We start from the raw sequence: 71,908 nt of genomic DNA, 5'->3' as shown, positions 1-71,908 counted from the left end.
ATATATATATATATTTTTATATATATATATATATATATAATGTGAGCACACATATAATGTGAGCTATTTTCAGAAGCCATCGATTTCCTTTTTCAGAACTCAGCCCAAGATATGCTGTGTGTGATTTGTAACCTACACTACACAGTAAATCTCACATGTTTTTGTTTGTTTGTTTGTTTCTTTCTTTCTTTCTTTTATGCATAAATACACTCATTTCATTCTTATATTCTACCCTTTTTTCAGGTTCATCCTTCATCTGTATTTAGAAATGGAACAGATGTGGTTTACAAAGTAAGAGTATAATGAATATTGCTATGATTTATTTGTGATTCTGTTATTTACTGGCTTTATGTAGACCAGTACTTTCTTTTTCTATGTATCTTTCTTTTTCCTTGGTATAATTTGATTTACAACAATTGGATTGGTCGCAGGAAGGAGGAGAAGGCAGTATTCAAAAGTTGCTTGTAAGTGCTAACTCTCTCTTTTACCTCTCCTGTTTTGCTTGTGTCTGATACTGTGAAACCAAGTACCATGGGATGGTATCACTCAAAACAGAGGATGACATCTCATCAGCTAAAGCAAACAAGAAGGCTGAAGTGTCAGTAATTAACCAAGCACAATCACAGATAAATGCCATTTCCACTAGGAAGACAGAAATCCCACAAGCTGATAAGGCAGAACTGGCATCTGAACCAAGCTCAAGACGTCGGGTATGAAACCTTTTGTTTCCACAGACATTTTTACCATCTGTTTTCAGTCATGCTCTTTCCCAAAATGAGTTAACGCCTCTGAGATCTGAAGCCTGACTCTTCTTGTTCCAAAACAAAGTTTAAACAATACACAGATAAATAACAGTGCAGTCCCTTAAGAGTTTTCATGTCACTAAGTTTTAAAATGAGCTGTCTCACCAGTTTCATGTAGCTTGTTTTGTGTAAGTATTTTCTTTTGCATGTTCAGATGCTATTCCCTTTTCCAGGACATTCACTCCTTTTCAAGGGCCTGTACACCAGATTTGAAGGGGCTCATGCATTATGAAGGAAGCATTCAAAAGTTATTTCAGTGTGATGGGATAGAATGGAAATTTTGGAGTTCCCAAAGCAAGGTAAAAATGTCATGAGTATGCATCTAAATCAGAATATGGAATCTACAATAAGCAAGACTCTGAAGTTACGGATCACCCTGTAACAATAATTGATTTGCACAGGAGATGAAAGAATTGTCCGGAGCCAGGTCTGCTGTCACCAGAAGAGATGATTCCCAGAGACAAGATGAGGGCTTTATTGCTAGGATTACCTTTCATCTGTCACCCGTGGGTGGTTCTGGACCAGCCATGTGGGCACAAACACACTGATACTTATGGGAATAAGTATGAGAGAACCAGTGAATGAAATCTGGACGTAATTGATGTGATTTAATAAAACCAGAAAACTTAGGCATTCTATAAGCATGGATCTTCATTCACCACTTACAGTCTCAGACTGAACCATGCGACACTGCATTCCCTACACAAACCACAGGAGCCAGAAAAATTATCCAAACTAATTTACACTCTGAGAAGGTTTCTAGATCTGAGACTTTATCTTAGTTTTAAGCTACTAATTACAAATAGTAGGATCCTCTAGTAGGTATGTAGTTCCTTACATCTTTTAAATGATGTTTTAGCTCTGCTGACATATGTCAATGTCCATGTTCAGTTAGATCCTGCAGAGGCCATAAGCAGCACCTCCAGCCTCCAGCATGATTATTAATGTGTAAAGCTGACGACTGTGAGCAAGAGTTGTTTTTCCTTTTCATCTTTCATTGTAGGAGGCAGACATGAAAAAATGTCCCTCTGGATGGCGTCATCATGATGGCAGCTGCTATTTCCTGGTAGTGAATCAAAAGGTCACCTGGGATACTGCTGCTCAGGTCTGCAGAGAACAGTAAGAGACTTTTTTCAAACACATTTGTTGTGCACTGTTTTTTTTCCTGAAATGGCTGCTGTTCCTAAGGTTGTGGTGATTTGGCTAAGTCCCACTTCTATTATGCTTCACAGCACCAAAATGATTGAACAAGCCTAGGATTATGGCCCTGTGGAAAACAGAAATATTATTAGTCTCACTACATTTTTCCTTGGTTATCCTACCTTATTCACTACATTAATTCATGGCTGTTTCCCAGTGGGAGATGTGGCTTAATTTGGAAGAAGAAAAATACAGCAAAAATTCAGTTCTTCAGCCTTCTCTGATTCAGTACTTCCTTTGCTATGCCTTCAATAGATTAAAACAACAGCACAGTTTGCCAGCTCCTGCGTTCCTCATAATAGTCTTCTCAAGATGCGGCTTCTCAGAATCTGTAACTACTCAAAAATCTTAACATCCAGTCTTATCTTCCAGAAAATTTCTTACTTCTAAGGATAAATGAAAACTAATTAATAATAATAATAGTTATCTCAAAGAAGGAGGCAAATATAAAATCCACCATTTAAAGCTAGTCTTGATCTTTGGAGGCCTGCTTTATGGTTTTGGTCTTCAGAGTTTAGGATTGAAAGAAATGCTAGCCATGGCAACATTACCTTACCCTGGGATTATGTATGTTCTGGATACTGTGTCAAATTCTGAGCCCCAGATTGAACAAAACAAGGGAGTTTGATAGTCCATTTCCATTGCTCTGTGAAATGAAAATTGAAACACAGGTTGGACATGAAAGAAACAGAATATATTCAGTAAGCAGCTAAGGAGCATGCAGGGAATATGAAACATGGACCAGCAGGCATAACAAACCTTGATTCATTCTAGACAGTTACATTAGCTTATTCTGTTTTGGTAGTGGGCAAATGGAAACTTGACCTTCTAGGTGATGGAAGATACTCTTCATGGAAACTCAACACACATTTCACACTGTTGATTATTTTACCTAATGATTCAATTTATCCAAGTAAAGTTGTCAGTTGTGGATGTTCTAATTTTTTTTTTTTCTGAAAGATTCAACATTCAGTTGCTTCCTGGGGAATTCACAGTGAATTAATCATATTAATCGCTGGGAGGCATTTCCATTTCCTAAAAGAGTGTGTTCCTGAGGACACATACTGTTTGTAGGAGATAACTTTGTGCCGAAGGCTACAGTGTGTAATACGGAAGTTAAACTCAGTAACAGTAAGTTAGTGGCAGTGTGAAAAAGCCACACAAAGAGTCAAGGCATATCACAATCCCCAAGCAAATGAATCCTAGGGCAGTGACAATTTAATTAATGTCAGATTACCACAGACTGGGGAAGTTTTATCATGGTAAATGAAATACTCCTGACCTCCACCTGGAACTGATTTACAAAAGTGTGACTCCAGGCACACACTTAAAAGTGTTGCTAGAAGATAACTTAATACTTATTTTGTGCTTTTGCTCTCCTCTCTGAACCCTCATCATCCACCCCTCCCAGTTCTGGTAATTTCTGTAGTTAATATTCCTAATATTTCCACTGTTGACATTTAAATGACTGGTGTTTTCCAACAAGAAAATGAGATCGGCATGATTGTCATTCCTCTGTTTTTAGTATATCATACAAACATTAGATACTGAATCAAAAAATAATAATAATAAAAAAAAGAACTGACAGTCAGAATATCAGCTACTTTTCACTGAAAATGAATAATTCTTATTTAAACAAAAAATATGTTATTTTCAATTCTTATTCAATTTTGTTGCTAAACTTTTGATAGTATATAAAACAGGAGAAAAGCACAATGTTAAAGCTGTAACAGTCTGCAACTAATCAGTCAGCCATTTGTTCTTTTAAAGAAAACACTCTCATCCCAAGTTGATGGACTTGAGACCAAACTATTCAGTGAAAGTAATGTTATTGATTTATTTTGTTCTCAATTATAGTCTGGATGTAACTGTGTATGCACATGGGGTTATGCAGACCTGTTTGGGCTTCTTTTGCTGCATTTTGCATCACTGAGCTTTGCATCCATTTGTTACAAGAGGCATACCAGTCTTCAGTTTCCATGTGCAAAGGTAAAAGACAACAAAAAGATGTGCTTGTCTTCACTCAAGTTGCTGTGTGCCATGGTGACAGTGAAATTGAAAACAACTCAGCTCACTGCTCTGAAAACCTTACATCATTTCAAAACCTCCTGCAATACATTAGAGAGAAAAGCAAATTCATTCCTCTAGTTTTGTTTCTTATGGATGAAGAGACTTGACAATGTGCAGAGAAGCATCTGAGGGATATTATGGCTCAGTGATCACAAAGCGGCCTGATTCAGCAGCCATTTTGGTCATTTATGCTGCAGTTCTTGTTTATACCACAGGAACACTGTTTCTACAGGCATCAGGGCAGCAGGACTCACTGACAGGAGACAGTTTCACTGCTGCCACTGAGGGAGCACTCTCTTCACTGGAGAGACAGAATCCATTGTTGCTTGTTCTGCCTGATTAGTCAAATCATGCCTTCATCTTCCTGAAGTTAAATATTTATTGAGAATCTAAGTATGATCCAATTTTTGATCCTTTACAAACAGCTTATTAAGGAAGGAGCTGTTCTTTTGTTCTCTGTGGAAGGAAGGAAGAGCCATACTACCACAATGGTTAGATCCTTCATGACAACTCAGCACTGCATGATGCAAAGCAGGATGGACCCTGTTGCTCTCCTCTGCTAACGCAGTGCTTAGTCCTCCAAGTGATTTAACCTACGTTAGTGCTGATGACTCAGATATCTAAAGACATTTTAAAGGCTGAGGGTGTCTTGTCTGACCTTCAAAAGCCACTCCAAAAATGTAGGGCTGCTGTAAGCTCTACAGCATGTCTACCAATCTCCACTGAATGTTTTGAATACCAAGAGGTGTCAGAAGCAACACTAGGCAGCTATTTCAAGGCACCAGGATTACTCCCCAGGCAGTCAAACAAAAGCCTGGGTTAATGAGAGCAGAGACTTTCAGACACTTCCCCCTTCCTTCACTGTCAGTTTGGGATGTGAATTTACTGAAGCAGTTTGTACCAGGTGTCCTCCAGGCTGTGAAGATCTCCACAACTAGTTGAGCGTGCTTTTGCAGAAGTTCAATTTATCAAAGTGGTACAAAGCTGCTTTAAGTGTACTGCTTAATTTAATGTAAAATCAGGAAAGTCTTCATGCTAAGTGTTTTGCATATAACTTTTGAAGCACAAAGGAATAATTTACTAATAATAACTAACTAATTTACTAAACTAATAGCTAACTAATTTACTAATAGTAACTAACTGACTTAGCACAGGAATCACTGGTGTGATTTGGTTTTGCTTGTTGATTTTTTTTTTCTTTTTTCTTTTTCTTTTTTTAAAAAATTTATGAAGCAGTATGATATCCTCTCTGGAGTAATTCATATTATGAAGATGGTAGATGTATACAACTCCATAAATAACATTATCTGATTAATGTTTATAAGTCTCTTAAGTGTGGGAGTCAAAGGGACATGGCCAACCTCATTTCAGCAGTCTGTGAGGACAGGTCAAGGAGGAATGACTATAAACTGGAGCACAGGAAGTTCTTTACCAATATTGCAAAGAGCTTCACAGTGAGGGTGATGGAGCACTGGAACAGGCTGCCCAGGGAGGTTGTGGATTCTCCTTCTATGGAGATATTCAAGATCCACCTGGATGCCTACTTGAGCAGCCTGCAGAAAGTTGCTGGACTTGATGATCTCTAGAGGTCCCTTCCAGCCCCTACAATTCTGTGATGCTGTGACTATCTTGTCATTTCCCATGTCTGAATCTCTAAAGGTACAGGTTAGTAAAATTATCCTAAGTGGTACTTCAGAATCACAGAATCACAGAATCACCCGGGTTGGAAGGGACCCCAAGGATCATGTAGTTCCAACCCCCCTGCCTAGCAGGGCCACCAAACATACACATTCAGATCAGGTTGCCCAGGACCCCGTCCAACCTGGCCTTAAACACGTCCAAGGACGGGGCATCCACAACCTCCCTGGGCAGCCCGTTCCAGGGCCTAACCACTCTCCTAGTAAAGAACTTCCCCCTAACATCCAACCTAAATCTTCCCTCCTTCAACTTGGATCCATTTCCCCTAGTCCTGCTGTTATCAGCCCTTTTGAAGAGTTTACTCCCCTCCTGGGTGTAGGTTCCCTTCAGGTATTGATAGGCTGCAATGAGGTCACCCTGCAGCCTTCTCTTCTCCAGGCTGAACAAGCCCAACTCCCTCAGCCTGTCCTCATAGGGGAGGTGCTCCAGCCCCCTGATCATCTTAGTCGCCCTCCTCTGGACCCTTTCCAAAATCTCAATGTCTTTCTGTCCTTCAGAACTGCTTTCATTTCCCTACAATACAGCAAAACCCCTGACTAGGTGTAACAATTAGAATGGTTGTTCTCCCTTCAGCCGTGTGTTTCTCAGACTGTATTTAGAAAGCACTCCTATGGAGAAAAGATTAGATAGCATTATAATTATTGCAGTGCTTTCACAATGCTGAAGTCTCTGTGGTACTTGAAGTAAAAGTCTGAAACTGTTAATGCTCAAACCACCTCTGTATATAAAATATTATATACAGTCGGTGATACAAATTGACACTTTTTGTTTGTTTTTAGTTTTCCTAAAGCAATTGGAACAACAGGAATAAACGACGCTTATCTAAAGCAAATGACTTAAGTTCTGGTGCTTTGATTGTTCTTAAGTAGCAGACAGATAAAATGCTCTATTGTTCTCGCTTAGTTAATGGCAATACCACAGAGGCTGCTAGGCAAATTCATCCTCAGCCCCAGCTTCAGTAACTGGTAGACCACGGCCACTGCAAAGGGGAGTGGTATTCTGCTACTGAACCAGTTATCCTGGGAGCACGCCCTGAGTAAACTGCTCTGCTTTCCTGGATATTTTTGGGGGGGAAGAAGAAGTCAAAACATTCCAAGATCATCTGCCAAAATAACTGTTTAGTTCCTTTTTCACTGGAAACTTGCTAGATGGACATGGTGGTTGGGCTTAGAGAAGTGGAAACATGCCACTCTCGTGACATAAGGGAATGGAGAGTATGTGCTAAACTTTGCCAAGAAGCCTGGTCAAAGCCTTTGTAGGGAGCTGGCAGGACAGCACTGCAATCAGCCAGTGGAACCTGGGGAGCCTGTTCCATGAAGGGGTGCACAATGCCTGATCCCTATCAGGATGCTTCTAACTACTGTTCTGCTTGGTCAGTGTACCATTTGTGTTTCTGAGACCATCTCACCACACATTTAGCTGTGAACAGGAAATGTCAGTAAGGTTCTCTACACTTTGTTCTTTGATGGTGCCAGAACTTAGGAGGCTCTTGGTGGGGCATTTTACTATGTAGTTCTTGGTGCAGGGCAGACATGATTGCACACAGTATGAGGGCTAATATGCAGATGTCCTGCAGGCCTTGCACAAAGTACTTGCACAAAGTGGAGTCATGAACCCACTGTACAAAGGGGCATAAGTCATTACTTCAATTCTTCTACAAGTAACACTAAATACAATTATTCTTTCCTTCTAGTACTGAGTTTCCTGTAAAATTTCAGGTATGTGCTTTATATTAGAATCAGTACTTCTTGTTGGTAAGTCCATGGGAGATGTCTGTCACTCTCATCCTCTCTTTTTGATCCTAGATACCTGGGGAGCCTCACAAGTGTGGCTAATGAACGACACATGCAGTGGTTGTGGGACTTCAGTGGGAGGAAGCCCTTTTGGATAGGCAAGTACATCAGCTGACAATAAAGTCTGTTTCCTCAGAACCTTACAGTTCCTCTGCACTTTGGAAAGAAGAAACTGCAATAAAGGTTTAAGCCCAGGTTTCAAATGTAGCGTCATATTTCTGTGTCTTCTGGTATTTCAGATCAACTAAAAACCAAAATCCATCAATTACCTGGTTGTTTTATTTTTATTTTTTTATCAGAAGAAAAGTTTATTGAAGTTCACTATTGCTGAAGTGCTTTTTGCCTTGAAACCTTTTCCATTTTAAAGCTAGTTAGAAAATCAAAGGTACCAACTTCAAAAACTGCAGTCAATTGGAATCATGTTTAATGGTATAATGATTCTATTAATCTGATGGAAATAAACTCCTCTGATGAGAATAAAGACTATAAACCCATTGTGTCAAATTTCTGATGGTAATCTCTTGTAGCTAAGAACACAGTTCATAGTTGAAAATATGCCACCCGTTTTGGTCTTAAGAACTCAGAAGCTAAGTGAAAATGCATGTTTTAAGATGTGTTAACTAATATGCTTTCAAAAAGGTAAATAAAATTTACAAAGATCTGTAAGGATTTTATTTTCACGTGGAATCTAGATGAAGTCTGAAGCTATAAGATATTTTGCTTGGCTTCTTCAGTGTCAAAAGAGAAATTTGCGAGATGATAATCATGCAAGATATCAAGGAAAGAAAGGAAGTATTTTAGATTCAGCCAACAATGAGGAAAAGGATATTTTCTTGTATTCAGATGAATCTAGTTGCCATACAAATATTCAAGTGTATTTTACTTGTATTCCTCCAGATGTTATTTTTTCTTGCAGCATAATACTGTATGCCATTTAAACAGAAGGACAAAAAAACTTGCTTCTGTTAGCATATGGCTGCAGTGATGATGAGTGCCACTAATTTGTCCTTACTGATTTCACACAGGCCTGAATGACCAAGTCAATCCTGGACACTGGGAGTGGAATGGAGGAGAACCTGTTACCTACATAAACTGGAGAAGAGGCTCCAGTCACTTTCCAAAGAGAGGCAACAACTGTGTAGTGGTGCAGAAAAGAGGAAAATGGCAAGCAACTGACTGCAGGAAGGCCAGACGGAACAGCTACATATGTTCAAGAAAGCCGTAAAAAATTGGGATCCCTGTGAAAGCATGTGGACTTTCCTTTTGTTTCTGTCTATCTGCAGACAAGTGATATGCAGATAGAAAACTATCTTAATTATCACCAAAGATTATTTTACATGCTGCCAGAGATCCAGATGCTTTGGTCTCTTACCAAGAAATAGAGGTCAGTTGTAAACAGCAAGTTTACTTTACTTTACTGGTCAAGGCTTTGATCTCTTTCCAAATACATCTATCTGTCACTTGATTCATTCACGTTTTCACACTAAAGAACTAGGCCTGACAGCCTACATAAAATTTCTGTGTAAACATACTTACTAAAAAAAAAAAGAAAAGTCATCATCATCATCAGTCAGTTTGTTTCAGTCTTAAAGACTGAATGTGGATTGGCTTTAATTTAAATAGTTTAATTAAATTGCAATGAAAACTGCAGTTTTGTCCTGCAGTCACAGAGAAAGAAAGACAACTTGGGACCAACACGAGAGCAGACTCTGCTGAGTGGCTATAAACAAGTTCTCTTGGGTGAGGATGGGAGAGACACTATCAGAACAATGGTGCTTATTCTGTGGATGCCCTACTACAGTGTTTTACAAAAAGAGTAACCGCTGAAGGGTTTACTGATAGCATACCATACAAGCAAAGCTTTTTTGTTACTTTTTTGGCCTTCCAAGAACAGTTTCAGATCCAAATTAATCTTCTCACACGCAGTTGCATGTTGTTTGACATTCTGACTAAAATCATGCAATGCTTTTTAGAGTTCTAGGATGGTGGTATCATTTGTGCAATGTAATTAAATAATGTGGGCTCTCTAGATCTAATGCTATCTCAAAGGATAATTCACATGCACACAAAATTAATACGGAAGCTTAATCCCAGAATAATATCATGGGATATTCAGTGATACATGAACATCAATAGGATTAGTATGTGTGTACACAGTGTAACTGTGATAGGCACATTATATTAAAGCAGCTATGGATTTTCAAAAGTATTAATCTAAGTCCTTATTAGGGATTTGAGGTTTTTAAAAATAATAATAAAAAATCCAGATTTATTTCTGAGAAAGGCTTAAAAATCAGCATTTAACAGGAAAAAAAAAAAAAAGCCAACCAGCTGCCTGTAACTTCCCATTTGGTAACACTTCGACCTGTCAAAAGACTTGTTTTAGGACCTTCTTACTGCCAGCCTCAGAGTTAAAACAGAAACAAGTCCTAAACTTCCTAAAAAAACAATAAACAAACCAACTTCTCCCGAACATTCTCTCTGCCCAGAAGGAGAGAGTGACAGGTGGTGTGGTACAGCATATGGAGAATTTGCCCTGTTCTATATGAAATCTCGGCCTTCCTGTCTGCCTGCCTGCTGCCAGCAATGGATTCTGTCCATGCCCTCTGTAAGTTCATCGATTTGTCCAGCCTCTGAACCAATTGCATTTCTGCACCATTTCCAACTCTTTCTAAGGTTCCACAAAGTCTGGTGTGGGAACAGATGCAGCAGAATCACCTCTCTAAGCTGAAGGATACCATTCAGGGTTGTATTTATCCCTCCTTCTTGTCTATGGTATGTTAGAATAGGCATGTCAGTAGCTGGACAACCCTTCTATTTAGTGAGGACCTTTGTGAAGTTGCTATGGTAAATAAGCACAAGTGCATCACAAGTTTAGATGTAAAACACTGTGGACAGAATCCTATCACCCTTAATGCTAATATCAACAGATACAAGCTAACATATTTCCAGGACTTTGTTGTTGTTGTTGTTGTTATCTTTTTGCCAAGCTTCTAGACGCTTCTGCCAGTAAGAGTCCAGTAAAGCACATGTGGGATCTCTGATTGCGTTCTGGAATCACAATTAGAAAAACTACTAAGAGAGCGTGTTAAGATAACCAGAAACTTTTATTTCTTTGGGATTTCCTGCTGTGTTTATTGGTGCTATCTTTGTGAAAATTATAAGCATTGTTTAAATACCTCTCCTAATTATTTAATGAATGACCATAACAGAGAGGGAATTTTGGCCACAGAGTTCTTGTTACTTGACCAATAAGTAATAAATGGCTAATGCCTAGACTGAGAAATCAAAGATCTCAGGTTTTTGAAGAGGGGATAGTTCTTCTATATTATACCTTTCTTAAAGTACACTCAAGTGTTTGAAGAATATGAAACCTTCACTATGAAACAGATTGTTACTTCTGCAAAATGTATGTGTTTACTTTTTTCATTAAATCTACAACAATGTATTCATTAATAAAGCTAAAACTTTCATATGATACCACAAGGACATTTCTAACCTGAAATGCTGCAGAATTATTTTTCAGTACAACAAACTCTTCTGAGCATGCACTCATAAATTTTAATTTTAAAATCTTTAAAAATGAAATGTTTTTTGAGCAATTTTTGTATCTTTTATTAGAATGCCTGAGTTTGAAGAAAACAACAAACTCAGAACAGGGAAAGCACGAATAAGTCACTTTTTTTTTTTCCTGTTGCATTAGGAAGGTGATGTCTCTATGAGAAAGAGAATAAAATCCTAAAAAGTTACTGGGAACATTTTTAGTCTTCAATACTGTTCAAATTGGACTTTGAGTAAACTCAGGGGGGAAGGGAGCATTCAGGGGATCAACATAAGCAGGGTAATTTTGAGAGGGTGCAAGTCATGTAAATTCTGGTGTTCACCTATGGATGTTCTGGATAAACATGAGAACTACTTCATCGGAACTATCCATATGTCTTTCAAAAGCAACAGAATTCAGAATTAAGAGGCAACAGCTTAGTCTTTAGGCCGGCTTTTTACAAAGGGAATGATGATGTAATGTGAGCTTCTTATTTGTCTGCTTCTTTTAACCACCTCCTCTCTCTGTTAAACATCTTATCTATTGACCGACTTCAAACAAGTTTGACAGAGAAGACAACTCAAAGATGACAGCTGTGTAAAACATTTCTAGGCAACTGGCCCCTGAAGCATTTTCCAAATCAATGTTTTCTGATCTGAATTCTTGTGCATTTACACTACTGAGATCTTGCAGTCAGTGGAGACCTTCTGAAGTAATCCTGCAACTGGAGTAAAGACCTTTCTTTGTCCCCCACATTCAACCAAACACAGGGAGACCAAGATTCATTAACTTAGGAACAAGCTGTTTTGAGTGTGTTATTACTAACTTCATAGAGATAAAGCTTTAGTTTGGAAAAAAATCTGTGAAGCTTTTCAGATCTCTTTTGTGCCACTTAAACCTAATGAATGCATTCAAGTCTCCACCCATTCTAAAATTATAAAAATAGATTAACTAAGTATTGTGATTCTGCCTTATTTACATCACAAGATTGGTGCTATCCTAATGACTGTATTCAGAATGCTATATATATTGTTATGGGCCTGATTTTGTAATGTTAATACAAACAGAAACATATTATTTTGGTGAAAATACATTTCAGCTTACTTCCTTGGGCAGAGGGTTGCTTTCTTCTTTCTTTAGCTAATGATAAAAAAAAACATAGAGTTGAACATAGAAGAAATGAGCTTGCACAATATACCTATTTACTTTGTGATATTTCTGAATTCTGTCTCTTCTTTTGTATGAATGTTTTCCTGAATTAGTCTGTCAGGCACATTTGTATCATGAACAAACTATATTTACTCTATCTCTACTGCTTAACTACTATTTGTTTATTTTTGTAGAGCTGAGAAGTCAACAGAAGTCTAGAAAAATGATCTCTAAATAACTGGATCTAAACAGAATAAACAAAGGCTACTATTATCATGCATATGGACAAAAATTTCAGAAAAGTCTTCATACATTTTTACACTAATGAAATAAAGCATACATGCATCTTTTTTGTTGGCTTATGCTAAAAACATTTTTTTTGCGTGTTGTCAAAGTGAATCACCATAGCTCTTACAAGTTATTCTTGGAAATCCAAGAAGGAAGGCATATTTTCCTGAAGAATGAATTTTCCCCTCTCCCTTTGGCTCATAGTCATATGGCACGACAAGCTAAGGCAATCAAGCACCTGTCAAATATGGCCCCTCAACCTGAGTTTAGAATTTGGTATGCTGTCAATTACTTGGTAGGCATGTACCGGTATGATTCAGGAAGTGCTTCAGAAGTGGGTACCTGCCCCAAATCTTCCAGGTTAAGAATTAGAACTGTCCATTTCTGCTGGAGCAATGAGTCAGCACATAAAAAAACAAATTTAACCCAGCTCTGCTGGAGACAAACAACATTTTGCATCTAAATTGTAGCGACGGTTTTAAACTTGGATTCTAGCTCTGTTTGTGTAGCATGGAAAATGGAAAATGTGAATGGAAAGGTATAAAATCAGGGAAGAAAGAAATAGCATAACGGAGGACTTTGAATAGTGAAAAGGTGAAGTTCATAATGTATAGTACCCAGGTTGAACGTACAAAATTAAACAGATTTATTGTCTGTTCTTTCATATTTTATCTCATAAAAGCCTTTTGGTTTCGTAATTGTAACTTCCCCGCGAGGCCTGTATGTGATCTGTTTCCCTGAAATTCAGTAAAACAAAGACCACAGATGGCTTTCTTTGATAAGTGCAATAATTGGAGAGTAAACCGCATAGTGCTAATTCATTAGTTCTGAGGTCTTCGTATGGGCTCTGTAAAAGATATATCTGGATACAAGTTTGTCTGCATAGAATGTGTTTCTAAAATGATAGGATACTGAACTATAAAATATAAAATCCATTTTAATGATTTAATCATCAATCACGCTATGATGAGATTATTTAGCTCAACAGAAGGCAAGTAATTCAAACCCTGCCTAAGAATTATTTTTAGGCATCAACTGGCAGTGCAACTAATTACTCAGTTTATGTCCATAATGACTGAATAAACTCCAGCTCTGAAACAAATGAATAATGCCACTTTGCATTTGCATGGCACTTATCATCTATAGGCCTGACAGTGTTTTAAAAAATGGGCAAACATTCATGGTGACTATTTCTAGTGAAAGCAGAATGTCCTGAATGAAATGTGACTACGAAGACAAATCAAAGCCTGCTTGAAAGACACTGCTCCATTTAGCCACAAGTTTCAGCAACCAAAACACAGTGAAAACATGTGCCTATGCTTACATGAAAGGGTAATCAGGCAGGAAAACAAGTTTTTATAAAGGATACTTTATGCAAAAAGGGTTGCTTTTCATAGAAATCTGAGATTAGCAGTATGTGGATATAATGATAATGTGCCCAGTTCAGATTGTTGTCAGTTATTATTCTATGCAGTTGATATCATCACAAACAGACATATAAATACTCGCTATTTTTAACTTCAGAGTGATTGTCCTAACTCGCTTTCTGAGCTGGAATGCCCTCCCATAGTGCAAGCAGACTCATGCAGGAATGGAGATGCTGAGGACAGATCCTACTACCTGCATGGGTGTGCACACAGCTGACTCCAAAGCAGCTTTAGTCTTTGTGCAGATATAGAACAAACTGCACCCTGATGTATTAGGACCCATTTTGTCCCAAATTTGTCCTTTGAAAAATATCTACAGCTTGGTACGGAGTACTGGCCCTAGTGGAACTAGAGCTGGCACACAGCTTTTGGCTCCAAGAAGATCATTAGGTAAAGAAGAAAACTAAAGAGCTGGCTTAACCTAGAGGAGATCAGAGCTCTATTTTCTGATTATTGGTTGCAGAGTGATTTGTTGGCATTATTTTTCTTGAGCCATCTTTCTTGTTATACGATGCAGGATATAGGATAGAACAGCACAGCAGAAGCAACATCTAAACATATACTCCTAATCCAGAAGTGTGCCCTTTTGGGTGAGAAGGTCAACCAAGAATTCTTGGGTGTGTTAAAATAAGCACGACTAGCAGGTCAAGGGAGGTGATCCCCCCATTCTATTCTGCACTGGTGAGGCCACATCTGGAGTACTGTGCCCAGTTCTGGGCTCCTCAGTTCAAGAAACACAGGTAACTTGTAAAGAGAGTCCAGTAGAAGGCCACAAAGATGAGTAGGAGCCTGGAGCATGTTCTGTACGAGGAAAGGCTGAGAGGCCTGGGCTGTTCAGCCTGCAGAAGACTGAGAGGCAATCTTATCAATGCTTATAAACATCTAGTGGGCAGGAATCAAGTGAATGGGGCCAGGTCTTTTTTGATGGTGCCCAGCAACACAACAAGTGGTAAGGGGTACAAACTGGAACACAGTAAGTTCCATAAAAACATGACAAAAATCCTCTTCACCTTGAGGGTGGCAGAGCACTGGAACAGGTCGCCCAGAGGTTGTAGTGTCTCCTCTTGAGATACTCAAAATCCAACCGGATGCTTTCCTGTGTGACCTACTGCAGGGAACCTGCTTTAACAGTGGGTTGGACTCAATGATCTCCACAAGTCCCTTCAAGCCCCTATGATTCTGTGGTTCTATGATTCTGTGATATGCATCTTACTAAGTTATTATGCATTCCTTGTTAACGTTTGCACTGCACCAGTAATCCACACCATTTAACTTCAGATACACCTGTCTGGAACACTCATTCCAGTATCATCATTTTAATTTTTATCCAATTGTTGGCAGTAAAATCCTTATATTATTTGCACCATATTTGTTGCTTGCAACCTGGTTTATTCTTTGCAAAGAGCTAGGAAGAACCATCCATATGCTACAGTAATAAAATCATTTCACTCATATTCATGCCACAAAGAGAAGCTTCTGGCAGAAACTCTATGCCATGCCTCAACCACATAATAAAACACACCTTATATGTATGCCTTTTCTTCCAGGTAGATCAGGTTAAAATTTCACCAAGAACTGAGAAGTCTGCTCTCTTTTACCTTGAAGTTGATGGGATTGTTTTTCAGAAAGTTTTGAAAAGGAGTTTTAAATTGGGCCCTTTGGGCACTTTGTGATCATATCTGTAAACATATGTTTATATGCTTAGTGAAGTTTTGCGTATATAGATAAAATTTAGTACAGGCATTACAGGGTCAAGATCACAGGTGGACTTTTCAAATAGAGAGCTGGTACACCACTTGATCAGATTTGGTAAAAAGACACTTCTGGCAAAGGAAGTGAAAAACAGCTTAAGAGTAAACAGAAATAACTGCTTTTTCATATTGCTATAATCCAGAAGCAATAATATTTAAACTGTTTTACTGAGTTTTCTACTTCTAAATTATGAAGCAAAGAGCTAAAAACTGATATGTATTGTTTTAAACAATAAAATCCATGAGAGACATTAACATTAAAGACATTAACAGACATGTCAACCCCTTCTGTGTCAGTATAATACAATACACAAGTTCCAGTATCGTCTCTGTCTTGTAATGTTCTAGCAACTACAATACTATAAGAAAAAAAAGACAAAGTGTCCAAAGATAATGTAAACCCTGCTCGTGGCAAGGGATTTGGTCCTTTCCAAACCAAGCCATTCTACGATTCTGTGATTCCTTGAATAATACTGGACTACTACCAACCTGTACCAAATATGAGGAATTTTAGACCCAAACGTCATTTATATCAGCTAGACCTGTTGGGCAATGAAAATAGGATGTGAGGATTCAAACTGCAATTTTAGGCTACTTAATTAACTATCTACAATCATTTGTACAGTTCATTGTTCTTCCTGACTCACTGCTTTTACTCTCTTATACCGTACATGCTTATATAGATATGATGCAAGGACATTTTGGAGGCATGCTTCACAGGTAGTCTTGCTGCAGTGCCAAAATTTCCTACAATTTCACTTTTAACAGCTGTGTAAGAATCTTGCATCCCAGGGCACACCTGAGATTTCAGGAGGGCACCAAACCCAAGGCAGAATTAAATTTCCCTGGGCAGAAGCTACAGGGCAATAACATATGTGGCTGACAGCCAGTACGATCATTCCACTGAGTTCAAAGCACAAATAGGCTCACACTCATATTATTTCATAAATCTGGTACAGACTAGCTCAGTTTTCAAATTAATGAATGAATTAGCTACAAACTTAAAAGAGCCTACTGAAATTGACTTTCCATTAGAAAATGGAATCTGTAGAGAATAGAGTACTGAAAGTGCAAGCTATCTGAATTTTTTTAGTGTTTTTGGATTGAGAACAATGTTTGAGAAGTTTATGGAAAGTATCTTTTTCCCAGCACTTCCCTTAGCATGCTGTACTAACATATCTCCTTTTTCACACAAGATGTTAAGCATAAGTTATAAAAACGTGGCCTTCAGTTTAGGTTTGATAGTTGTTATATACGTGAGACATGCAAGTCTAGAATAATAAAATAATTCCTAAAGTATTTCACTTAAATCCTCATTTTGTTTGCCAACTTTACTGTATGCCTTCAATGAGGTGACTGAACAGGGAGTAGAAGTGTTATTTTTGAGAATCTAGAGTGCTGCTTCTAAAACAGGAACTTATTCTGATTTGGTGGTATTTCTGCACTCCACTATCTGCCAAACTCCTGCAGAAGAGGTCAATCTAGGGTTAGTGCTCTCTGCCGGGTTCCTCTGGGTGAGCAAGCACAAATCTGCCAGTTTGCAGCAGTGCTGATGCAGGCCTTGAATCATATTCCAAATCCTAAAGAACAAAATTAGAAGCAGCTTTTGAAAACACAAGCTGATTGACATCTCTACATCTAGCTTCATATTTTAGAAAGCATTAGTCAGTTTGCCTTTTCCTGTAGCGATGAAATAATCCTCCCTGTTTTGACAGTCTCTAGCTTTGTGGAATGGAAAGTCAAAATAAACAATGCAGACCACACTGAACATGCTAATACACAACCTCAAATGCTTCTGTAATTCCTAGGCCTCAGCCAGACGGCTTATCCAAACATTTCCTCCTGTTGATTCTCTCTGTCTCCCACGCCATCCTGGGCTACTAGATTTTAGATAGGAACTTCTAATACACATTATACAGATTGAAAACAATTTCATTAGCACAAACTCCACTATCGTAATTGTAATCTTCAGTAAATTAATGCAATTAACTGCACAAGGGTCTCCTCTGAGCTGTCCCCTCCTCTCAGCACACAAACCCAAGCAGACAACAGGCTCCTGTATAAAGCTAGCACGCAGTGCTCTCTGCCACCTTAGCAGGTCTATAGCATTAACAGGATCATGTCACTGCTTCACCTTCAGCTGCTAGTGCTCCTGTGTCTTGGAGCCACAGAGCCACAGTCAGATTCACAGCAGAGGAAAAGAAGGCCACTTCAGCGCCTTTTCTATTTGGACAGAAATCTACTTGAAAGCCAGAGTTTTCATGAGTTGGTGGGGGAAAACCCAGTAGGTGTAAAGGAAACCCAGGAAGAGCCAAGCTTTTTTATAGCATTTCCACAGACAGCGGGAGACAGTCAAAAGCAAGGGGAGAAAAAAATGTCCAGATTCATCCTTCCTAATGCAGAACTCTATGCACACCAAGATCTGAGAAACTGGGCAGCACCCAGAGAGATCTCTCCTGTGGAAAACTTCTCTCCATCCTACTACTCCAGTAAGAGGGAGGTTGAACCTCCCTATAGGAAAGATGCCAAAAAATTCTGGGACCATTTCATGTTAAAGAAGAATTCAGCTTCTGAAGAGGTTGTTCTGCCAATCAAGACCAATGAAATGCACCAAGAAACCTGCAGAACCCTGCCTTTTTCCCAGGTAAGAACAGGTGTCTTCTCTCCTGCCTCTTATAATCAGCAATCTAAGACACGTGGGTTAGTTTGTTTGCTAAGACACAGGGCCACTTCAGAATATGCAACATTAGCCCCTGAGAAAGATTCAGTACTATCTTCGATTTATGTATCACTGCTACTATTGTGAATTTCATTCTGCTTTCTGTTTCAGCATATTGCTCATGAGAACTGTGAGAAGGTGATCATCCAGAATAATCTATGTTTTGGCAAGTGTAGTTCCTTTCATGTACCTGGTCCAGAGGATCACCTTTACACCTTTTGTTCTAAATGCCTACCCACCAAGTTTTCCATGAAGCACTTGGATCTCAACTGTACCAGTTCTGTCCCAGTGGTTAAAAAAGTCATGATTGTGGAAGAGTGTAACTGTGAGACTCAGAAGACAGAAGATCCTCTGCCTAAATCTCTACAGTCAGATTTTCTTGGAAACGTACCTGAGCACAATTAACCCATTCAAGGTAACTCTGAAATCCCAGATTATAAGGATTTGCCAAGAAAAGAAAAGAAAAAAATAATCAGTGAGACAAAACTTCCATCATACAGTTACACCATAATATTCAAGACATAGACTTTCTGTTTAAACTGCATCTCTGCTTCAACAACAACTTTATTTAAAATTTAACAAATATTTCCTTGCTCAAGATTATGTGGTTTATGGGTACAGCCTTATTTTAGCAAGATAAATCTTAAAAAGTTTTCCATCCTTCCTATACCTAACATCTTAGCACACTAAGAGACAAGAGCTGAAGAACTAATGTGGTTTATTTCTGCAAAAACCTAAAGTACTAGATAGTTTATGCTGCGTTGACTTGCTGAGAACGCCAGTGTTGTTCTATCGGTAACACAGAGAAGGCTTTAGACCCTTCACTGCAAAAACAGATTTGCTTTTATATCATGAGAGTGACTGGAGAATTTAAAATATAAATGGACAGAAGGCAGAAAGAAAGCTGTGACGAATTCCTCTGATTGTTCCCAGCTGGAGTTCACTTTCCAGTAAAATCAACATACCTGACAGCTTACACACTTAAGATAATGGTTGCAAATGGTGTTTAGCCATAAAAACTATTTACTCTCCTTTTATAAATCTGCAGTTGTTCTGCATTTATTTTTATTGAAAGTTTAACATAGTAGAAGGAGGAAAAAAAGCAGGTCTACTTCCATATTAAACACCAGAAATTAATGGATAGTTATTACTGTTATTTGAGTTCACTTTAGAAAGGCGACAAACATTTTCTGTCTGATGAATTCCAAGGTTGACAATGACAGCAAGATAAGTTTAAGTCATGTTCTCAACAGTTAAAGAAGATGCGTATCTGTGATAGAAAAACAGCAAAATAATTTTAGAAAGCTTTTTATTGGGAAAGGTCTGATTCCAGTCCTTGCCAGCACAGCACCAGAGGCTGTTAGCTGACTGCTCGCTTTCCAGTTGCTTCTCTCTGGGTTTGCCTTGCAGCCCTAACATATCAGACATGGATCACCTTTCAGAAACCAGACTTTATCCTGTGTATAATCCAGGTCCTGTAATCTGCTGGGAATATTATTCAAGTGCTATTGCCAAACTATCAGACTTTTGTTCCTGTTATGGAACTATCTGCACCTTTTTCTTTGGGTATTGGAAATAAGTATTGATACAGCTGGTCAATTCAAGGTAAATGATCCCTTTGTAAATGGACTGCACAGTGATCAGAAGTGTCATAATAACCTGTCAAAAACATATGTTCACCATAATGGCTTCATAATGCAAGGCCCATGTTTAATTTTTATAGAAAAGAGCATCTGAGTGATAACCTGGTACAGAGTCTGGACTGCTGCAATAGCTGCTTGCACACTACTTGCAGACAGTGAACTGAACAATAGTATGCAGGTATTTTTAAATATAAAGAAAACTGTTTTTAAATAATAAAAATTGCAATGTTAAAACTGAGAAAAGCTTTCTGTCTGTCCTTTTGCACTGAGGACTAACAAGTGAAACTTTTATGTCTCTGTATGTTATGGTATGATATATAATGTCATTTCAAATAACAAGCTGTTAGTGTTTTGTGATCCCTGTATCAGATGCATTATACATAGTAAATATTTATTTTAACCTATTTTAACATTTGTTCTATCTTTATTATATTGATCAATATTCTCAGGATGCCAGCTGATGAAGTGAACTAGCACCCAGATTCAAAAATGGGCTATCACTTTAGACTGAAAGGAGGATGAGTAAGCAAAGGTTATGAACAAAGAAAAAATGTTTTTCTAAAAGGCAGTATCAGCTAGAAACCACACAGCTTTAGAGAACAAAGTAGTTCTGAACAAGTAATGCAATCTTTTACAGTAGCAATTTCTCCTTACTGGGCACATCCAAATGCATAGCCAACCCCAAAAACTGGTGCTTTGTTAAAGAATGCTGTATGCAAGTGGAAAAGCTAAGAGTCCACTGTCTCACTGCGAGGTACCTTATCAAACATTCTGAGTTGTGATTACTAACATTCAATTTTAATAAAGCCTAAACACACACAAAAAAACAAAGTTCCTAATTTTTTTTTCTATCTTTATTCCTAAGTCTGTTATTTAACCCTAAGAATTAAATTTTCAGAGTTTTCTATTTCTGATGTTTTAAAGCTGCATGGATATATAGGAATCTTTGTTTGCATTTTCTTCTTCGAGAGAACCATTTGAAGGTAGGACCTATACTTCCAATAAGATCACAAGACAATTAAAATGAAAAATCCTTCAGTCTCATAATTTTGACAATGGCTTACTCCTAAACTGTGACTTTTCCACATAAAAATGGCAGAGCTGAGGTTGTATTTTGGACTGTAAAGCATTCAATCCAGTTTTTAAAGCTCTTTCTGTATGCTGATGATTATTGTAATCAAAGAAATCTATTCATGTAAGGGGTCTGCTGGACTGGATGCTTAGTGTGAATTTGCACAGCTTTAAAGTAGGTGAAAAGAGGTAATGACAGCTGTAGTAATTGCTAATTAGATTAGTGCTGTAGTTTTTTTGGATGAATGTTTAATTAACCCAGCAATGACTGGTCGCATGTAATTAGCACGGCATCCTGCAAAATCAAGAATGTGTTAATTGGTTCTCAGACTCTAAAATTTCTTATTAGGAGTAACCTGTGCCTAGAGGCTAACAGGATTTTGTTCTCTCAGCACAGCTACGAAGGCCTCTGCTAGTATAATGATGTGGGTTAGAAAGGTGAGGGTCTACGCCCTTATCAATATATGGGTTCATCCTGTAGTAAGCCTGTAAGTAAGCAGTAAGCCTGCATGACTTCTGTCTAGCTGCATCCATTCAGAAGCTCTATGCTTCATGTAATGAATGTTTTTCCCACTGCAATTGATTACGGTGGAAGTGTTTCTATTGCAAACCAACTTCACAGAGCAAGTTTATTAAACTGTTATTAAACTGTCTGAGCTTCCGCATTTTTGCTATTTATTTGAGCTACCAGACACATTCAGACATTTTCCAAACACATTCAGAGTTATGTTCTTTACCTTGGAAATAACTGAGGAAAGGCACTGTTTATTCCTACTGCCTGAGGGAAGTGTATCTTTGCTATACACTATTCTCCTGAGTAAGGATTTCATCAGACTGGCATTAATGCCTGTAATTACATCAAACACCAGAGGGTAGCTCTTAATGAATTTCACCCCACCATAATTTCCAGGAAACCATCTCAGAAGCTGCCCTCAGTACTTTACGCTTGGTACTTTGTCCACCACGCTTATGAAATATTCACAGCTAACATCATGGCTGTCAGTTAACAAGCTTTAGCATGTTTTATTGACAGGTGGTGAAATCTCATCTCCCAAACTTCCTACCTCCTTACAGCAATAGCAAGACAATGAGATTCCTTGCTCTTTGGGAGAGCCCCTTGCCAGTCTGTATAAGCGCATAATCACATTGTGTGGGGGAATTGGGCACGTGTGCTGTGAAGGAGGGTGCACGGGTGCAAGGGAAGTGGAGTAGGGTTGAGAATATCTGGGGCCCTCCATCAGCAGATCTGCATTTTGAGACTTTGCCAGTGGGAACAGCAAACATACACTGATAGTGAATTACAAATAATTTACATTTGATATTTTGCAGATATTTGCTAACTCCTTGAATATCTGGTAGGAAGCTACCATCTCCTCCTCCCTTGAAGGCTCACCCTGGCAGCTGTCAGCACTTACTTTGCTCAAATGAGAAAGAATGGGGACAAGATAAGCAAGTTTGTACTTAGCCCACTGCAAGAATATTGCCAAATTTCCCTGCTGAGAACAAAGTCATCCTGTTTACAGAGCTTCATGTTCCATGGTACCAGCAAAATGCATTTCAATTCAAATAATGAAAAATGGATCCAAATTTACAATTAATTAAAAAAAAAAGAAGGAAAAAAAAATCTGAGGCATTTTTATTTTGTTGGTTTAGGGTTTTACTATTACCAGCCTTTTACATACTTTTGAAGCTGGTTCAAACTCACATTAATAGAGAGGCATTTGACCATCCCGTCATCCTGCCTGGACTTCCAGCAGTAAACCCTGGAGAGAGGGAGAAGTTAAAAGAGCTAATGCCCAAACCTCTACAGCAGGACACGTTGGCGGAAGAGCTCCTTGTGCTTGTGGACTAAATCAGAGTGCTGCTTGGTCTACTTCTACTATAGCCCCCATGTACCCTCTCTGGGCTGGTTGAAATCAGTAGATTTCACCATGTTTACCACTGAGGCAGATGGATCACAAGTGTATCATGCCTTTGATTTCTCTGGTAATTAGGTCAAAGAGAGAGAGAGTAAATGGAGTCCAAGAGCAATTTTCCTTTAAACTGACTAATGATTCATCCTCAGGATGTGACATTAGGGCTGACAAAACTTCTGAGCCAAGATCAGGACTGATCTCATTTCACTGTAGCATGTCATTAATGCAGACTGCTGTTATGTATCAGAAATGTGGTCCTTCAATGACAGAAAGAATTTGACTCTGATTCAAAAGCTAACAAGAGCCTTGTGTACATGTTAGCAAGATTTACACTGAAGTAAGCAGTGCCAAAGAAAAGAAGTGGCAGTAACAAACTGCACAACTTAGAAGGATCCAGGAAAGCAGGTACTATTGAGAAAGTGAATTTCTCAGCCCACGAGATACAGACAACCTTCTGCACTTCGATCAAAGGGCACAACTGGGCACAAAATGAATCCTGAAACACAGTCTTATGAAGCAAGGGACTTGTAAGCAGTAGGAATCCAGGGAGTCATGGTGCACACTTCTCTCCTGCATGTGTGCTCCGTAACAGAGCATCAGCTGTTACCACACATGGCTTGATTTTAGCATGCTGATTTAATGTTCACAGAGTGCCAGTAAAATTTTTATGATGACAGCTGGTGGGTCGTGTGGTAATTTATAAACAGCAACAACAACACAACACAGACATCAGAAGACTCCAAGAGGGATTCTCTACTATTGTGCAATATTTAGCACCGAAGAATATGGGTATTTTTCTAATTTTGCAGACTTTTATTAGTCTCTGTGTAATACATCCACTTTATGTAAAGTCCGTACTATGCAGATAGTATTTCACCTAGGTGAGTTCTTTTCTTCAGAATAGAGTTTACTATAAAGACTCATTATTATCTATCACAGAGTCCAAAATCAAATTATCTGCATTTGCTACTCTGGTAAAAGTGTCATGTAATTTCTGTGTTTGAGTCTTTAAGTTAAATTGGTACACCAAGCACATGATTGCTTGCTTTTCTTCCTGTAGCAGAAATACAAACAAATGGAAACAGATGTTCTCACTACTGAACTTGAGCAGACTACTGCCTTTATTCCACAACCTGTTTACTATGAAAATCCAGGAGTAGAAAAGAGTAAAATACAATCAGTCTGATAAGACTATAGATCCAATGACTGGCCAGTATCAGTATGCCATGACAGCTGGCATCTGACTAGATGAGGACATTATTTATTTTTCATTCCACAGGAAAATTTCATCTGTCATACTTCCCCTCTTTATTTATTTCTTCCACTGTATTTCCCAAGTCCTTACTCCCCTATCTTGATTTTTTCCCATCTGTATTTAGTCTTCAAAAGGTGAAGTGTTTTCACAAAACCACACATTATGCCTTTCACATATAAATTTGCATGCACAATGTGTAATGGAATGGAGGCTAATTTTTTTTTTTTTTTTTTTGTTACAATGACTTTTCCAGTGATTCTGTTACCTACGTTTTCACCGTTCCAACTCATCACCCTGTTTTCAGTGACTTGCTCCTGCAGCCATACGTAGATAGCAGCTCCTGAGGTAGCCCCATTCCCTGAGCACAGAGGGTTGTCATTGGCGGTGCAGACTCTGGTTGGAGACCTGTAACTAGCCGTGTTCCTCAGGGGTCAGTGCTGGGTCCAGTCTTGTTCAGCATCTTCATCAATGACCTTGATGAGGGGATAGTGGCCACCCTCAGCAAGTTTGCTCATGATACGAAGCTGACATACCTGAAGGCTGTGCTGCCATTCAGCGAGACCTGGACAGGCTGGAGAGCTGGGCAGAAAAAAACAAGATGAGGTTCAACAAAACGAAGTGTAGAGTCTTGCATCTGGGGAGGAATAATTGCATGCACCAGTACAGGTTGGGGGGTGAGCTGCTGGAGAGGAGCTCTGCGGAGAGAGACCTGGGTGTCCTGGTGGACAACAGGTTGGCCATGAGCCAGCAGTGTGCCCTTGTGGCCAAAAAGGCCAATGGCATCCTGGGGTGCATTAAAAAGAGCGTGGCCAGCAGGTCGAGGGAGGTGATCCTCCTCCTCTACTCTGCCCTGGTAAGACCTCATCTGGAGTACTGCGTCCAGTTCTGGGCTCCCCAGTACAAAAAAGACAGGGATCTCTTGGAAAGAGTCCAGCGGAGGGCCACAAAGATGGTGAAGGGCCTGGAGCATCTCTGCTATGAGGAAAGGCTGAGTGAACTGGGTCTGTTCAGCCTTGAGAAAAGAAGACTGAGAGGGGACCTGATCCAGGTCTATAAATATCTAAGGCGGGGGGGGGGGGGGGGCAGAGCGGGGGGGCCAGACTGTTTTCAGCAGTGTGTGGAGACAGGACAAGGGGGAAAACTGGAGCATAGGAAGTTCCGCACAAATACGCGCAAGAACTTCTTTATGGTGAGGGTGACGGAGCACTGGAACAGGCTGCCCAGGGGGGTTGTGGAGTCTCCTTCTCTACAGATATTTAAGACCCGCCTGGACACCTACTTGTGTGACCTGGTGTAGGGAACCTGCTTTGGCAGGTGGTTGGTCTCGATGATCTCTGGAGATCCCTTCCAACCCCTACGATTCTGTGATTCTGACATACTAGGCATGCTTAGTTCACTTTCCAGACCAGTTTCCGCTATGAGTGTGTATTTTCTGGTTGGAGCAACTTTGGCTTGAAATGTTAACAATTGTCTTCTAAGGCACAAGAAAGTGGATACTGAAAGAAATGAATTAGGACAAGGGCCAAAATTGTAATGAATCATGGAATGAACCACAGAATGGCCTGGGTTGAAAAGGACCACAATCATCATCTACTTTCAACCCCCTGCTATGTGCAGGGTCGCCAACCATCAGACCAGGCTGCCCAGAGCCACATCCAGCCTGGCCTTGAATGGCTCTAGGGATGAATGCTTGAAACCTGCCCAAATACCAACTGACTTTAGATGTTGGGTGCTCTTTTTTCAAGATAATATATAGCTTTTGGAAGAACCTGTCAGTACTAAGGAAAAGCTTTCAGTATTAGTGATGACCACCACACTACTCTTCACCCATTTCTGTGCAAGAAAAGCACAGCAGGGCAAGATCCAACAGCTTCCAGAGGGAACCAGGCCACTCAGCAGATGGGGCTGCCCTGAGGTTGCCAGGAGATCAGCGATGGGTGCTCCAGGCGTGAGTCCCCAGATGGGAGCACCGAAATCACCTTCCATTACAAGCTGTCTGCAGCTCTGAGCTATTGCTAATTGCCCTCCGGGCAGAACTGATTGCTAAAAACAACAACAAAAAAATTGCTTCTGCGGCCACACTCAACAGCCGCCTCGAACAGGAACGAAGCCAGACCCGCGGAACGCGCACGCCCTAGGCGGACCCACAGCCACCCGCGCGCATGCGCGGCCGGGCGCGCGGAAGCGGAAGGTGGCGCTCCCGGCTCGCTGCTCCGGCGGCCGCCGTTCGGGAGCGTGGGAGCGGCCGAGCTGGCCCCCGGCGGTTGCTATGGAGAGCAGGGGAGAGGGGGGAGCGTGACCGTGGCCCCTCCCTTCTTCCTCCCGGTCTCGCCCTACGGTTGGTTCCGCCTCGTGCCCAGGGCAGGGAGGGGGGCGAGGGGTCCGGCGGGAGAGACGGTGGGTTGCTGCGGGACGCAGGGGCGGGAAACGCAGTGCCTTTAGACTGCTTCGTTTAGACGCTTTCATTTTTTATCTCTGTTGGTTAGCAAATTGCAGGTCTTCAGACTGAGGTTCTGCTGAAGTAGTGTGTGCTACCTTTGGTCAGCGCCAGGCTAAGACACCTCTCGTGTTGGTGATGTGAGGGTGCGGTGAGTGCGTGCTGGCAGCGCGAACCCTGGTGGTGCTCGGCAGTCCTTTCGTGGGCGCGGGCGGTGTTCACAGAAACACCTCTCGAGCTGTGTCTGCAACAGAATAACCGGGAGTGTCATGGCTACCTGCCTGCTAACTGCATCATAACGAGGTCTTAAAAGCCAGCTGTTGTATCCGTGCGGAATGCTGGCTGCGTGGGGTTTGGCAGTGGCAGAAATACACTACTGCGTGTATTGGCTGTTCAGATGCTGTTTTCGTTAAGCTGAAGACCTGTGAAAAGCAATGCTATTTCTTGTCTGACACACCTCTTCACTAAAATGGCTTAAAAGTGTACCTGAAAAGTGATTCAGTCATTTGCTTTAAGTCCACTTTTTTTTTCTTTCTTTTTTTTTTTTTTTTCTCCTGGTAAAGCGTAGTTTTAGTTTTGTAATAGCTGCTTTAGGCAGTAGCTCTTCAGCCAAGTGCAGAAGACTTCAGGAAAGTTTTAGATGCCAAACCACAGGTGAAGCCACAATAGGCAGAGCCTATTGATTGCTGCACCCTTGCTTTTGCTACCACACATGGAATGTATAGCATATGTAGCAATGAAGGTGGTGAGGGGTCTGGAGCACAGGCCTTGTAAGATGTGGTTGAGGGAGCTGGGATTGTTCAGTTTGGAGAAGAGGGGGCTCAGGGGTGACCTTACTGCTCTCTACATTTACCTGAAGGGAGGTTGTAGTGAGCTGGGGGTCAGCCTCTTCTGTATAATTGGCAATAGTACTAGAGGGAATGGCCTCAAGTTGTGCTAGGGGAGATTCTGGCTGGCTGGAAGCTGCATGTTAGGAAAAAGGTCTCCTCTGAAAGAGAGGTTAAGCACTGGAATGGTCTGCTCAGGGGAGCAGTGGAGTCACCGACCCTGGAGGTGTTCAAGGAATGTTTAGGTGTGTGTTGAGAGACATGGCTTATTGGGAACTATTGCTGATGGGTGGATGGTTGGACTGGAAGATCTTGTCGGTCTTTTCCAACCATGGTGATTCTACAAGTGTAAGTTTCTACTTCCTGTTCCTATTTACAGAAGAAATATATGAAGAAATATATATGAAGCATTAGAAAATACTCTTCAGGAAGTGGTGCTTTTCCTCCCCTAAATATGTACTTTATAGAACATACCCTTGCTCAGTTTGTGTGAGTTCTATAAATTGTACTTCAAAGTAACCATGCCAAGAAACATTAATCCATGTAAACATTTGTTGGAGCATTTTTGGAGAAAAGTTTTGGGGAGGTGAGATTTTGCAAGTCTTAGTTTCCATACGGATGTAGAAGGATTTTTTGTGTGTGTGTATGTGAATCTTGCATTCAAGCAAGTCTGTTACTTCAATTCTGTTTTGTGTGAAGATTTTTCTGTTTTTGGAAATGACATTCTGCCTTCCTGTTTTAGGTTATGGGCTCATTATTCTGCAGATGTCAAGTCAGAGTTCATACTGAAGGTTATTGTACTGAGCAAATACTGTTTATGACAATGTAAACTGAACTGGGGAGAAGGAAGTGGGTTAAGAAAATGCTCTTTATGCATCTTTATGCATTTCATAATAAATGTATTTTTTGGAAGTTAAAGAATAATTTTTGATCACATAGGAAGGAGTCAGCCATCTTTTTAACCAAAACAGATTTTTTCACAGCCACGGGTGCCATTTCCTTTCAGATGCTTTGTGTTTGAAATGTTTATTTAGAATAGGTTGTTATAAATTCTGTTAAGATAGGAAAAAAATGCAAAGCCTTGGGCACATGGGTTTTATCCCGACTTATTTTGTTGGAAAAGTTCTAGGCATTGCACATATGAGTACTGGTGTGTAGACATAAATCATTTGGGTTTTTCTTTTTCAGTGGTTTTGTTGTAACTTGTCTCGTAAACTTCTATCCTGAACATACAGTAATTCTTCTTATAAGAAATGATACATACTAAGGAACTAACTGAATTATGTGGGATTGATCTTCCTGTGTTTTGGTATAGGTTTTTTTTTGAAAGAATGAATACAGACTTTTTTTTTTTTTAAGAGTATATTTTAAAAGCGAAGACTACAAATTCACTTTGCCTATGAGTTAAATTCAAATCTAGTGTTTTCTACCTAGTCACTGGAACGTGTTTCTGTTTGTGTTTTAATATTTTCCCCCATTCTAACCTGTATGAGATACACAAACAAACAGAAGGAGGGAGACAAGCAAACTTTGCTAGAAGTCATCATGTTAACATTATCTGTGCAGTGTCACTGCCAGAAGTATAAAGGACAACAGATTTATTGTTATAAAAGACATTGCCTGTTACACGTACAGGGAGTACTAGGGTGTAGTACTGCAGTTTTCTATTGAACCTTACCTGAACAATCCCATCTAAAATGTGTGTTAAAATTTTGAAATGTTCTAGAACTGAAATTAGAAGAAATAAATTTAGCACCAGTGTAACAGTTCAGATGTGAGAAGCTAAGGAGCTGTGTATCTGTGTAAATAGCTTGAAAGGAAGCTCTGTTCAGTGAGGTAGGATACTGGGATGAAGATCATTTGAGTATCACACTCTTTTCTGTATTTCAGAAGCAACAGAAAAGAAGTTCCAGAGCTGGATGATGAAAAATTTCCTGGTTTCTATGCTCGTCTTGAGAATGGATCTTTCTTTTGCATAGTTCCAAATTCGTGAAACTTGTCATCAAAGGTAAGTTTTGTCATTGGTTTGACTTCATTTATTATGAAATTAAATAATATAGCAGGTAGTCATTGAGTAGTAAGAATTTGGGATAAATTTCCATTTTAGGGTTTACTGTTTTTTTCCAAAGTGTTCCTCTCTAGTTACTGCTCACACATTATGCTTAGATAAAAGTATATCCACTTACAAGCAAATATTTTAATTCTTGTAGATCTGTTTTGTTTCTTGAGCTGTTATTTCCTTTTCTGAGGATGCAGGTCTTGGAATATGTACTATTCTAGGATGACAGAAACCAAATGGGTTCCCAAGCATTAAGCAGTTTTTCTAGGTTCTTTGAAATATGTTCTACGTGACTTCTTCTTTATAAATCCATCTTAACTACTACCAGTCAGTTTGTTTCCTGTGTTTTGAAACAGTTTCCAGGAATGTAAGCTGGACCTTCCTGGGCTCAGAAGGAGCATAATATACCTGTAGTTTCCTTGCTCTTAGGAAATGAAAATGTCACTTGCATTTCTTAGTCCTCAGGACTCTCTCCCATGAGCTCAACCTTTCAGTGATGAATGTGAATGTCCTCACAATGACATGGACTAGCTGCCTTCAGTGCCTGTCCAAAGGCTGCTCCAAAAGTAATGCCTCCTATTTTATTATGTTGGCCCATGATGTCAGAAGTGGACTTTGGTGGTATGGCAGTAGAGATTGTCAGGGTTTTATGATTTTTTTGCTATCGGTATTCCACACCATGACATCCTGTAGGTCCGTGGATTGTTGGTAGCTCTGTGTGGTGATTCTCAGAAGAGACAAACAACTGCGTATCCCAGGAGACTTTCACTGTTCTGTTTCTATTTTCCATTCAGAGGGAAAGATAAAACTGCTCACAACTCAAGAGTCTGCCCTTTATTTTTCTTCTCATTACTGCATTGTGTGCTCCCTAGCCATTTCACCTTCAGCACTAGAGTAGAGCCTTCAGTTTTGGACACTCTCTCTCTGTATTTGATTTATTAGCTTCAATTGCAATTATATTGTATTGTACTGTGATATATTGCATTCCGATATTGTATTTGTTTAGCTCATTTCCACTATTTTGTTTCTAGGCCCATCTCCATACCTTTTCCCTGCCCACCCCCTTCCTCTTGGGGCGGGAATCCATTTGTCCTCCCTGCCCCATTAGTCATGGAACCAGACCATGCTGGCCCCCAAAAAAGATTGGCAAGGTTGAATCTTCCCTACAATATTCCAGTACATGTTGCTGCTGTGTGACAGATGGCTGCTGAGGGGCAATCTGACAGGGTGGCATCTGACATGGAAGTGTGAGTGAAGCAAAAATACCGAACTGATTTCCTTCATGAGAAAAAAATGGCACCCACTAATGTTCACTGACGCTTACTGAATGTTTGTGGAGACCAAACAGTGGATGTAGCACAGTGTGGCAATGGGTCACCTTGGCTGGTACAGAATTTTACAGACGTGACGTACAAGCTCTTGTTCATTGCTGGAAAAAGTACAAAGCTAGTGGTAGTGCCTCTGTTGAATAAATGTGTTTTGTAGCTGAGAAATTGTATTAAATAATGTTAATGTGCTGTTTGTATCTGTTGTAGTTTTATTGGATATAGATAGGTCTCTCCAAAACGTAATGCCTCCTCTGTTGCATCTCACCAGGTGCCATGAAATTTAGTACATTCAGCTTGTTTAGAGGTTTCTTTATCTGTTCATCCCTCACGGTGAGTAAGTCTCTGTGGCTCTTTACTTTCTCACTGGTCTCAGGGGCCTGGAATTCCAGAAAGCAGGTCTTACTCATGGAGATTGAGTTCAAGAAGGCAGTTTGACCTTTTCTGTGCCCTTTCATCAAGTATTCTGTTCCATTTAGCAGCAGGCCCGTATTTACCCTAACCTTCCTAATGCTACTTGCCTGCCTCTGGAGTTCCTTGTTGACTTTATTTCTCACTAGATTCAATACCAGATTCAGCTTCGTATGACTTTCCTAACCCCAGCCCTGTTCGTTCAAATGACATTTTTCTGTATTCTTCATGGGCCACCAGTTTATGCTGCCCCCGCATCAATGTTTCATTTTTATGTCTTAGTTCTGTTAGGACGTCCTTGTACATGTGTGAAGTTCTCCTGCCACTGTTGGTTAGGCTCCTGTGCATGGTGCTGGACCATTCTTGAGCTTGGAAGTGGTCCTTGAACCTGAGCTCTTCTCTAGGTGATAGTCTTACAAGGAGTTCTTCCAAGCAGGTCCTGGTACAGGGCAAGGTCTGTTTTGGAGTCGGATTGTGATCTCACTGTTTCCTTCTTTCCTCTTTTAAGTAAGTCATCAGTACCACCGTCTCATGGATGTCAAGCCCAAGGCCACCCCTGACCTTTTCATTCACACCTATTTCTTTGTTGGTAAGCAAGAAGTCTAGCAGAGCTAGGCAAATAGGCAGTTGGATTCTATGTCAGGAAGTTGTTGTCAGTGCACTCCCAAAACATGGATTACTTGAATCCTGCTCTTTTTACTCTTCCATCAAATAGAAGGATGGTTAAATTTGCCCATGTGGTATGGAACCTGTCAGTGTAAGAGCTCTCCCAGCTTTCTGGTTGAAACTTCATCTGCTTCATCAATCCTATGCCAGGTAATCTTTAGTAGACAGCCTCCACAGTGTTAGCCACACTGGTCTTCTTGCTGTGCCTGACATTAGCTCAGGATGTCTGGCTCAGGATTTGCCCCAAGGTGGAGCTCCTGATGCCCTCTCATGTGAAGGGCAATTTTCTGCTTCACAGTTTCAGTGTGTCCTTCCTAAAGTGCCTGTGTTTATCTATGGCAGCACTCTGGTTCCATAACCTATTCTAGCTTGTCTTTGTGATATGAGTGAGAAAGTAATGCCACATTTTCATGCAGACCTCTAATTGCTCTGATTTGTTTATACCTGTAGTGGTGTGCAGGCACTGCAGATGGACCCCCAGTTATACTGCTTTCCCTGAAAAAGAGTGCAATCTTCCCCATTCAGCCCTGTTTTCTGAGTTATAAGATCTATTATCCACATCACCCTGCATGCTTTTTGCCTGTTCTGGCCGTCACTTCCTCACTTAATGTTGTTATGTGGATTATGCTTCCTGGTCTCCACTGGCTCTGTCTGTGATGCCAGTGTGGAAGAATATCTGGGTATAGTAGTCTAACTCCCAGACTTTGGCCTCAATAACAGCAGTCCTTGATATCTGAGCCCTTGGCAAGCAGTACACCATGTGAGCTCACAGGTTGGGGTCAGCAGAGGCCCCTCACTCTGTGTGAGTGAATGCTTCTACGTGAAGCAGTGAATTTCTCGCTGTTACACTTTGGCCCATCCTGCTTACAGTGCCACGGTACTCAGGCCCTGTCAACTTGGAGACCTTATTGCAGGTGAGTTCCCTGCTCTCACCTTCTGTGAGGGCCCTGAAGAGCCATCCTCCAGAAGCTTCCAGCTTTTGTCATCTTGATCATCTTCATTCCCAGGCTGGTAAGCACTTGTGTACCTTCTCTGTGCAGGTGGGTGTTAACACTTGTGTAATTACAATGTCTTGAAGAAAGTCTTCTTAATATCCTTTCTGGCATCACTGATGTCACATTGTCTGCTTGCCTCTTCCCACGGTTCCTGTACTTGATGAGACAGATTCTCCATCAGCACACACTTAGTCTTGCATAAAATGTTCTAAACCTGCTGGTTGCCAAAGCTAACTCAAGGGCATATTAAGAACTAGCAAATTTAGGAGAACAATTCCACATAATTTATGTCTACATATACCCCTAGGAATACTGTGTGTACATCAAATTATTGTGCATGCAAAGTGAAATTAATAAGAGATCAGTAAATATAGGACTACATGTCCTAAATGATTTTCAAAAACCTAATTTTAGGTTTTAAGGACACAGTAAGCTGTATTTAGTATACCATGCAGGCTTATAAAACAATTGTTAGCAAATTTGATGCATTCTTAAAGCAAAAATGAGCACTAAAAAAATGAACGCTGTACTTGGTAAAGCACATCATTGTTCTATTGCAACAGCTATCAAGGGGTTATGATAAATTGTAGATACATCATCTTATTTGGGTTTGAGTTTATTCTTTCTCTAGATAACTATCTAAAACAAGGCATTAATGAAACCTGTGGATAGTGTTAAACAGAGAAGTTGTGAATGTCAGTGAGGATGAAGCTATCAAAATCCCTGAAAACAGAGGTAATGTCTGATCAGTAAATAATAGGAAATTTTGACAGAACAAATAGAAATTGAAGGACATCCAGGCATGGGCAAATAGCCCAGAGGTTAGTGAAGCTTATGCCGAAAAGGGAGGCTCTTGGATAAAAGTGCAGCCAGCGTTTTAAATGTGTGTTACAACGTTAAGATTCTTGCTATGAAGGCAGGATGACAAGAAGTGTAACAGTAACAATTCTGCTCTTGAAGGTCCTGATTAGTAGTGCAGGGATTTGTAGTGCAGGGAAAGTGAAAAACAAACGAGCGCTAGTTAATCATGCCCTGAAGTTTGTATTCATGGATTTTCTTCAGACTAAAATTAATTTAAAAAAAAAAAAAAAGTCATATTAAGCTATGAGAATGGAAGCCTTGCTGTTTTAAGTCTGAGTGATAGTGAAAAAACTGTTGCATGATACTTCTAGACAATCTGTATGAAAGCTGTTAAGGTGGTGTGCTTTCTTTCTCAACTTCTTTGTTATAAAGAGAGGAAAACATGGAGGAGAATACTTAGGAAGTGAGAAACAACAAAACACCGGGGGATCCTCTGAGGATGTTATCATGCGAGTTTTAAAAAATGTTTAGATTCCTTAAGTCATAAACTGTCAGGTTTCTTTTCTCTGTTTGAATGTATGCGAAACCCCACAGGTAGCACAATTCTAGTTTAATATACTCTTTTTTTTCTTGGCTATTTTTGTTTTTATCTCTCTAGGATCATCTTTTCTTCTTGGATGGATTGATTATTACTTGTTTGTGTTCAATGGGACTTCGAATTCACTTTGTGGTTGACCCTCAGGGTTGGTGCTGCATGGGCCTGATAATCTTTGTTTGGCTGTACAATACAATCTTCATTCCAAAAGTCATCCTTTTTCCTCACTATGAAGAGGGGCATATTTCAGCTGTGGCAATTTTGTGTAAGTCTATTTAACTTAGTCCTTTTCTTTTACTAGTAACAATAGTACATTTGACCAGCAGTTATCAGGCCAGAATGTAAAGAACAAGATGAAAGTTAAGACTGAAGGATAAAATAAAGGGTAAGAGTACTGGGACATGTTCTGTGTTTTGTGCTCTTGCTCCTTTCAATGGTGTTACAGTAAAACTTTGTGGAAAGCAGAGAAAAGCATTTATACACCTTTCAAGTCTTGCAGCTAAGACTTTTTAACTGTATTAAATAGTGTATTTACAAAACATTGATGGACGTGTCAGCAGGTATGATGGTAGTACTGATGGTTGAACAATTGAGTTCTCCTAACTCCAAGTGTCCCTTGATGGATGGGTTGGCTGAGTTATGTTGATAGGATCAACTTGGGTAAAAGCTTGTATTATAATTACAGCCATCTTTTTGGTGAAGATCAACCATTGGGTTCCTCTCATCAGAAGATTTTAGAATGATTGGCATTTATTTGATGAGGCAGTGGAGGAGCTTCTTGACACTAATTAATAAGATTGAAGTGACATCTTGCAGCTACTATCAGAACAGTGTTCTCTGCTACTTTTTCCTCTTCCTTTTTGAGATTATTTAACTTTGTAGAATGCATAGCATCAAATGTATATCTGCAATTCAGAAGGCAGAGTAATTTCTAATTTAGTACTGGATCGTGTACATTTTTGCTATAGTGTAAAGCAGTTGTCACTTCAGAATAGTAGGCTGTTTACTGCTATAGACCAAAACTGAGAAAATGCTGTTTCAAATGCTGGATTGCCCCTCTAGTGTAACTAACATATAGCTTCTTAAACATGAAGATGTTGCAGTGTGAGTAGCAGTCAGATCTTTTTAGATGGTGATTTGTTTTTATGTTTCTTTTTGGCGTAAACAGTTCTGTCATGGTAAGTGTCCTAGTGACTGTAACTTTGTCATTGCTTTCCATATAATGTTTCTGAGATGGGGATGCTTTATTTTGCTGGGTGGAAGAATGTTAAAGCAAGCATAAAAATGTCATGTATATAACTCAAAATTTTGATTTTCTTTGGGAATGCCTTTGCTTTTTTTGCAACGGTCCTGTGAAAGAAAGATTTGTAGAATTGTATTTTGGTAGATTCAAAAACAACATGGAAGTTTGGAATTATTTTGAATTAATAAATCTAAAATTTGTATGCAGCTGTATTCTTTTGTATTCTAAATTTGTATTCTTTAATGTGAGAGATAATGGTACTGCATGCTGTGGTGTGTTTTTATTTTAATTCGTCGTTTAGTACTTCCTGCCATCAAAATGCAGGAATTGAGTTTGGAAAAATTCAGTGAGGCTTTGAATCTTTGCCAGGATGTGGCTCCTTGCAGAGGCATACAAGTGCTTACTGCTTCTAACATCAGTGCTTGACATAAAACTTTTTGTTCGCAAGTCTTACTATGTTTATACATCCAGCATTTGTGGAAGATAGATTAGAGGATACATCCACCATCATTCTGGCAAGGGATTTATGAAGGAAGCTAGAGAAAGGTGCTGTTTCCTAATAGCTGGGAAGCAAAGCAAAGGATCAGTTTTTACTTGCCAGCTCCTTAATTTCTTTTCCTGGGTACCTGTGATTAGCCAGTGATATGTGGAATAGAGGTCTACCTGGACTTTTTTGCAGGTGGTGCAGTATGACAATTCTTGTGTTTATACAACCCACAGCTCAAGTATTTCTCGAGTAGAGTATAATTTTCTTTGGGGTTTCAAAATAGGGTGATTTGAAACATCCACGAATAGCACATAGCAAATTAGTGAACTTGATGGGTCTGTAAAGTTATGCTGGTGTTTTCTTAAACATTTGAGGATTTACAGCTGTCCCTATTTTTATAGACATTATGACTTTGTAAGCCCGTGTGACAGGGACTCACTGAATAGATGTGTAATTTGATGAAACTTGTGGATACCAACACAGTGTCTTGTCGTGATTTTTTTTTTTTTTCTTTAATTTCATCTAAAAACTGAAGAAGTTACACCTATTTGTTAAATTAGGACCATGGCTTTGCTTACTAGATCTTGGAAAATCAATTAGTTTTGCTTTATATAACTAAAAAATTGTCATAGTCTGTCTGCAGTTTTTTTACACCATTGGAGTTTTATAGTATTATGTGGTTAGTATTGTTTTAATATTTTCTTGTATAGTGTACGTTGAATATTTATACCTAATAAGTACAGTGGTTTGTTAAATATGTAAAATTTTGTTCGCTATAATGTAAAAAAGCTTATATTTTAAATTTCATTTACATATCCTTTTGAAATTTTAATATCACACTTTCATTTATTTCAAATATGTGTTCTTTTTCCTGCTTTTTACCTGAAAAAGAATAACAAATGCTTATTTTTTCAGGTTATTACCTCTGCTCATTGTTTTGTATAGCTTCTTTAGTAAGAGCCTCAGTTGCTGATCCAGGAAGGCTACCTGAAAACCCAAAGATTCCAATTACAGGTACGTTAAGCTGTTTCTGTTTATCTGAACAAAAATTATTTCAGTGTCATCAGAATAGTTGGGAGATAACATACTGTTATGAGCTTTAATTGAAACCACTGCTGAAGTATATATTGCTACTGAAATGAAAAGCTTTATAACTCACTATTTCTGGCATTTGAATTTCTTGTACTTTGTGTAGACTTCAAGCTTCTTTTTTTTAAACATCCACATTCTGTGAGAAATATGGTCATGCAGGAACTTACGCTAGGGCATTTTTTGGTGGCCAGAATTTTGCATTCTGTGCTTTTAAATACATTGCATGCGTTTCAAATGATAATTACATTTTTTAGAGATGCATAGTAATTTAAACTCTACTGCTTTTTTTTCTAGATAAATTTATAAGATACTGAAACTAATGGTAGAAGCTGTTGTTGCATGGGATTTTACCTGTTTTTTTTCTGTGCATTTTATTGCAATAAATTCTGTTTGTATGGACTGTTAACCAAATAAACAGATGGGTTACATTGCATTACAGTGGAGTAGCAACTTAACATTTGAGAATTCCCTCTGTACTTGTGAATTTATTCCACAATTGCTAAATGGTATCTGATGTACTAGAAATTGGAGGGTATTTGAAACCTTAATAATTCTCCAGGGAGAAAGACAATATTTTAATGACCCATTTGATGCTTTTAAGGTGCTTGTCTAGTCCATAAAGCTTTTACACAGCAGTTGATAATGGAGTATTTAAGCATGAGTTTTGCTGCATAAAAGGAAGATACTTTTTCAATATAGAAAGCATAACAAATCCAGTGAGGAGTGAAAACTTCAGTCTCATCTTGTGGTGACTTTGCTTTCCCTTCCTGATGGTAGTGAGAATCTGTTTATTGTCAGGACTGATGTTTACACAAAAACTATGTAGGAGATAATAGCGAAGAATATGCTTGGGATTCAGGTGTGGCATACTGATTGTGGAACATCTCTTACTGGTATTACTTCTTTTCCCATTATCTAAGCATCTGAGTCAGTAAAAGGAAAGGTTGCAGAGATGTGATTCTTCAGTCAGACTTTTTCTACAGGTAAAACAACATAGAATCTGCAGTCTGAGAGAAGGAAGACATTTAGTACAGCTACAGACATTTACATTTGTGATTCAGTGTATTTCTTCTTTTTCCAGTGAAATACCAGTACCTGCAGGAGCAACTACTTTATGCACGAGCATTTCTTTCTCCTTTAGGGTGTATGTTTGTGTAGATCTCCAACCTTTTATCTTCATGCTGCATTCATATCACATAGAAATGAAACTCTGTAGATGTTTCTGAAGATGGAACGCTTAGGCTTGATTGCAGTAATGATGTTATGATTTGAGGTGCATCAAATCATATTTAACGTGAATCTAGTTTTTGGTCTTTCTAAAGTAATAACTAGGTTCCCTGATATTCTGTGGTTTGACGGGAAGATATATTTTGAATGGTATAAATTATATTCGAAAATGTAGTTGAACTGTGCTGTTTGCTACTTGATTGGGGTGTGACACCTTTGTGACACTGGATTTATGGGAACAGATTCTAAAACAGTTTCCATATGGCATTATTACTAGTTGAATGATCTTAGATATTGTGCTTCGGTACTTCTGATGTCTAAATGTTATTTGTCAGCAAGAAAGACAAGATAAGGGCTGCCAGCAGGTGGCTTAAAAAGTGCTAAATTCATCTTTGTTTTCTTTATGTAGTGAGAATGTTTTATCGTGCTAAATTTCTGAATGATCTGTAAAAACTTATTTTCTTTCCCTGGGATTTAAGAAACTTATGTGCATCAAAAAATTACTGTTTAAAATACTTAAGATTCTTAATCTTGCAGCCACTGCCTTTAAAGACAGAAAATACAGTATTTTTTTGAATTGAATTATTACAGTGTTAGTGCCATTTGTTTCCCAGGTGTAGATGAACTTTCTGAGTGCACCATTAAATTTCATGTTTTCAAAGGCTTCCTCTGATTTCAGTGACAGGATTTGGGAAAATAATAGGTAAGCTGACCAATAGTTGCTCCTATCAATTTCAGCTGGTTGGTATTTCTGGCGATCAGTTTAGTGCATCTCATGTGGGGCATAGAATGCTAGTGTGTATTCTTAAATAAAAGCCTATCTTACGTTTGTTTTAGCGTTTCATCTTGAGATTCATCTCTTCATCTCTTAAGATACTTTGAGATGGAAGATGCTTCAGAAGTGTTTATAGTGTGTTTTATTTTAGTTGGCTGTATTTGAACAGTATGAGTCCTCAAGGTTTTGGAATAGCAGAGAGAGTGCATGATGTTTCTGTTCAAAAAGCTGCTTATTGTACTCATCTCATAGTAAATTTGGTTTTCCTCCTCATGTCACTAGGATATGTGTTTATCATGAGTGTGCTGTACTGACTTCAGATCTTTCTAAGGCTGTCTTTACAATTTCCCCTAGAAAGAGAATTTTGGGAATTATGTAACAAATGCAATATGATGAGACCAAAGCGTTCACACCATTGTAGTCGTTGTGGACATTGTGTGAGGAGGATGGATCACCACTGTCCATGGTAAGACCAGGGCATTTATTCTAATGATCTTCTACTGTTACAGTTTATCTTTTTCAAAATTCGTGGTTAGATTATTGTGTATTTTTGCCCTTTCTTTCCCAGTAGTGCTGAATCATTCAGGCACTTAGTTCATGGTAAGAAGAGCTTAGGGTTTCCTTTTTGTGTACAAGTAAAACTAAGAAAAATTACTGTTGCAATGTAACATTTAATCATTGACAAATTGTTATATATCATACAATTTTCTGAAGTTTGTGTATTTTATTTTAAAAGTTGCAAGTTTTACTCCTTTAGTTACAGTGATGCCAGTGTAATCATATGTTGCATGTTTATTTGTTGCAATTTAGTTTCTTGTGCTGGGAAAATTTTTTTTTTGTAAGAAATTAAACTTAATATTTCTTGGATGGAAATAAAAATTACAATTTCAATACACAAATGAATGTTTTTTGTAATACTGAAAATATTTCATGGTTTTTATACCGTTTTTTATTTTTAGTTCACCTAATGTCTGTGCTGGTTAGAAAACTTTACTGCCATATAGCAAATCCCATTTGTCATGGTCTCTCTTATTTTTTAGTGAAATTGCTTCTTTCATTATTCTTGATTACTCATGGTCAGCCTGGCTAAGATTCTTTGTTTAAAGTAAGTCAGCCTGATTGTTGCTTAAAATGAAAGTAAGTTTTGCCATCAGTGGTTCTGTGGCATAATTTCCATCAAAGAAACAGACAAAATGAAAAAGATAGAATAGAGGTCAGGATCATTCTGTATTGATGTAGCCTTTTTCAAACTAGCCTATTATCTGTTTACAACTCAGACAATAGTGTCAGTGTAATGTGTTTGACATCATGTCTTAGTGTGGTGCTGTTGTCTGTGCCAGTGCTTGTGCTGGAGCTACTGTGCTTGTATGAAGTTATAATTTAACCCTAACCAAATTTTATGCATCAGTATAATAACTTCTGTAAAGGAAATGAAGCAAACTAGACCTAGATTTCAAAGGTTTGAATCTCTGAGTTAACATTTCTAGAGTCCTTGAGATTCTTTTGCTCCTTTACATCAGAAGAACTGCAGAAGGACTTTCTGAATGGGGATAACTGTTCTTCTTCTCCTGTGTCTTACATTTTTTTCTTAGTCATGTTTATTTGTCATTGGGGTACCCTGTGTTCAGATTTAATACAAATTTTTAATTGCATTTCTAGCTTTTGGACTACATCACTCACTACTGGTGGAATGTTATCAGTGGAGAACGCATACTAATGTGAAGTTTTGCAGATATTTTAATCTTGTTACCTGAGTATTTCTTGAAAATGTGAGTGTATCGTTGCTGTTTGAAGATGAAGGGAAGTGAGTTTTGTAATCTAAGCAGTAATTTCAGTAAGGCAGCTTAGATTTTAAGCAACCAAGTAGCCTCTTTACAGTAACTGCCATCTCTAACATGGAGGCAATTGCTTTGATTAAGGATGGAGTTATCGTGTATCGTAGTCCTTACATTTGACCCATAAATCATCTTAACTTTTCTTAGGCATAATTGGTAGTTCTGTAGCTTGACTAATTCATAAATAATGTTGACAAGCCTTTATATTTCAATCTGTGTATACTTTGTTTCTCTGCAGGATTAATAATTGTGTTGGTGAAGACAATCATTGGCTGTTTTTACAGCTGTGTTTCTACACTCAAATTCTTAGTTCCTATACGCTGCTACTTGATTTCTGCCATTACTACTACTTTTTGCCTCTGAAAAAAGATAACTGGGTAAGAATTTCTTTTCTCCCCAGGCTGAATTAATGGCTAGTAGCGTAATATTTTGATTACTAGACATCCCTTTTGGTTCTCTTATTAAGAGTGAAAAAAATACACGCACGTGTATATTGTGAAGTAAGCAAATTCATTATGGTAAGTAACAATATATTCTAAAACAGTTCATGATTTTGAAGCGTTAAAAACCTAACATTAGTTTTCTTAGAAATCTGGAAAAGGAGACAGCTAGATTCCTTTAGAAGTGATTAGAAGTGATTAGTGAATGCTTATATAAAGCAATGTAGCTACTACTGATATTTTCCTTTTTTTTTTTTGTTTTTTTTTTTTTAAAACTTTCTCTAAAGTAAATCAGAATGTTTTTTTTCTGTACAAAGTACCTACTGGAAAATTGTGATACTGCTAGAAGATTGAGAATGTATGATCATTCTGAAAGGTTAAAAGCACACATTGGTTTGGAAGCAGTATTTTGTCCTGTTTGGAAAACATCATGTGGACTAAAGGAAAACTAAATTTGATTTGTTTTACATGGATGGTGTGCTATTATTATATTTCAAAGTCTTGTCTTCAGCAGAATGCCTTTGGACACACACACAGGAAATTAAATTATACATTGAAATAGAGTGAAAAGATGTTCTACAGTTATGGAACTGAAGTTGTTAAGTGCTTGTATCTAGTGCTTATTTGTTTACTACCTGTAGCATTCAGAATATTCAAGAGGTTGGCCTGAAATTTGCTGAATGCTTGTAAGTGTTAGAATAGCAAAGCTGATACTCCTTACTTTGAGGGGAAAAAAAAAAGAAAAAGTTACGAGAGCTTTCTCATAAAAATTCATAAAAACCTCTCCCTAAAATGTGAAATAAGCTTTATCTTTGTCCTAAAATATGCAAGCACAAGCTGACAAAATAGAAAAACCTAGAAAAGAAGATACGTACAAAGATGCAGAAACCATTCCGAAGATTTGTAGCACACATTAAATTTTATTGAGGTTTTCTTGTAAGTGCTGTAGATTTTTTTTTATTCAGTGTTGATGTGACACCCCGTTGCTCTCTCTGCTGGTAATATTACACTTATTTTTGAAACGTGCTGTAGGCTAGCTCTACAATGTGAGTAAGGCAGGTCTCATTTTCTGTTTTGTTGAACATCTTAAGTTTCTTACCTTATTTTGTATCCTCAATGATGTAAAATAAGAGCGCTAAGCTTTCTGAAAAATACTGTTTCTGGAAGGGAATGATGGGACATCATTCTGAGATCATCATCATCATCCTGAGATCCTTCTTTACTCTCTTGTCGTTCTGCAGTGCTCCCAGAAAAGCATACATGAACATGATGTTTCAAAGGAGAGATAAAAGATGTGAAAAGAATGCATTTTTTGGATCATCCAGAATTCATAGAAATGTTAATGTGAAGTTCATAGATACCAGCTTCATATTATATCAAATTTACCAGAATTGAGGATTTTTGTACCTCACTAAAAAGAGGTCATCTTCATTTGCAAGATATTTTCTATTTTATTTTTTTAATCTACATGAATATTTCCTTTTAAATGAGTCAGAGGTCTCTAGTAACATGGGAATCAGAATTTGCTGGCTGCATGGATCATCTTTACATAGACAGTACCCTTTCATCTAAGGCAGACTACAGAGTAATGTCTAGAGGGTGTAGTACTGCTAAGGGTAGCAGCTAAGCCTTCACAGCAGCTTGCTCACGTAGTCCCAGTGACCTAGAGAAGAGAATTGTAAGGGTAAGAGTGTGAAAACTCACTGACTGAAAGACTGTTTAATAGGCAAAGCAAGAGTTGTCTGTGCAAGCAAAGCACAAGAACTCTTTCATCCCATTGACAAATAGATGTTCAGACAGATATTTAGCCATTTCCAGGAAAGCAAGGCTCCAACAGTTGCTGAGGTCACTTCGGAAGACAAACACCATCACTCCAAATATCCCTCCCTCTTTCTTGTTTCCTCTAGCTTTTACTATTGAGCATCATGTCACATGGTACATGATACCCCTTTGATCAGTTGAGGTCAGATGTCCTGGCTGTATCCTATCTTTTCATAAGCTCCTACACTAACTGCTGGAATGGGCATCATGAAGAATGCAAAAGGCCTTGACTCTGTAAGCACTGCTCAGCAACAGATAGAAAATATCAGTGTTATCAGTACTGTTTTGGCTGCAGATTCAAAACATTGCACTGTATGAGCAGCAATGAAGAAAACTAAGCCTGCCGTACCCCAAACCAGTATGCTTGTCTGTGTTAAATCAAAGAATGCTCACATTTTTGTCGTTCTTTCCAGTCTGTTGTCTGTTAATGGGCTTTTTATGTTCACCTTGCTATAAAAGCATGATTTGAAGGAGCCATTTCAATTTTTTTTTAGCTACAGTTAAGATAATAAGGATGCAAAATTCCAGTATTTCTTTATTAGTGATAAAAAGTCTGTCATCTGTGTAAAATTCTAGGTAGATGTGTTGTATTTTCAGATTTTGGAATCTTAATATTTTTGAGAGGTGATCAAATGTAAATGCCTTTGCTTTTAATTTCAATAGCTTTGTAAGCTGCTTTGTATTTAGTAAAATAAGCTAACTTATCACATCTCAGGACAAGATGAATCATAAACTGCCTCTTGTCTTCCCATGCACAGAATTTTCTGGTTCCAAGTGCAGACAGCTTGTAATGACTTAGATGTGAATACTGGAATGGGCATTGCAGTGTTACTGTAAAGACTGTTTTTTTTCTTTGTATGGCATATACAGTACTTCTCTAATAGTAAAAAAAATCCCTTTTTATTGAGAGAGTATCCTGAATGTTACAACTTTTAAGCAATTTCACTGTCTTTAGATCATGAGCCCAAGTTCTGTCAGCATTATTTTTTAAAAGTAGTTTGGAAGGGAACCAAATTCCTTACTTGGAGGTGGTGTATGCAAGAGAGGAAACAGAAGATCATATTTGCTTCAGTCCATTTACAGCCTGTGCGTGCTAATAATAGTAAATGGTTTTAGAAATGAATGCATGTTGAAGTTTGTTCTTAAAATTAGGCAGATTTCAAATCTTTTAGAGACAAATATAGTTTTAATATATTATATACTGTATATCTATATATTACATAGTATATAGTAACCTAAATAATGAATCTGGTTCCTATGTTATTGACTGCCTAGACTTAGAGTCATGGGGCAAAAAACCCACACCACAGTGGTTTTGTTTTGTTTCAGTTTTGTTGTTTTTGGCTCATGCATGTATGGACACTTCATATGACGCTCTTGCTTTTGAAAAATGGGATCTGTGTTACTGTGTATCACATACAAATATAGTAGAAAAATTTGGTAGACAAAGCAGGTCTGATCTTTTCAGATCTTTGTTAAGACTGATATTACTCTTAATATTAATCAGCTTTCTTAGTTTTTCACATGGAGAACTGGGGGCACTCCCTGAAATTTAGAAAACGAAGAATTATTTGCTGGGGAGTCTAGTCAGTATTTCTGCCTGGAATATGACACCAGAGCCCCACTGGGCTCATTATTCCAAGTGCAGCTAAGGTTGTTTTGTCATAAAATTTTAAGCCACAGAATTGTTTGTCCGAATTGTGTTTTTTTTTTATATCAGATGAACAGTGTGAAAATTTGGTTATAAGTAGGCTTTTAGTCAGTTGTCTTGCAAAGTTCTTTCAGTTTTCAGATATTAATTAAGCTTGAAGCACTACAGTGTTTTAGAGACTGCAGTATATTCCACCTTTCGTGGTCATACTGTTTGTTGTAGAAATTTTGGCTTTGTCCGAGAGCTTGCATTTTTCTAAGCTGACAGGCTAGTTTGTTTAGCACCGATTCAAAAACCTGGATATTTTTTTCCACACAGCCATCTGGAATTAGCCTTCCTGCTCATTAAAAACACTTGTGATTTTTTTTTTTTGGCTGTGTGCCTTCCTCTCTCTTAATTTTTATTTTTTAAATATTAAATAGAACAAAATACAGATGCTGTGGAATTAAAACCACTTTTAATAATTTGTGGTATAATCATTTTATCATAGTACTGATTAATTCATGAGTAAAATATTATCAGTGTTTGCTTGCTGGCATTTATTCCCAGGTGAAAATAATGCATTTTGAACTTTAAAGGCAAAGAGAAACATGGACATTTTAAATTAAAAAAAAAAAAAAAATGTAAGGTAAAGGTGATAGCTTTAAAGCTAATAGAGGAAGCTGTTTCAACAGAAAGAAAATGGTTTATCTTCAGGTTTTACATCGTATTCTTGGATCTTTTAATTGGTGTACTGTCAGAAGGATAGCTTGTGGTTATTGCTTCTATTTGTCCAGCAGGAGGAGTGCAATTACTACTGGAAACAAAGGAAATAATTAAAACGTCTGTGGAGGATCCTAGCAGAAAACACTGTGGTCCAAATAAGACTGCTTATGAGTTCTTTGGCTTTGATGATCAAAAATATTTGATTTTTGGAAGCTCAGTCTAAAGAGTTGTGTCTTCATTAAAATTCTGAAGGTTGGGGAATCTCTATTCCTTAGATTGTATTCAGTGTTGCAGATTGTGAAATAAGATTAATGAAAGATGTTAGGAAATACTTGTTAAAACTTGTGAGAATATTATTTACAGAAAAAATTATTTGAATAGTATTTATGCATTAATATTAAATGAAATCTGGAAATAGGAATCATTCTATTCTTTAGTCTTGAGACACTAAAGGAGACATTTTTCCTTGGGGTTATGAAATGACCTACAGGACGTGTGAGTTTTTTTTATGTGTTAAAAACAAATTAGCCTCCTTGGTTCTCTGCAAAAGCAAAACAAAGAACAGCATAGCCTCCTATATAGTTATAGGGACAGTATATGAATTCTTAATAAAGTTAAGAAAATAAATACATTGTCTGCATTGAGAAAAAAAAAAAAAGACTGAGAGGATAAAACTTTTTAAAAACTTGATCTGTTGGTAATGTTATTTTTATGCTAAGGTTGTTTTCCCTTTTAAACTCTTTTCTACGTCTAAAGTAATTTTAGAATTATCACTGGATTGAGCTCTGTGTAGACAATTAATTTTATAGTTGGAGTTCTTTTTGCATTTTAGTTTATTTTTTGTGTGAGTGAATTTTCTCTCCTCCAAAACCTGTATTCTGTGAGTTTTTTTCTGCTTTTTCTTTTTTTTTTTTTTTTTTTTTTTTCAAAAAAAAAAACTCTGGGTTTTTTTTTTTTTTTTTTCTTTTTTTTTTTTTTTTTTTTTTTTTCCCTAACATAGCAGCCTGGCTTTCTTCTGTATTCTGCACTGTTTTTGTGATATGTAGATTGATAGACTGACTTTATCAGCAGACTGAGACAAAAATGCCAGACATTTGAAACTGAGAGTAAATATGCAGATCATCGTGCATGGAGCTTATTCTGTGTTCCTTTCCTAGGAGAAACATGGAATGTTACTGTATTTTGTAAGCAATTAATATACTATGTAGCATGTTTTCCTAAAGAAGCAGAATTGAATGAGTATTACTTTTTAAATGCAAATTTATGAAGGTTGATGGTTGTTTTCACTTTGTCTGTTCTGGAAAAGATACTGTAGTCCTGGATTACTTCTGCTGGAAGCTGTGTCCTCTGTACTAAGTGTGCTGTTCTTAAAATAGTAAACCCTGGGGAATAATAGCAATAATGGTTGTATCATTTATAATGACCTTGGGCTGTACTCACCAGTTTTGACCTTTTTCTTATATGTAAGGATGAACTCGTAACAGTCTTAGTGGTCAACATTAGTATGTGTTACAGGGATCATCCATGACAGCTGATGCTTAGAAATGAAGACATGGTGTATGCTCTGCCATAGGGTAGAGACAAGAGAAAGTCTTGTGTGACTCTGTGTCATGGAGATTTGTGGAAAGTGTTGGCATTACTTTTTGAGATAAAGGTGTTATATCTTATAGCTTGCAATACAGCCCTCACTTTCTTATTCTGTGCCAAATTTCTGTTCCACACGTTTCTATCCATGCCTTTTTGCAAGTAATTCCCAGTCTTTCTGGTTTGTACCAGAAGGTACAGGTAGAAGAAGTGGCTAATGGCAGCTTAAAAGCCTCATTTAACAGGCAAAAAAATATGTTGGGGAAGCGTGAAAGGGACACAGCATATCTGAGCTACATAGGAAGGAAAAGTGTGGCAACAAGCCATTTGTACTGATAATTAGCCAGAACAGTCAGACTGTGATGTTAACCAAAAAAAAAGAGAAGGGGGCTGGCTACCTAAAGCGCTGCTTTTATTGTTAAATCAGTGTATATTACATCTGTGGTAAGACCACTGATGTCAGCCGGGCCACATGTGGAAAAAAGCTGCTAGGAGACAAAATTCTACTGCTAAGAGAGAAAGTTTGTATATTGATGATTAGTTTATGTATGAGTGTGTAGTTCTTGCTCTGAATGCAGTTTGTGTGATTTTGGAGACAGAGGCAAGCTATGTTAGTATGGTTAGTACATTGAGATGAGTGAGTCCCTAAATTATGTTTGAACAAGAGGACATTTGGCAAGAGGGATCAATTACTTATTGTCTAGTCTCAGGGCTGGTTTATGGTACCTTTCTGTGGTTTTCTTACAAGGAATTTTTTTTTTTTATCAGTCACAGAATCACAGAATTGTAGGGGTTGGAAGGGACCTCCAGAGATCATCGAGTCCAACCCCCCTGCCAAAGCAGGTTCCCTACACCAGGTTGCACAGGTAGGCATCCAGGCAGGTCTTGAACATCTCCAGAGAAGGAGACTCCACCACCTCCCTGGGCAGCCTGTTCCAGTGCTCCGTCACCTCACTGTAAAGAAGTTCTTGCGCATATTTGTGCAGAACTTCCTATGCTGCAGTTTCCAGCCGTTTCCCCTTGTCCTGTCTCCACTCACCACTGAAAAGAGTCCGGCCTCGCCATTCTGCCCCCCACACTTTAGATATTTATAGACCTGGATCAGGTTTCCTCTCAGTCATCTTTTCTCAAGGCTGAACAGACCCAGTTCACTCAGCCTTTCCTCATAGCAGAGATGCTCCAGGCCCTTCACCATCTTCGTGGCCCTCCGCTGGACTCTTTCCAAGAGATCCCTGTCTTTTTTGTACTGGGGAGCCCAGAACTGGACGCCGTACTCCAGATGAGGTCTTACCAGGGCAGAGTAGAGGGGGAGGATCACCTCCTTTGACCTGCTGGCCACGCTCTTTTTAATGCACCCCAGTAAGCCATTGGCCTTTTTGGCCACAAGGGCACACTGCTGGCTCATGGCCAACCTGTCGTCCACCAGGACACCCAGGTCCCTGACCCCAGTCCTGAGAAAGAGTAATAAAAATAGACTGAGATGAACTCACATATAAAGCAGCAACATCCTAAATGTATGATTATTATAAAGGAAAGACATGGAGCTCTTGGAGCGGGTGCAGAGGAGGGTCACTAAGATGATCAGAGGGTTGGAGCACCTCTCCTGCGAAGAAAGGTTGAGGGAACTGGGCTTGTTTAGTTTGCAGAAGAGAAGGCTCCAGGGAGACCTCACTGTGTTCTTCCAGTACTTGAAGGGAGCTTATAAACAGTAGGGGGGACAGCTGTTTTCAAGGGTGGATAGTGATAGGACAAGCAGGAATTGTCTTAAACTGTCATGGGTGAGGTTTAGGTTAGATATCAGGAGGATGTTTCACACAGAGGGTGGTGAAGCACTGGAGCAGGTTGCCCAAGGAGGTTATGGATGCCCCATCCCTGGAGGCATTCAAGGCCAGGCTGGATGTGGCTCTGGGCAGCCTGGTCTGGTGGTTGGCCACCCTGCACATAGCAGGGGGTTGAAACTAGATGATCATTGTGGTTCTTTTCAACCCAGGCCATTCTATGATTCTATGATTATCGTTGCTGCAATTTAAATGAATTCCTTTCAAAATGTTTCTTGCTTTCATGGAATGACGCATTTCTGTATCACAGTAAAATTGTAAAAGTAGCTCTATTTCTGCAAATGATTTGGGTTTCTGCAGAAAAATACTGTCTTGTTTCTGCAGATTGCTAGGTGACAGCTCAGTAGTGACTTCTAGTTCATCACTGCATCAGAGACTTTGATTCCCCTAGGGACGTACAATGGCTGGGGAAAAAATACTTAAGATGTCACCTCTTCTCATTAGTAATTCAGCAGCTTAGCTTCTTTTGCTGTAGACACTTTCATGTTTTAGGGAGGAAGAAGAGGTAGAATAGGAGTTCCTGGTCTTCACTAAAAGAGAATTAAATTTTCTTTTGCTATATCAAGCCTGGTAATACTGACTTGAGAGAGAGACTTTCTTGTCTTATCATGAGTTCAAAGGGAAAACATAAACTGTGTTCCTTGTTACTTACAGTAAGATTTTATTTGGTATTGGATGATTTTAAAAATGTATTTACTGTTTTCTTCTGAAGACTGTGTTCAAGAAAGGAGTTTGTCCATCAAACTCTTGGGAGGTTGTACTGCTTTTATTAATGGGAATATGTAATGCTAGATCCAGAGTGTGACTTCACTGCTGGCAGTCTTCTTTTACATCTTAGTGTTTTCTGTTAAGATAAGGATAAATGCATAGAAACATTTCAGATCAACAAAACACTGTATCTATGAAGATATGAAGATATTTTAAATATCTTCTAGAACTATCTTAGTGTCTTACCTTGTTTTTCTTTAAATGTTGGTGTAGGTAGTTAAAGGGGAAACTGAAATTATCATGGCTGATTTTGAGATAGTGTAATTTTGAATTAACTGGTTGACTGAATAAAAAAAACAGTTAAATAGAATGAAAGTGAATATGTTCCCTATATCTGTAAGAAAAGCTAGTCTTAACAAGAGCTGGCTTACCAGTTTAGAAAAAGAGAGTGCGTTTTGATTTTTAGTTTTTGATTTAGCTGTTTAGTTAGTGATTTCTAGTTCTTCCAGTTATTATTTACTTTAGTCGCCGCTATAAACTTCTTCCCGGCTTTATATTTTGAAACTTAGTGGAAATAAGGGTAAAATCCTATGCCTTTTAAAATTGTGTGCGCGTGTTCTCAATTAAACCCCAGTGTTCCTGAATTTGAGTTCTTCTTCCTTGACTCCAAGTGGTTGAGTGTACAGAATAAAAGTTCAAAAGCAGTAGGAATCTTTTTTTTTTCATTCACTTCACTTTTATGTTCTGGTTGTAATTTATAGTTTACTTGAGAGGTTTTAATAGTTTGCTGCTGTGATCTGGCTTTTCTGAGTGGAAGAACAGATGTGTACATTCAAAAGACAGCCTTGAGAGCATAATCGTGACTTAAAACTAAGAGAATGGCTGTGCTAATTCATTATCAAAGGATAAGATGGGGTGTGAACTTGCAGTACATCTACAGTAACTGCAATGTACAAATGTTTTCTTGTGGTAAAAATAAGATGCTTTATCCTTTGAAAAAAAAAGCTTTAAAACTCTCTTGTGATTTTCATATTTTCTACTGGCTAAAATCAGACTTTCTAGAGCAGGTGGTACAGTAAATTCATATCCTCTGCTCTGAGACAGCTTTTTTTGTGCACCAATATCCAATGTGATAAGCTATCACTAGGGGCTGAGTAAAGATAAGTTGATGTGGAATAATAGGTGGCATTACAGTTAGGCCAAGGAAATTGAGATACTTTGATTTTTTAGATACTGTCTTTAAGCTAGGAATGCTACTATTTTTATGATAAAGAGATGGTGCTAAAATGAAATTTGTTGTGGCTGTGAGACAATAAGTTCTATGCATTAAACTATTTAACATAATGGCTTTGTTATATTTTAAAGCTCGTGTATAACAGTCTGACGCTGATGAAGGTAGAAAAATGAGGAACAACTCATCTGAGCTTAATATATTCCCTCAATTTAAATACCTGAATTTTTAGCAGAATAGTGAAAAAACTGTTTATGCACATAAATGATTGTTTTATAATTTTAACATACAAATAAATCAATGATTTGCCACATAACTCAAAATCCGGTGTTTTCTTCTAGCTGTAAATCATCTAGAATGGTTCTTATCTAGTATGTGCAATCAGTTCAAAGATTTAAATTAACTTTTAAGTTCTAAAGTCTCTCTCTCCTTTTTGTCTTGTTCTAGGACGTTTTTGTATTTAGACATGAACTTGCTCTTCTAAGAATATCTGCCTTCATGGGTATAATAATATTAGGCGGAATAAGTGGACTCTTTTACACTCAGCTAATTGGTATTTTCACTGTAAGTATCTAATCCCTTAATTTTAAAAATACGTATTCATTTTATTTTTGATAAAATTAATAAAAACAGAAAAGCATGTTGTATTTTAAGGATAGAGAAATCCTCTCACTATTTCCACTTATTCGTTATGTGATTTATCAAAAGTCTGTTTTCAAGGAAATCTTAAGAAGCCTTCTCTCAAACTGGTGTCTGATAATTCACCTATCAAAGCAATTTCCTGACTTGTGTTGATAAAATAAAACCTTACATTGTTATGGATTGATAAAGCGTACAAAGTACTTACTTTGCTATATTTTGATATTTGTTTTTAATTTTAAACTTTTATATGCCATGGTCTCAGTCTTTGTGACAGTGAGGCCTGCTGATAAATCGTACATTTTGAGAACATATACTTTTTCTTAAGTATGTTAATAAACAAGCTTTCATATCTTCTCAGTTACTAAATTGTAGAATGAGATTGTATTATATTAATTGTTACAGTACAAATTCAAATTCTATACTTAAATGTAGAAACAAGAGTAACCCAGAAAACCACTTCTACATGGAAATGTTTCACACTTAAATTAATTTAGTAATTTAATAAATGTTTGTGAGACAAAAACACTAGTTCCTTCTTTACATTAGAAATTAATCACTGCTAGTGAATGCTGTAGAACTGCATTAAGAATACATAGAAATGTTTAGAGCACTCCAGTGTTGAACTGGAGTAAGCCTCTACATATCTAAAAGAATTGTGATCTGGTTTGCCAGACATTTTTTAGACATAATGAAGTACAAGATAACTGCATCTTTGTGACTACAGCTGATTGAGATCTACCTGAGAATTAATTCTGGCATTACCAGGGCTTGTGTGTTAACCCACCAGATGCATAATGGAAAACCTTCTAATTGTAATGTGTAATTCCTTTGTGTGGAATAAAGGAAACAATATCGTAAATTTTGAAATCTTTTAGATAAAAATAATATTGTTTTCATTGTGTTTTCTTTCTTTTTCTTTCTCTAAGTTACTGCCTTTGATCCTTCAGTGACTGTTGCAAAACAATATGCCGTCTAGCAATCTTCCAGCATTCTGAACTCTCAGCTCTAGCTGTTTACTTTTTGCGCCTGTTTGTGGTGTGCCTGATTTCTCTGTTCCAGGGTCTGGCTGATAAGTCAACTCTGTTTAAATGCCTGCTTTAATCTTTTATGTCTGTGTAGAGTTAGAGTTTAGAGTTTTGCCTTGTTAGGTATCTAGCTAAAGTGGTGCAGACATCTGGATTCTACTCCTTCTCCCACTGGTAGAGGAAGACAAGAAGCCTTAATGTTCATATGCTGAATTGTGCATGTCTTTTGAGACTGTTTAATGGTTATATGAGAAGAAACAAAAAAACATGCTTTCAGTACTACTCCAGAAATGATGCAGGAGAGAACAAAACAAAACCTACATGTATATGGCAGTATAATTCTGCCTGTTGCTGCCAGAAGCAAAATTAAATTTTTGCACTGACTGTCAGTGTCCACCTATACTGTTAATATACATGAAAGAAAAACTGAGTGAAACCAATTGTCAGACATACCTGAAACTTGGAACATTTGTATTTTGGCGCAAAATACCTACTGTACTGCCCCTGTGATGCACATGAACTCTTAGTATGTTCTTTCACCAGTCTGACCCCTTATGCAATTAGACTGCCACCAGCCTACAAAATAATATTGGAAAGCTGCATTCTTTGTGCCAGTTCTGTAACACACTGTGTTGTACATCCCATTGCACCTATTGAGCTGGCTACTGCCCTGAAATAGGTAGGAGCTGAAAATAATGTTTTCAAGACCAACCTCATTTTCTGTTGATTGTCGAGCTCCAGCATGCCTAGATAATTTCTTTTGTCATATTTGACAAACAAACTCACTACAGAATTGCACATATAGATATACAGTCTCTAAGAGTCAGACAGCAGAAGGTACAGGTCTGAAGTAGGGCCTGTTACTGCACTCTGCCTGAAGTAGAACTTCTATGCCTGCCTTTTATGCACAGTGTTTTAGATCTGGGATTACTGAGAAGTATAAATCTGTAATTGGGATCTCTGTTCACACCATGTGACTACTGTTGCATTGATTCATTGAATATAGGCTAGAAGGATCTTCTGAAGGTTAAACCCTATGCAGCAGGACCAGCTGCATAGAAAGGTTTATTCAGTGATAGTCTCCTCAGTCAAATATATCCAAATACAGAAGCAACACAGTCTCCCTGTTTAACCCGTTTCAGTGTTTCAGTCCTGCTAGTCAAATTTCAAACAAAAAAAACCCCAAATCTGTTGTTGAGGTTGTGCTTAGACTGTAACTTGTGTCAGAAAACCTAACTGTACAGTGTTGTAGTGTGGGGATTTGCTTTCTCCATAAGCAGTTCCCAAAAGTTTTGGGTAGCCAGTGAAAAAGGCAGGTGAGAGGGCAGCGGCTGAGTAGTTTCAGGGCTCCCCAAAGGCACTTGTTATGGTTTGAATAGGGAAACAAAGAAAATGGATGTGTCCACCCACAGTGCTGAGTGCAATGTAGATGCATTTATGTCCTGTAGAAAAAAAATAAAATACGGTCGCTTAGAAATAGTAGTAATATGCTTACCGTGTTGGAGTTCAGCACTAAGCATTCCGGCATGAATAGAGCAAACTTTGTCTGAAGTGAAATATATTTAAAATGATGAATTCATGATGAATTCATTGTAAGGTACAGATAAAAATTTACCACAGTTTAGACAATTAGAGACTAGTAGTGCAGGCTTGAGGTTATTTTAAAAGAAACGTATGCATAGGCGTGCACAGTTACTTTAATTGCTCTGATTCTTGAGATCATGCACTTGCTGAAACAGCACAGATATCTTCAAGTGGGATGGAAGAGAGCATGAGCCTCTGTTTAGATGAGCTAAGTAAGTTCAAGTTTGTTGGGTTTTATCTTTGTTATTTACCTGCATTTCAAATTCTGCCAAAATTGGATTTTGAAAGGTAAAAATGAAGATTTATCTAAATTTGACTCTTAGCATAGCAAAACTTTTTGGTTCTCCATAAAATGAGCTTGCATTGTATAACTTTTTAGACACCAAGCCAATAGTTTATATTTCCTGTCTCTAACAAAAAGCAATAGAAGCACCTAAGGCTTACTGTCAGTCTCACAGAAGCAGCGTGCTGTATGAAACCATAGTTTTCTTCCTTCTTTAGTGTCATCAGTAGTAAAGTGCTAGTACCTGAAATGACACCTTCTGGCTTCTGTATGCATGGATGGTTTCCACAGTGATGACTGCTCAAATATAAGTGATTGGAATGTAGCTCAGTTATGAAGCAAGATAGGTACTCTCTGGTTCAGATCACTCTGGTGCTTGTGCTGATTGTTCATGCTTATAGAAGTAAAATTGCTAGTTTATCTTTTTTTGCTACAGCAGCAGGACAGGTAAAGTTGAATATATGGAATGCATTTGCATGTTGTTCCATTTTTATACGTCACTTTTCTGAGCAGAATTCCTCTTTACGGTAATTGAGCTATTATTGCTCAATAAGCCATATGATTTGAGAAATGTTGGCGTTTTCTCTCCTTGGGGCTTTCTTTTTCTGAAGTCAGAAATGTCTAACTTGTGACGGAGAGAGCATACCCAAGACACTCAGATATGCTTGAAACAGTGAAATAGCTAAAAATAGCAAAACATATTATGAAATGCAGGTAAGGTATTCTGCCTTGTGTGCTGACACTTGCTAAATTCCAGTGTTGCTCTGCAGTTGTCTGATCTATGTCACCGTGCAAGTCTTCTTGGTTAAAACAGCAGATACTTTATGTAAGAGTTCCTGAACTAAGAAAAAAGGGAGTGTTATCTTCTGTTCTTCTTTAACAAGTGTGTTCAGTGGGTACCTGCTGTAGGGAACCTGCTTTGGCAGGGGGGTTGGACTCGATGATCTCTGGAGGTCCCTTCCAACCCCTACAATTCTGTGATTCTGTGATAGATGCTTGGATAAAGTCTTGTCTCTGATAAAAATAAAGCCATTGTAACTTGCGTATGTATGGCTCTTGTGCAAAGTGATTACCAGACCAAGTTACCTAATATGCATTAATCTTTTTGAGAATGTATTCCACTTTTCTTACTGTGATATTACTGCTGGAGTATCTTGAGCACGCTGCTATTAATATCTCATCTGAGGGTTCAGGCAGTCAAAGAGCAGGGGAGGTGACTTCCCACAATGAGAGTAGAGCAGCTGGTTGGCAAAAACTGTCCTTAGAAGAACTTTTGACATGAATTATTCTCATGAACTGGGGAGCAGCTGAGGTGGCCACTTTATATGAGATTAGTGCTTTCTCCCTAGAAACTAGCATATGTGTAACACTCTTGTAGCAGGAAGGGCACGTGGCTCTTGTCATTCTCCTGCAGTTCTTTCCCAAAGCTCTGTTTGCCTTTACTCTTCGGATCTCCATGAATTTTAGCACTTTTTCCTTTTTTGCATAACTTGGAGATAAAAATAGCTAAATTATGTCTAATTTAGAAATCTCTGAAACAAGGAAAAAAACTCAGATTGTAATTCAGGGGATACTCTTCTTAAATTCTCAGCATAACAGTTAGTCTTATTAATAGCCATTTTTGTGCTTCTGAAGAGCTAGGTGGTAGAAATCAGTTTCACCCAAGAAATAAGATCATGTAGTATTGACAGCCTGCTTGTTTTCTGTGCATTACAGTAGCTTTTTCAGTCCTCTATTCCCTGTCATTGTTTGTCCTGCAAATTTAAGTTTTGTTCTTCTTAACAGGAGATGAGTCAGTATTTGTAGATTTCTGGGCAGCAAATGCAAGTTTAGAATAGTACAGTAAGTTTTAAAAACAAAAAATTGCTCTCCTGCTGTGAGTAATTATCATTGGTACCACTTAGTTCAGATGGCTTCTAGCTGGGACTCTCCTGTGAGCAATTATTTCTCAATCACTGCAAGAAGAAGTTAACAAGATAGCTCTAGTACAGGTGCTTCCAAACTACTTCATCAAGGCAAAGAGATGTTTAATATATTTGTTATTTGTTGGTTTGTTTTAAAATATAAAAATAGTATTTATATATAAATTAATGTTTTGCTTGAGACAGTTTATTGAAAGTTTTCTACAAAAACATCCAAAATATGCTGTCTTGAGTAACTACTGCTTATGCTAGTTAATGGCATTTTACTGCAGTGACAAATGCAGTGTTTGTTTAGGAAGAATATTTTGCACTGAACTTAAGAGCAAATCTTGAAGAGCAGATGTTACTTCATTTTATTTCCATTTACCTTCTTTTTTTCTGTAATTAACCTTATATCACATAAGAAAATTTGATTAGAAGTTAAATAGTGTCCAGAAGCTTGTTTCCTTTTTGAGGACACATTTTCTTCACATTTTTTCTTAAGTAATTCACTCTTTTGTTATTTTTTATACACAACAGCTGTTTGTTTTCCTTGAAAAGTGTATATAAACCAAATTTGTTCGTATGAAAAGACATAAATTCACCAAGAGGAAATAAAAAAGTCTTCTGATCAGCTATAGATTGCTTCAAATTTATGATTACAAGAGGTAAAGAGCTGTAATCTAGTCTTCTTTAAAAAGGTGAAATTGCCAGGTTACTTCAGTATGTATTTGTAGAAGACCAACCCTGGCATTTACACTTGTCTGTTTTGCTCATAGAATCACAGAATCGTGTTCTTGTTCTGCTTACAGAAATCAGTATTTTTTATTTTATTTTTTCAGAGTTTCAACAGTTAAAAGGAAATAAAACACAGATTTTATGAAATTTAATTTAAATGAAATAAAACACTTAAAAACACAGGTTTTTGACTGATATGGTAAGATTCTGACATGTCAGTTATATTTGATTCACAAGATATTACTGTAGTTCCATACTATACATACTATGGCGTGGCATTTAAATAATGATTTATCTGATCATCTTGATGTGTTGCAAAACAACTCCTTTTTAAACATTTCTGCTTTGTATCCAGTGAGGTTTTTAAATTGCACCAGACAGTGCTAAATATATTCAATTTTCTGGCCTGTTGTAATGTGTGTGGTACCTTTTGCATGTGTGAGGCCTGGGTTCTTCTCAAGATCTGCGCTGTTTTTTGTTTTGTTGGCTGCCACCTGTCTACAGCAATCAGACAGTTCTCTCTTTCTCTTCCTCTGTACAAAAGGAAAATCCCATCTTCCCATGGATGGTGGAAGGTAACAGGATAATCAGTTCAGCAGTGATCCTCTGATGTCATTGTGGGAGCCCTGTAAAAGCGGATTATCTGTGACCCAGATAAAATAATTAGAAATTACTCGGACACTTACAAATAACGGATCTACTAATCTCATTTCCAAAGTTAAAAAAGGTCTGTCTCTCCACATAACACTACCAGATGTTTCAGTTAAACAGCATCCTTTGCAGAGACTAATCTGAACCCTAATTTTAAAGGATTACCTTTGGTTGTTTTTTATTTTAAACAGTTAGTGTTTTCATTTTTCCATATGTTCAAACAAACCCTATGAACTTATATACATTTTCTTTATTTTTCCGTGACGGTCTATCAAATAGGATTTTCTGTGATTTTAAGTCAGTATAGCAGGTATGCACTTTTCTTTAAAATTATTTAGTAAGTAACTTGTTTTTCTGGGGCAAAACTATGTAATGGATGGACTTCTATAAATTTAATAGATACCACATGTTCTTTATGTAAGGGAGCATATGTATTATCATAACCTAAGTGGACAGTGACTTTATTAATTTAATTAATGCTGCCAGGGTTTCCTGTTAATTGATGGTTTGAATGGTGCAGCGTGATATACCAGTATCCTGGAGCCTCAATGCTATGTGGATGTGGTAGAGAAATTTCCCTTCGCTTGCCTTGAGGAGGATGGGAAGGAAAACAGTTTGACAGCTGGTGTTCAGCAGTCTGTCTGGTGTACAATATGATGCCTATCCACATAAATTTGTCTCTTTGGAAGCATGTTTAAGTGTTGATATTTGTATCTTGTTGTTGCATTGTTTCTCCTTTTTACCTTCAAGTAGCAAATGTGTTTCAGTGGTATATCTCAACATGGACATCCTAAACTTACTAACCCATAACAATTAAACATCTTACTGTGACTGATACAGTAAGAATGTGTTGAGGAACATTGTTCATTTTAATCAGGGTTTCATTTGTTTTCTAAAGAGAAGAAAACAGCTTTCATTTTAAGGAAGTAAGATAAGTGGAAGTTGCACAAATTAATTTTTTGATGATTTGATTTTTATCCTAAAGAAATATTTTCAAGCACTTAATTCCTTTAGAAGTATCATTTCATGTAATAACATAATATAAAATGAAATACAAACAATAAAAAAAAACAGGAGAAAAATAAATACAATTCTGTGTAGAATCAGCATCAGACAAAACTTTACCAGAGATACAATACAAGATAATGCAACGTAGATGAATTTATTCTAGGAACAAAATCAAATAGATGGTAAATTCTTTCCATATTTTACAGTGTTGATTCATTACTGTTTAGTATATGGCAAGCACGAGTTTTCTAGTTGTGCTAAAATGCTTTTTTTCTTAAGAAGTATCTCATAGTTAAAAATATTTGTAATCGTATCTTTAATCAGATAATCTATTAAACTGTTTTGATTAGTGAAATAATAAGAGCTTTTTTTTTTTTTTTTTTTTTTTTTTTTTTCCCCCCCTAAAGATGGCAGAAAAGTAATCAGAGAACTATTAATCCTCATAATTAAGTTTAGCACAGAAGAAATTGGGGTTTAAAGGGGAAATCAGGATTCCTAGGCGAGCATATACTTTGCCCGGTTATAATAAACTGTGAAATACGAATTGTGGAGAAAAAACAGACTGCATTTATGTATAAACCCAATTAATAATTTCAAATCAGAGACATAATGGAAAATAAGTTCACGTGAACCCTGCCAGCCTGTATCTACTCCATTCTTTTTATCCATTCTCCTTTTCCTGTCTCCACCTTTAATCTGCTGATACATAAATCTCCTATTAGAAGACTACATAAAGTCCAATAAATTAATTGGTCAGGAATTAATTGGTCTTGGTCTTTGAATGAGATTTTGTTAACTGTTTAAATTGAATCTCTAACTTATTTTTCTCAACCAGATAAGGAATTAGATTAATTTGTAAAGAAATATATCCTGCCAGTCTAGAAGTCTACATACTTTCCATTAAAACAAAACTTTGATTTCCTTTAAAAAGCTCTCTCATAAGCTATTTAAAGTATCAAAATAAATTCAAGTGTAAAACATCCAAAGTGGCAGAAGATCTCGTTTGTTTTAAATCATGGCAGGTTTTTAGGTAAATTGAGAATACTTTTATTGAGAACCATCATTTTCATTAGTTTTAAGGAAATGCAGTACTTTGAAAGTTTAGTCAAAGATATTTCATATTTTGCAAAGAAGCAAGAAGAATACCACACCAATGATATCCTCTTCGCTGCCCAGGGAAGAAGTCCTGATATAACTCAGTAATTTTTCTAAATAATAAGAGAAGTACCTTGGAACAGCTTTAAATAAGTAACTATAATAACAATGTATGCCTGTTCTCAGAGCCAAATACCGGGTTGTCAAATTTAGACATGAGACAATTAAAATGACTTGTGTGTGAGGACAGCCAGTGGCTAGCCTTGCAAAGCATTTTTTCCTTAATATTTTTTTCTTTTATTGCTATGTATGAAGAAATATAATGTGCATGTTTTGTCATGTGTTTGGGGGTCAAGCAGGAACCTGCACCTAACACACCATGGATTTGAAATACAATGAGGAAATCTATTTTTTTCCATCTTATTTGCAAGTGCAAAGATGCAAATTTGTTGTCATGTTTTCTTTCACTGAATTATTTAATAACTGACATGAATAAGAAGTTTTACAAACACAATGCATCAGAGACTAGAACTGTGTAGGAATATTCCTTACACATATACCATAGCCTTTTTTTTTTTTTTTTTTTTTTTTTCTTCTTTTTGCATGCTGTTCTCTGATTTAAGAATTTTAAAACATAGAGAACTCAACTGGTAATTTTCAAACTGAACCTAACTGATACTGATAAAACTAATTGTATTTTCTTATGTAAGAATTCGAGATTAAGAAAACTATGCTAAAAGGTAGCCATATATAAAATGAAAATGTAATTAATGCCAACATGGGAAATTTATGAAATGCTCAATGTTCTTTTTGTGTGATGCTCAGTGTTTAGTATTCTTCAACTGTGTGGAACTGCCATTTCCATACAAACAAGAGAAGATAGATAGAAGGAATGAAAAGTTGATGGATTATTCAGATGCAGTGGTACTTCCATGAGAAAGCAATGGTTGCAAGTCCAGGAAGACTTGCAAATTTTTGTTTGTTTTCCCTCTATGTAATCATACTTTCAAGCTAATTTTTATCTTCTAAATGTTTGAAATTAATCAATTAAGAAAGTAGGACTTACTGTTTGTCTTCTTCTAGTACGAGTATTAAATAAAACTGCATTGATTACACATCACTTTAAGCAAGTACAGGAGTAAAACTAAACCAAAGGTTGTGGCTACATGACTTGGGGTTAGTTCTGTGAGTTACGAATTACTGCTTCTCCTTTGGAAAACATGAACCACTTAGATGAAAATATTTCTTCCATGTGCTTGCTCCATCATAAATTAGTTCATGATGAATCTCATTCTATAGCTCAATTTGTAAAATGGTGCATGGGATCTTTCTTGAAATCTCTATTTTGAGGCAGTTGGTTATACTTATTAAAAATATAGATGTGAAATATTTCTGTTTCTTTGTAGGTAGCACAGGTGCATTCATTTGCAAATTAATCTTAAATCCACAGAATTCTCTCAGTACTCCTATCATTCCTAACAGTATTAGCTGTTGCAGTAGCTTACTTAGAGCAGGCAAGCTGCTCAGCTCGTAGTAAGTCCTTAACGCAAAAAAAACAAAACAAAACAAACAACCCACCAAGCCAGAAACAAAAAACTGCAATAAGAAAGCAACCCAACGTTTTATCTCCTCGGCAGAATCTGAGCACTTTTCCCTTTGTCTCTTTTTAAAGTTATACGCTGTTAACGATTTCTGTGTTTATTTCCTCGAATTTCTTTTGCCTTTCTCACTAAGTTATTTTTTTTTTCTCCTTTTATACACTTACTGGTGGGTGTGTATCTGAATAGCCAGGTGTTTCCAATCGCTTTGGGGTCCACATGACCCACTGTGTAAAACTGATTGTTTCCTGATCAGTCAATTTTGACTTAAAGTCAGCGTTTTTCTTGAAGATAGAGGTTACTGGGTCTCAATAGGTCTAACAAGGTGGTTCATACCATGTGATGTTAAACTTCTGTGTGAGTACCAACTCCCTAGAACACTTAAACATCAGTGTTGGCTATGAGTCTGGAAAAAAAAAAAAAAAAGAAAACCCAAAAAATTCTTAGAAGTGTTCTATTAATAGTAATCCAAGCTGATAGTATATGCAGACAGACAAAGCTTCTTAGGCTGAATGCAGTAATGCCGATGTTGTAATAAAGCCCTTGTATGTGAGGTGATACTCTGGTTGAAAGCCATTCATGAGATACATTAATGAACAGGATACATTCAGAAGAAGAATGGTTATTCTGGTCCTTCTTTTCTTTTCTGAAAGAAGAATATATCTCCCTTTCCTTCCTCTTCCATCTCCAGAGGGGCTGCTGAGTTTCCTGGGGTGCTGTGAAGTTTCACTTTCATGTGAAAAGGTAAATTGGTTCACTGTCAAATTAAAATACATTTCAAATGAGCCCAGCTGTTTGGCAGTGGTGTTGGGAGAGGGAAGCAGGGGGGGAATTTGGGTAAGTTAGTCTCCAGCAGTTGTTAAGTAGCTAAACTTCAAAGAGAGATGTTTCCTCCTGTTCCCTCAAGCACTAGCTCACAGCTTTTAAAATGTGTCTATAAAGATATTTTTTTTTTAATAAATTCTGAGAAGGTGTCCCAGAAACAAAAGTTTGGCTGCTTAGTCCAGTTCTTTTACTGTAAAGCAAAAGGATGATGAAGTATATTCTAGAACTTTAATGCAAGAAGAAGGAAAGAAAGGAGTATTTTCTTGGACTTCCTATCCAAATAAAATACTTAGTATGTTTGAAAGATTTGGAAGTTTGACAGTCTTTCGGCAGGTCCCATTGTAGTGCTTTCTGCACATGGCAGAGGTTTGTTTTTTTGACACAAGCACACACTGAGGAGCATCCTTCAGGTCTCAGTGCCATGATGACAACTAAAGAGAAATACAACTCTTCCCCCCACTCCATCTCCAAACAGGGAATTACTCTAAAAATCTCAAATACGATGTTTTAGGTAGCTTTACAAACACATTAATGAACAGACCATGTGGAGAAACAGTAAGAAGCTGTGCTTAATGTATTAGTTTGTTACCGAGTATCTGTCCAAAGCTGTTTTAAGATTCCTTATGTGTAATGGTAATGTAAATCCTTGATAGCTGGAAATCAGTTATAGTCTGGACTAGCGTAGCACTGTTCTAAAATGTTAGTTAGCAGTTACTGCTTTCAAACATACCAGTAGTATTTTGTACCATCAGACAGACAGCTTGAGGTGACGAGAAGATAATTCCCAGGGATATTTTTGCAGTTATGGAAGGGGCATGTCATGAAACCACTGTTATAACCTGATTGATGTTCTGTGGAGGTAATATCTGTGTTTATTTATTCAGCTGTGTGTGATTTTCATTGATCAGAAAAGAACAAGACAAAACACTAGGACAAGGAAACAGAATATTCTCTGGCTGTGCAGCCCAGTCCTGCCATAATGGGGAAAATGGCAAATGTCTTCTAATGCTTTCTTGCTGCTACCTGTGGAAGGTGAGGGGAGGGATGGCAAGCTAATATGCTCGACAGGCCTATAAGGTTTGTGGGAATTGGGATACAAACCATTATTGACAATTTGCTGTCTCTATGCTGGTCCTCTCTGTCACTCTTGAGCAGTTGTTCAAATCCGCCTAATGATGGGTCCAGAATGGATTTATATAATCTCCTCTGGGTATGCCTTTTCTAGAGAAACAGGGAGGAAAATTTTCTTCCTGGTGGGTTAGAGTAAGAATAGGCAACTTCTCTCCTTTGCAGTAGTGAATGTAGAGTTCGTCAGGTAGGCCAGAGGGCAGAACTTAAATTTGTGCCGTGTAGCAGTAAAGGGATCCTCTTCCAAAACTGATCATGGTCAGGAAGAAGATTCAGAAGATGGAAGTTTGACTAGGGGAATTGAGGACACCTATGTTCAGTGAAGTAGGGATGCAAGTGCCTTTGTTACATCCCAGTAACATTTTACCAGTGCCCTTCAAATGTCTGTGAAAGGTGGTAGCAGAATCCCAGCAGCGCCTGTACTGAACTCGATGCAGCGGATGGCAAGAACAGCCAAGGAGCACAGTTTTATTGCTAGGTGGTGTTTCCAGCTGACTTAATGAAGTCACAGCCTAATTAAGCCACATCCTTTGCATCTCTGAATGGCTGGGATAATGAAGGCAAGCTCTGTTTCATTCAGATGCTGGTGTAATCTGACAGGTGCATTATGTACATGCCTAGAGAGTGAAAATTGAAGGGAAATATCAAGCTGCCATAACAAGAAGATGGAATGATGAAAAATATTTAAATTGTTGTATTTTGGATTTGATTAATGATTTTGGGACATAATGAGCTGTGGCAGTGCTTGGAAACACTAATACTGCTGGAGTTGAAGTGATATTCATCTACAAAGCAAGCTTTTCATTAAATACATAGTGTGGAAGTGAGAGAAAAGCACTATTGTTCGTAGTTTTAGAAGTTTTATTTGGAAATGATCTAAGCTTAAATTGATCTACTGGTTACAAAACCTAGTGAATTATTAAGTTAATTATGATCAGGAAAGCATGATTTTGTTTACTCTTAGCAGAAGTGGCATCTTCATTCTGGATATTGTTTATTTTTTTATGAGTTTTAAAATAATCATATTTACTTTTAATATGTATCTCTAGAAACTGAAATGATTGGTATATTCTTAGCAGCTGTTTGCATTATGATATTTGTTAAGATCAGTATTGCAACATTTTTTACTAGTTCCTGCTTTTCAAAGTACTACTTCTGTTAATGGTTCAATTTTATTAAGATACAAATATATTTAGTTCCTGTGATTATCTCAGTGGACTACTCCAAGTCTAGAATGAGTGCTTACGAAAAATATGGCAAGAGTTTACTTTGTGCACACTACTTATAAGCGTCTTGTGAATTAATTGTAATATCTGAATTTATTTGAACTTTAATAATGCTGTAGTTTTTGTTAATATTCTGTGGTGTGTGCTATCACAGTAAAACTACACGGTATAATGTTACATCGTGTTCATCATATTTGTAAAAATCACTTGACAAACTGAATAAATTTGTGCGTATAATCTTACAGCTTTTTACAACTAACATGGAATATGAGTAATATGTGACCTACTGGACCAAAGTCAAAGCATCATATGCTTAGAATTGTTCCCTGCTTTATTTCCTTTCACAATGGCATGTTAATATATAGGAGTATAAAGAAATAGTTATTCAGTCTGTTTTCTTTTCTTCAACAGGACACAACAAGCATAGAAAAAATGTCGAACTGTTGTGAAGATGTGTAAGTGCTGTAAACTTTCTATATTTATTTGCTGAAGCAGTAGCTGCTTGTTTAATTGTGTGAGAGAGGCGAGGAACTAAAGGCACTGTTTAAATTGTTTTGTATGTTAGTGTACCCAGTGATTCCTATCTCTTGCAGTAGCTCTCTAATCCTGTAATAATTGGTTTTATACAAAGCAGACGCACGTTATTCTTTTTCTTTTCTTACTAATAGATGAATGAAATTGCATTTTCTTACAAAAATAAGGATGAAAAACCACTTGCTTGACGTACATTCAATTGATTCTGAGGTTCTCTGCTTCAAAAAATTACCTTTAGCTGATTTGATGACATAGATAATTTCTGTTTTCTGAAGCTGAGTTTCAGCTGCATGCAACAGTGAAAAAACTCCATTAATAGATCCCTAGCCAACATGTTTTGTTTTAGCTGACTGAAGTGCACCATGGGAGTGCTGTCTTTCACTAATAATGCTGTCTTCTGTAGATCGAGGCCCCGAAAGCCATGGCAGCAGACCTTCTCAGAAGTTTTTGGCACTCGCTGGAAGATCCTGTGGTTTATTCCTTTCAGACAGAGGCAACCACTGCGAGTTCCCTACCACTTTGCCAATCACGTCTAAACAGATGGATGGTGGGCACAGATGGGTCCTCCATGCTGGAAGTGTGTTACAGGTTTTATGATGATAGGACTATGACAGTCTTCAACTCAATTAAAAACCCACCAATTGTAGACATCACAGTGTGTCCCAAGCTTTATTTTAATTGTGGTCTTGATTCTGGTCTGAAATTAATACATTTTGTATGTTTACATTTAGATATATTCACTTTCAAATTAGCTTTCCAAAAAGATTTCATTTGTCTTTGAAGTTAGTAGTAAAAACAAAAAACCAAATGACTGGAATGCAGTCTTACACTATTTGTTTGATAATAATGACTCTCTTTTCTTTTTTTTCCTCTGGTAGGAAACACTGAAGTTTACATTGATTGTTAGCTTTCCCACTAAGTGTCTTAATATTATTTTTTTTTACTGTTTCTACCTGTAGGTCTTCTAGATAATATTGAGGTCTCTGCTTCTGCTGCATGTATTTAAAATTCTCCTATACTGCCATTTATTTGTGATGATTGACATGATTTTAACCATGCAGCACAGCACTATAAAAGGTAGCATTTAAAACAAGCAGACGTTTTCCTAAACTTTTGTCTGAGAAGTTATATAAATACATGTATATGTTTATATAGAGAGATCTTACAGTCATCATCATAGGAAAATACTAATGTATTTATGTCAGCAAAAGCTATGAAAAGCCACAGGGTAAAATATGCACATGCAAAGCATGTTTTCCCTAACACCCCAAGGACTTCTTTGCAATAATTCAACAACAACAACAAAAATTGTATGGTACATACACAAGAATGATTACTTTTTAATAATACATACTTAATTTGTCAGCATAATGTACCATAAGAAATAGTATATTAAATAGTATATATAAACATTTTACATTTTCTCTTCCTTAGTCAGTTAGCTGGAATTGATTTAGGTGTTTATAAATGGGAAGTATTTGTGAAAATATTTAAAAATATTTATATAGAGATACAGATATTTGCTACAAAGAGGGATGGCATACTATACTGATTACGATAGCTTGTTTTGGGCCCTTTATTTATGGAAGTAATTAACCAAAGAAAGCATCATTTTCGTTGTGGTGGAATGACAATGATTCCCAAAACTGGCTTAACTTTTCTGAATCTGCAAAAAAATATGTAATTTATGATAGCCTTGTATATCTGTACAAATGCTAGCATTTGTAGTAGTGGTAGTTTTTAGAGGTAGTAGTGGTGATTTTTGAAAGTTCTGTGAATTTTCAGGGGAGATTCTCAGCTGCAAAGCCTATAGTGTTTGTTGTCTAGTCTAACAGGACCAAGATCCACCTTAAATTAATCACAGATCAATCACCTTAGGGTTGTGATTAATGGTTCTGTGTCAGGGTAGAGGCTGATCACAAGTGGTGTCTCTCAGGGGTTGGTCTTGGGACCGGTGCTCTTTTACATCTTTATCAATGACATCTATGATAGCATTGAGTGCACCTCAGAAAGTTTTCAGATGACACCAAGCTGAGCAGTGTGGTTGATACAGTGGATAGAAGGGAATCCATCCAGAGGGACCTGGACAGACTGGAGAAGTGGGACCTAATGAGGTTTGACAAGGCCAACTGCATGGTGGTGCATTTGGTTTGGGGCAATCCCAGGAATTTATACAAAGGAAGATCTCCTTGAGAGCAGCCATGTGGAGGACTTGGGGGTCCTGGTGGGTGAGAAGCTGTACATGAGCCAGCAGCATGTGCTTGCAGCCCGGAAGGCTGACTGTGTTTTGGGCTGCATGAAAAAAAGGGGTGGCCAGCAGGGAGAGGGAGGTGATTGTCCCCCTCTACTCAGCTCTTGTGAGGCTCCATCTGGAGTACTGTGTCCATTTTTAAAAAGCACAAGAAAGATGCAGAGCTCTTGGAGCGGGTCCAGAGGAGGGTCACTAAGATGATCAGAGGGTTGGAGCACCTCTCCTACGAAGAAAGGTTGAGGGAACTGGGCTTGTTCAGCTTGCAGAAGAGAAGGCTCCAGGGAGACCTCACTGTGTTCTTCCAGTACTTGAAGGGAGCGTATGAACAGCTGTTGTGGATAGTGATAGGACAAGCAGGAATGGTCTTAAACTGTCACGGGGGAGGTTTAGGTTAGATATTAGGAGGATGTTTTTCACACAGAGGGTGGTGAAGCACTGGAACAGGTTGCCCAAGGAGGCTGTGGATGCCCCATCCTGGGAGGCATTCAAGGCCAGGCTGGATGTGGCTCTGGGCAGCCTGGTCTGGTGGTTGGTGACCCTGCTTGTGGCAGGGGGGTTGAAACTACATGATCATTGTGGTCCTTTTCAACCCAGGCCATTCTATGATTCTGTGATTCTATGATTAAATGATAGCCAAGTGATGGTAATTTTTAAAGGCACAGACAGAGTGTACAGCATGTAATCTGAGTTTGCAGCAAATCAGTTAATTTTCAAACAGTTCATTGAGGGTGAAGGCCTAAATTTGTCATGAATGCTATTCATAATGAATTTTTAGATTTGCTCCTTAAAATGTTAATGCAGTCACTGCTTATGGTGGATGTTCCTTTACAGAACTAACAGGTTTGATCATTGAAAATGCTAAATGAATCATCTTAAAGTAACTTGAATTTTAACTTTTTTCTGAGCTTTTAACGTTTGAACTGACTTCCCTTCTCTCTTTAAAAATAAATACAATACTTTGTTCTTTTAAATTTTGAGCCTAATATTCAACTGTTCTCTGTTGGTGCATTTATAGATGTGACTTCAGAATTTAAGATCATAATTGGCAGCAGTCCATAAACAAAGATGAGCTTGAGGAAAGTGGATGAGAAGGCTAGACTAGCACTTGAAATTAAAAATAATATGTGTATTTATTATAAAGTAATGCCTGTATTCACTTGTCTTTGGAAGGACTTCAATTACTATAGTCTCTGTAAAACACTTAAGAGAATAATAGAGGTCAGTTTTGGTTTATGTGCCAATTTTTAGATGAGAAAAACTCTGTTTTTGTTTTTAAAAATTTTTCATGCTAATCAGTTTTCATAGCAGGTCGTTACACTTTGATGCTTGTTAGGAGAGAGGATCAAGAATATAATTATTTGTGATACATTTGTGATGGGGGATATATTTCATTCCTTCTGTTTTTTGATATCACTTGGTTAACTGTACAATTCTATAACCAATAGATATATAACCAATAGAATAGATTATACATATAGAGAACCAATTCTATAAATACAGAATCCTCTCAACTCTGTGAACATCAGTTAAAATTTTTTTACATGATATATACAATGAAATGATGACACCAGTGAATGTTACCTGTTCTGTGGGGATAAAATTTCAACTCTGTTCCAGTACTTTCAAAAAGGAGGAAATATGAAACAGAAAAAAATCTGTCCTGATAAGGCACAGATTGGGGATAAACATGCTCTGAGTGCATAACAGGGCATGCATATAAACATCCTTGCACTTTTTCTCATGCTTTACAGTTAATGCTGATTAATTTTTAGGCTTGAGACATTACTATGTGTTTGGTCTCTGAGATTGTGTAGTTATTTTCAGACTGTAGTCTGCCTAGCTAATGCTCCAGTGTGAAGTAGAGCCTTTCCTCTCTTATTCTCGAAGTGCCCTCTTTTGGCCATAGTAAGCAACGACGGTTGACTCGGCCTGAAGCAAGAATGGTGTGCAGCTGTTATTCTTCTTTAGTGCACACTGGTTATCTGGAGCAATAATTGCATGATTTGGGTGTGTGTCTGTGCTAGTGGAAAGACGAACGTTGCAAGACAAAACTGCATCTTAAATGGACACAGTCTTTGGCCCACATCAAATGTTTTGTAGCACGTGCAAGTTTTCTAGAAAATGTTTAGATCGGTTGACTTTTCTTTTGAACAATAAATAATAAATAAAAATTGCATTCTAAAGCACTTAATCACATTATTCTACTTGGATTTAATCTAAAGTGAGTGAATGTGAAGGGAAAATTCATTAAACAGTGGAAGTGAAGATGGTACCAAATGCTTTGATTTTTAGCAGAGCTCACTGAACTGAGTGAAGTTGAAAAGAGCAACTATTTGCAGTTTGAGTACACATGCCATCATTGTTCAAGTCTTTTAATGTTCATTTTATGGTTGTCCAGTTTTATTCAACAGATTATACTTTCTAGAAACAATGAAAACATTTTCTTTTATTCCATCAGGCCACTCTACACCAGTATAAGGGGACAAAGATAAGATTTCAGTAGTACTATAAAAGAGAATCTTTTTCATCTTCGCATTCAGATGAAACAAGTGATAATAAGGTGGGTTTCTGGTAACCTGAAATTGTAATTAACATAAAACACCTTTTGTGGCACATTATATACTGTATTTTGCCAGCTTTCCTACCAGCAGGACATCACTCATAGCAGAGTGCCACTGTCTCTTGTATTTGAAATTGCTGACACTTTGACGTATTGTTTGACTTCATCATCTCCAATCTTTGTCTTCACAATGGACTTAATTTTGATGCTGCTAAAAATAAGAAGGTGATGTAACCTTATTGGAATAATATTATCACAAAGAGAAAACGTAGTACTGTTAATGGACTCTTCTCAATTTCCCAACTGGACATAGCATTACTTTCCTTAAAAGTGTTTTGTTTGCTGCAGTCCTGATTTTTTTGGACAAAAAATGTTGCTTAATCAATAGATATTCCAGTCAATGGTACTTAATAGTACTTCTAGTAGTAGTACTAGAATAAAAACTAAATGTACTTCCATGGTATCTGCCTCCAAAGACTAAGTTGTATAAAATTAGTACCACCTTCAATATTAATTCTCATTCAGTATTAGCTCTACAGTTTTTCTATGTATGCAAGAACAATAAATTGATTTTTTAGCAGCATGTGTAAGAAATGCATTTTCAGTCATAATAGTGCAACCAGTTGAAAGTTAACTGTCTGAATACAAAGGTTCTACTCCATTTTTTGCATTTCAAGATACTACTGGATTTTCTTCAGCAGTGAAAACTCGAATCTCTTGTTAAAGTCCAGAAAAAAAGATTTGAACCTGATGAAGATATCCAACTGAACATGGTACTTGTCCAGCAATGCTAATACATAGAAAGAATGCTAGAAAGGTTAGTATGGGTGTGTATATCACAAGCCCAGCATATAAACTTTTCAGGTTTATTCCTCTTCGTTCACATAATTCCCCTCAGAGATGGGAATGCTTTGTTTGTTCCTGCCTTCTATATATGTTGCTTCCAGGTATACCAAATAACTACTTCTGTTGCATTCTGCTAGCTCTTAAATATTTCAAATCAGCTGTGGGCACTTGGCACAGGTTTTCAAGTCCTGGTTAGGCTTCAGCTTAGTATGCTGCAACTGCTAAAGGTAGAGGCTCATTTTACCACATTTAGAGATTATCCATCAATGTCTCTCAGATTCTGTGGTATACGTAGTGGTATATATAGTGTGAAGTCGTGAAGAACCTTCTAAAAATTATGTCCGATATCTCTACAGGCTTAATTTTCACTTTGTCTTAAGCAGGAGACTTGCTTTAGTTTGAAAACTAAACTGTTGAAAACTAAGTCCTAACTTAGACCTAACAGCACCGAATTGTTATGTTCAAAAAACAGAAAGTTAAATTTAAAAATAACCACAATGTGTGACTTATGGGTTAAAGATGCAGGTAGTTTTTCCAATAAAATCAGGATGATAACGATTTCTCATTTTGTTTGGACCTTTTAGAAGCATTTGCATGATGTAGGAAGAAATTATCCGTGGGAGAAATTCTCCTAATTATTTATATTAGAAACCAGACCTTTTTAATCCGACTGTTGTCTCATTTACCCATTCCATTGTAGTGAATTCAGAACTACGTTAAAGTTTCTGCTATGAATGACTTCTGTACATTCATCTGCCCTCATTTTCAGCTGTAATAGTTCTTTTCATAGCTTCCTGTAGCACATATCTGCACAGACTAGTTCTACTGAAAGCCACACTCATATTGAACAGAATAGATGCTCTGGTAGAGTAACTTGGGCAGGTATGGAAATATAAAGTAACACGTTCCTACTTGGTGTGCTGTTTTTATCAGAAG

At 37.7% G+C, this 71,908-nt stretch overlaps 3 protein-coding genes across 6 annotated transcripts in view; all 3 read left to right on the top strand.

Annotated features, from left to right (window-relative positions):
• The window catches only part of FREM1 (FRAS1 related extracellular matrix 1), a 73,088-nt gene extending 60,537 nt beyond the window's left edge, over positions 1-12,551 (top strand). For both annotated transcript variants that reach the window (XM_042877502.1, XM_042877501.1), the window contains 6 exons: positions 244-291; positions 528-710; positions 977-1,102; positions 1,807-1,922; positions 7,577-7,662; positions 8,590-12,551. In XM_042877502.1, coding sequence (XP_042733436.1) covers positions 244-291; positions 528-710; positions 977-1,102; positions 1,807-1,922; positions 7,577-7,662; positions 8,590-8,789 — 759 coding nt within the window. In that variant the 3' untranslated portion in view covers positions 8,790-12,551. The remainder of the gene's footprint in view (positions 1-243; positions 292-527; positions 711-976; positions 1,103-1,806; positions 1,923-7,576; positions 7,663-8,589) is intronic.
• A 5,288-nt stretch (positions 12,552-17,839) lies between these two features.
• Positions 17,840-18,844, top strand: CER1 (cerberus 1, DAN family BMP antagonist). The gene is made up of 2 exons (XM_042877306.1): positions 17,840-18,364; positions 18,551-18,844. Exons 1-2 carry the CDS (start codon positions 17,840-17,842, stop codon positions 18,842-18,844), a joined length of 819 nt encoding a protein of 272 aa, XP_042733240.1.
• A 7,704-nt stretch (positions 18,845-26,548) lies between these two features.
• On the top strand, positions 26,549-65,968 carry ZDHHC21 (zinc finger DHHC-type palmitoyltransferase 21). 3 transcript variants are annotated; one of them, XM_042877423.1, is made up of 9 exons: positions 26,549-26,662; positions 29,479-29,596; positions 34,504-34,705; positions 37,086-37,184; positions 39,619-39,730; positions 41,338-41,476; positions 51,525-51,641; positions 65,193-65,236; positions 65,719-65,968. In XM_042877423.1, the coding sequence occupies exons 3-9, from the start codon at positions 34,552-34,554 to the stop codon at positions 65,849-65,851; spliced, it is 798 nt and encodes a 265-aa protein (XP_042733357.1). In that variant the 5' UTR covers positions 26,549-26,662; positions 29,479-29,596; positions 34,504-34,551; the 3' UTR covers positions 65,852-65,968. The 3 variants fall into 3 exon arrangements, with proteins under 3 accessions (XP_042733357.1, XP_042733359.1, XP_042733358.1); XM_042877424.1 differs by lacking the exon at positions 26,549-26,662 and adding an exon at positions 26,663-26,721; XM_042877425.1 differs by lacking the exon at positions 34,504-34,705.
• The last annotated feature ends 5,940 nt before the right edge of the window (positions 65,969-71,908 follow it).

This window comes from Lagopus leucura, unplaced genomic scaffold (genome assembly GCF_019238085.1).
Source record: "Lagopus leucura isolate 7727_CA_CO unplaced genomic scaffold, USGS_WTPT01 Super-Scaffold_100018, whole genome shotgun sequence".
In the NCBI taxonomy this organism is placed as follows: Eukaryota; Metazoa; Chordata; class Aves; order Galliformes; family Phasianidae; genus Lagopus; species Lagopus leucura.
The sequence above is the reverse complement of the archived record's forward strand: the minus strand, read 5'-3'. Positions and strand labels throughout refer to the sequence as shown.

Coding starts and splice junctions, on each gene's coding strand:
- ZDHHC21 (XM_042877423.1), top strand. CDS start 34,552: ATGGGACTTCGAATTCACTTTGTGGTTGACCCTCAGGGTTGGTGCTGC. Junction 41,477..51,524: donor CTCTGAAAAAAGATAACTGG/GTAAGAATTTCT, acceptor GTCTTGTTCTAG/GACGTTTTTGTATTTAGACA. Junction 51,642..65,192: donor AGCTAATTGGTATTTTCACT/GTAAGTATCTAA, acceptor TTTCTTCAACAG/GACACAACAAGCATAGAAAA.
- CER1 (XM_042877306.1), top strand. CDS start 17,840: ATGTCACTGCTTCACCTTCAGCTGCTAGTGCTCCTGTGTCTTGGAGCC. Junction 18,365..18,550: donor GAACCCTGCCTTTTTCCCAG/GTAAGAACAGGT, acceptor TTTCTGTTTCAG/CATATTGCTCATGAGAACTG.